The sequence below is a fragment of the Lygodium microphyllum genome, unplaced genomic scaffold (genome assembly GCF_053477565.2).
Source record: "Lygodium microphyllum isolate KBCC unplaced genomic scaffold, Lygodium_microphyllum_v1.1.10 scaffold_74, whole genome shotgun sequence".
In the NCBI taxonomy this organism is placed as follows: Eukaryota; Viridiplantae; Streptophyta; class Polypodiopsida; order Schizaeales; family Lygodiaceae; genus Lygodium; species Lygodium microphyllum.
In genome coordinates, this window is record NW_028229557.1 from 328,182 (window position 1) to 400,270 (window position 72,089).

At 41.2% G+C, this 72,089-nt stretch overlaps 2 pseudogenes; both read right to left on the reverse strand.

Moving 5' to 3' along the window:
• Nucleotides 1-10,932: 10,932 nt before the first annotated feature.
• Nucleotides 10,933-11,424, reverse strand: LOC148008710 (uncharacterized; annotated as a pseudogene).
• A 12,814-nt stretch (nt 11,425-24,238) lies between these two features.
• On the reverse strand, nt 24,239-24,676 carry LOC148008711 (EH domain-containing protein 1 pseudogene; annotated as a pseudogene).
• Nucleotides 24,677-72,089: the final 47,413 nt, after the last annotated feature.

A 72,089-nucleotide genomic window follows, 5' to 3' on the forward strand; every position in this document is an offset into this window, starting at 1 on the left:
TTGTGCAATATGCTGAAATTTAGGGTTCAAATATTTGATGTATGAAATGCATCAGAGCATAGCAATGTCCGGGGTACAACAACTAGTAATCGTACCCAATCTAAAGTTTCCTCTGCCTCTAGAAAGAGCTTATTTACAGAATATACAATGATTTGATCACACACCAAATCTCATAGCAATCTGAGATTTTTGCTCAACCCTACTTCCGGTGCCTCCATAGGCACTATCCAAGAGAGAGAGTGGAAGAATGGGAGAGCTTCTTACCCGTTGCTTGCTTGCTCGAACCTTGCTTCTTCTCCTTCACTTCAGCCTTCAAAATCAGCCTCTCTCAGTGGTGCGGCTTTGATACCATGTCAAGAATCTCGTGGTGGGGGGGACTTGCTTGAGCTGCTGTGCCAAACACACACTGTATACACAAGAGGAAGCTCACTTAAGAACACAAGAAGAGAGATGGAGGTCAAAACGTTTTCTTGCTGGTTTCTTCTTAAGAAAGCAATCACTCTCAATGACTACACGAGCACCCATAAAATACTCCTTATCATATTGAAGGGTTGTCACAATTCCCCATAATTCTCTTTTTACATGTGGATACCTTCTCTGTCGTTCAATCAATACTTTAGTACCAAATTGAATTGTATATCTTTTCCCTTCCTCATCATCTTGCCCAATTGCTCATCCATCAAGATTGGGCTTGTATCAACAGTAATATTGATAGGCTTTCCATGTGCATAATGAGCCTTTCTCAATGTAGAAGAAGATTTTAAGACTTGCTTCAATTTCTTCATTGCTTTTCTGATGCTTCCTTTCCTAGTGAAATCTCTAGCCTTTCCTCAGGAGTCAATATAGAGCATCAGCTACATGTGCAATGTGAGGAATTTGTATCAACTAGAATACACATGCACCCAAGAATCTATGCACCTCTAATACATTTGTGCATATATGTTGCATTCTATCAATCCCATCTATTTTTGCTAGTGATGGTGTTTGCCCTTAGGGCCCACACATATGCCCAACAATCAAAACCTCTTCAACTCCAAAGACTGACTTTTGTTTGGAAAGAGTTTAATGCACCTCTTCTAGACACATCCAAATCCTTTCACTATCCACAATATGGTTTGCAACAAACTGTCTGCACCCATAAGCATCCATCTCTTCATTCTTTTCATTCACTGCACACCCTTTTATTGGAACATCATCCAAGAAGGGCCTTCTCAATTGTGGTATAAATCCCTGAGTACCCTATTCATAGCATTTCTCATGTGTGGCACTGAGCTTGTTGCACCGTGAAGGAGAGTACACATCGGTACTAACCCCAAGGGAGTCTTCATGGTTGTGATATCTATACTCTCAACTACAAGCTGAAACAGATCATACCCTGACCCGAGTAAAGATTACCCAAAGAATGTGAGAAATGCGGAATCTAGAGCATGGCAAAATCGGAAGCTATGGAGGATGAAATGAGAAGTGTGGACTCATGATGGAGAAGACAAGGACACTGTTTGTTACACAAGTGAATTAGGTTCCAAGATTGAGACTTGGACTCATAAACACAATCTTGTGTATGTGGACAATGACATTGACACTTCACTGAAAAGAAAAGAGTACTATCATTGCATTAAGAAAGGAAGCAAGTACAATGCTTTATAGGAAAGTAGGAAACTGTAGTAGGCACCATTGTGCATATGGGATAAGTTAGCCTGCATATCCTTGACCCTGAGGCTCCATACAAAGAGGCTGTTTTGTTGAGTGTGATTGCTAATTCTCAACACCCCTCCTCAATCACAACTAGAAAAGGCACAAAGTGTGTAGAGGCTGTAATGAGAACCACCTGCAAAGTGTGGGCATACCACAGACATGGCAAAACACTAGAGGTTGTCGCAGAAAAACCTAAGTGTGGGTACCATAAACATGGTGGACATCCAGAGGCTGTAACAGGGGCCTCACAAAGTGTACAGGGACTGTAATGCCAAGTTACATAAGGAGTTTACAAAGCTTATGGCAGGAAGCATTAGGGCAAGGAAAATATAAGGCTATTAAAACAGTCTATCAGAATTATGAGAGTACAAGGACTGATGAGTCTTGTCCTTCCGATCCTGGTGGTCTTCATCTTCATCTTCTTCTTCCTTTGCTCCATTTTCTTCTTCTTCTTTGACTGTGACTAGATAGGCCTTTTGGGATCTCTTTCTTGCGTGGCAGAACTTCTCGATGTGTCCGGTCCTTTTGCAGAAGTCACAAAAGAGCTGATCCTTCTTGCCTTTGTACCTGTTGCCAACATATAATGCATGCTCATCTCTAGAGGTACTTGGTTCTTCTTTAGTTTTTAGCTTCTTTTCTTCTTCTAACAGTGATGCCTGGATATCAACAAGTTCAGGATTTGGCATGTTGATTAAAGTTGTTGATACATTATTATATTTAGGAGGCAAGCTCTTAAGTAGAACACCGATGCAAACATTATCATCCATTTTAATGTTGATTCCTGCAAGTTGGGTCAGGAGTGCTTCCATGTAATTAAGATGTGTGGCAAGTGATGTGCTGGACTTCATTTCAAGCCTGAAGAACTCAATCAGGAGACCATACTTTGATGATTTAGATTGTGCACCGAACAGGGTGTCAAGTCTTTTCCATGTATCCTGTGAGGTCTCACAGTTATCCACATGATGGATATAACTGTCGTCTAGCTCCAATTTGATAATGGCCTAGGCTCTGTCATCATTCTTTTGCCAAGTAGTTCCAAGGTCCGCATCCCGAGGTTTCTTCTCTTTGCCATTTGTGATGGCCCAGAGACCCTTCTTCATGAGGATGAGCTTGATGCGGGTTTGCCAAGTGTGGAACCCGACTCCTTTGAATCGAGCATTTGGAGAGTCTTTGCCCATGTTAGATTTACGGGAACAGTAGCAAATCAACTTCAGACTTAATTAGATTTGAGCAACAGAAGAATTGGTTGAGAGACACAAGTGCTAAAAAACACTAACTGAGTGTCAATGAATACCAAATCTGCAAAAGTCTTTTACTCTTTTAAAATCCAAGTGATCTTCTCCTTCTTGATTTGATGCTGATGCCTTGAGATCTGAGTGACAATACTTTAATGAACTTCAGAGAGTATTGCTCAGTGATTAAAATCACTGTTGATAACTTCAATGAGAGAAACAGTGAAAAATGTCAGAATTTTGAAGCTTTGGCTATGGTGAAATTAGGGTTTCTGAGACAGGGGCCTGGTTTTTTGCTGATTGCAGGAGCTACAGTAGATCATTTTCAAAAAATTTTATATGCCTAGGAAGCTGACTTCATGGGCTACCAAACCCCTATCATAATCATCAAGATTGTGGCCTATATGAAGCACGCAGACACGTCGAACAGAAGCAGGCGGAGTTCTGACAGGATTCCGCGATTTCCGCAATGCTCGAGCCAAGGCACAGTAATGCAGTCGATTTTTGTACCAGGATGAAGCGCCTTGAGCAGAGGAACAACTCCCTAGAAGAAATCGTGGGCTGAAATGGCCTGTTGAAGAGTTATGGAAGCTCCAAGTAAGGTAGGTCCTGTCTGGCTATGGTAGACACAGAGCAGAGATTGAGGATTTTCACAATGCTGAGCTCCAGATGGTCCAATGTCCTAGATTGATGTGATATAGGGAAGCTTTGTGAGTTGGAGAATACTTTTCCAGAAGGAAGCTCCAAGAGATTTGACCTGTGGAGTGAGATATAAGCAGCTCAATCTGACAGGGTGCTGCTGGCTATGGCTGCCATGGAAGCTTCAGTGAGAATAGAGTTGGGAGATGAAGTCATGAGCTGACATTGAGCTAGACTGAGGTTGAAAGGAATCAAGAGAGGCTAGACAAGCAATGTCATGCCCAACTGGGCTCTGATACCATGTGAGAAATGCGGGATCTAGAGCATGGCAAAATCGAAAGCTATGGAGGATGAAATGAGAAGTGTGGACTCATGATGGAGAAGACAAGGACACTGTTTGTTACACAAGTGAATTAGGTTCCAAGATTGAGACTTGGACTCATAAACACAATCTTGTGTATGTGGACAATGACATTGACACTTCACTGAAAAGAAAAGAGTACTATCATTGCATTAAGAAAGGAAGCAAGTACAATGCTTTATAGGAAAGTAGGAAACTGTAGTAGGCACCATTGTGCATATGGGATAAGTTAGCCTACATATCCTTGACCCTGAGGCTCCATACAAAGAGGCTGTTTTGTTGAGTGTGATTGCTAATTCTCAACAAAGAATAGACTACTCAGCTTGCAAAAGCCTCTGAAAATTCATCAACCACAGGACCTCCACCCACATTTCTTATGGTGGTCACTTTATTGATTGGTTGCATGTCTTGAATAAGTCTCAAAGCCCCATTCTTTTTGGGCATATAAACCAATAATTTGAGTATAGGTCTGAAGAGGGATCCAAGATTTTCATGAAAATCTTTTCATTTAGCAAATCCATTAGCTTTGACAAGTAAGCTTTTGGCACTAGAATAGGCTTTGAGTTCCATTGTACATGTGGCACAGTAAATATTACCATCGAAGAGACAACATTTGGATTCAAACACCTATTTCAATTGGCTGAAATGCAAATGATTTTCCATGCCTAGCCAACATCTACATAAAACAAAAGAAACCCTTCTACACCAACTTTCAATTCCTATAATGTTTGAGATGTAAGCTGACGACCTATATGTTTAGGATCCCACAAGCTTGGCTACCTTGACACTCTTTCATACAGACCCTCACTTTCAGGTGGAAGCGACAAAGAAACTAGTTTCATCTTGTTGTCAACTATCTTATACTTTGTCTCCACAAGTGCTTCTGCCCATTGTAATCCTTCCTAGTGAGCAAACAATGCTATACCATCATACATGTCCAAAGAACATACTGACAACACTCTATTTTCAGTCTCATTTTTTGCATGTATAGTTGTTGAAATGTTAGCCATAGTGTCATTAATATTCAGCCCATAAAAGATGCTTGAAATGCCTTCATTTTCAGCTAATAGTTCCAGGGCTCTCAGTTCCTTAGTAGCTCGTTTCATAGATATGCATTCAGCCTTACACCTAGCTTCCATAGGATTAAACCAACATGAGCTGCTTGCTAATAACTGAGAAGAACTAATAGTAAGTACATGCTTCATTCCATCAAGAGACCAATACATCCTCTGAATAGCACTATTGTAGCCCCACATTATAGCAATGCTTAATGAAAATCCAGGTCTTTGAATTCCCTTGCATTTGGAGGTAAAGGAGACTCTCGAAGTGTACCTCGATTCCTAGGATGATTAACACAAACAATAAGAAATTGGACTACTTTCCTCCCATCCTTGCTTTTGAATCTTGCATAAGTAGAACCATCAACAAGCACCTTTGTTTGCATATGCACTGCTATAATATAGGGCTGTCCCAAAATAGCTGCATATGAGGAATTATCTTGCACAAAAAAGTATTTCTCTTCTTGTACATCACCAATCGTCACTTTTACATTAGGACATGCAACATAAAGCTCCCTAGAAGAATTATTTACATCCCCCATATGCCAACCATGATCAGTGTCCACAGGCCATACACCATTTTCATACAATTGATACTCAATCACATTAATCTCTAACCCATTGTTAAGCCAAGCAACACAAGGAGTTTCACGCTCCCTTATTCTCACCATCATCTTAGTGGTAGCCCTGGCCTAGTAATTTCTTGTGTAATGACTTCAAGGAATAAACCCTAGAGTCTCTTCCCCATGTTGTTGCATCTTCCTTACTCCACCATGCATATTGCTACAAGACAATGCATTTTTAGCCACTTTTTTCTCTTTTCCATATGTTGTCCATTGATTAGTAGCATCATGCATAGATAATCCAGTACTTAGATTATGCTCATATTCAGCCTGAATACCCAGCAAACTAGTTTTCCCTTCAAGTTGCAATAATGCACTAATGGTATCACCAAGAAATTGATGCTTCCTCTTAATTATGTCAATGATTTCATCATGAAATCCCCACTTGGCGATGCCAAGAACATATTCCAAGGTGAATTCCACCTAACTGTTTAAGATATGTTCTTCAAGAACCTTCTTAAGATTTGTGGCTATCTCAATATTAGACTCCAACTTATATCATGGCTACTTGCCCTTCTTTTTTCCCTCTTGTTTGCTATCTTATTTTTGCTCGTGAGAGTAACCTCTTCCATAACGTGTTCAGGACGTGGCTGATTTGTAGCTTTAGGCCAATCCACACTTTTTCTTATCAATCTTTTAGATGTCCCTGCATTATCTTCATCTCTCTTTCATTTCTCTTCAAGAAGTACATCCGTTTTTGGCACCTTTGCTAAATATACATACTTTGAATATGCATCTACCAATGGTTCCCAACCAGTTATGTCACGAACGTCTTGTCTTGTTGCATGAGAAATTTCACTATCAATAACTTTTCTCTTTTTGGCTGCATGCAAAGCATGTGTCCATATTGTAGCCTTTGGACCAAGTGCCATGTATTCTATCCAACTGTAGACTAAAAGTAGAAGTATGTACAGTCGCATAAGCATTTCGGATAGCCAAGTCTTCCAACAACAACTTTTGCATACCTCCCTTTCCAAAATTCCAAGGAAGAGGTAATCTCGTTTCTTCTGCATGGATCTTGCCATATTTCCAAAAGATGAGCTATCGTGCCAAAGCCTCCTGATAAACAGCACAATCCTTTCTCTCATGCTGCAAACTATCACACCACAAACATCTTATTCTTGGTTTAGGGGCTATTGTCCATCCCCTTTTCTCTTGTCCTTTTTCATCCAATTTTTTGATCTTCAATTGAATATCCCACATACCTTTAACCAATTCATCTAATACATGTTCCCTAGCAGTGGGAACAATAGTTACAACCATAGATTTAGCCACATAATTTGTTGGCTTACTGGATACATCAACTATTTTGCCCGTAACAGTGGGCAAGCTACTAGAGACATGCAATCTTTCTGCTCTATGCTTTTTCACAAGTGCACTAACAGATTCCTTGTTAGGCCTCCACTCTCTTTTATGACTTGTCTATGTAGTTTGATTCTCGAGCAAATCATCAAGCTTCTCTTGAAGCTTAGGATTTGTTACTTGTAGAAACAATTCAATTTTTTGACTTGCAAGAGCTTGTTGTTCCGCAAGATCTAGCTACTCAAGTCAACTTTCAAATTCTTATAATAATTCTGCAGAGCCACAAGACCCTTATTTTGTTGTAAAATCCATTCCTAAAAAGTCTTGTGCTTAATCAAACTCGTGTCTTCAATGCAAAATTCTTCCCTAAGTGTCTTCTTGAAAGCTACCCAATCAACATCCTGCATGTACAATTTAGGAATTTGCACTTTTAATTCATGTACAATAACCCCTACAAAATGCCGGCTCCATGCAAGTTGAGCCACCCCAAATAATTCCATCTTTTGAGTATAGATATGCACATATGCAGATACATTCCTGCCATTGAACAACTTCATCTCATGCTCAACTCCTTTTGCAAAGCATTTATCACAACACTTTCTATTTGAGCAGAAGCATGCATCACCTATTGTTGTTGTTGTACATAAGCATGTTCATATTCTTCACTAATTCCTGTAAAAAATTAGTGGAAATTGTGCTCGAAGGTTCTCCCATCTTGTCTTTCCTTCTGACGACCTTTCACGTCAGGTTCACCAATGTTGGAGGGATTTTAGTTGAAAGGTCATATCCTCCGGGGATTAGAGATAGAATGAAGTAGAGAATAGGAGATGTAAGAGAAGAAAAAAAATAGACAAGAGGTAAACATAATAAAGATAAAGAAAAATGAATCAAGCCACTTTGTATTGATAGAACCTAAAATTCCTTGTCTGGCACTACTCAGAAGCAATCTCAATGCATCAGATCTCTTGGAGCTCCCTCGCAGACCAAAAACATGCATCTAAACAACTTTCTCTCTCCTACTCTGAACCCAAATTTGATGGTTCTATTGGCTCCAAAAGGGGGGCCAAACTCCAAGACACGTGATCAAAATTCTCCCAGGTTACTCCTACTTCTGTGAGTTGTTCAAAGTAGTTCATTGCCTATTCACTACGATAATGGCCGTGCGCGATTTCACCAATCTTCTTTTTTCATGAAAAATCCAAAATCGGTTAAAAAAGTAACTTGCTTTTTGCATGCCACCCTGTTCTAGAATTTTTTTTCTAGCTTTTTAGGATATTTACAATAACTAATATCAAAATTCCGCTAAACTTTTTCAAAAATCTGGTATTTTTGAACCATCCATGCCACGAACTCTAACACTAATGACTTAGAGGACATTGACTCTCTAGATCAAGAAGAAAGTTGGGTGATGATGCACTCAAGATTTTTTCACACTATGTTCGCATAATGGCACGACACTGTGGGCCACCATCCTAGTCCACTCTGACATTTGTCAATCGTAGAATAGCTCGACAACATCCATGCCATCCACATCCAAGGCCGAAAGTATCATCTCTTCACCTGATGCATGCAAGAGATATTTTAGGACATGGCTTGGCCTAGAGATCATTGAGAAACTCTAGTACAATTACAAGTGGGAGTGGATCTACCACTGGGAGAAGCTAAAACGTAAGATCCAAGCTGCCATCAAGGACTCCTACTCCAAACTCCCACCCCTACTCGACAAGCCAGATGATTGAGGCTAAGGCCATTCCTTCCACCCAACCACCAATTGATGTTGCCCCATCCCCTCCTTAGCAACAAGGTGAGAGTGCTTGTGGGGACCAAAAATGTGCCCGACATTGGCTTTAGGGCTCTGGTTGGACCTTTTAAACTTACCTAAACAACCCAACCACCTCACGACTAGGAGCGTATAGACATTGTGAACTGATTTATCCAAAGAATGGATTTGTAAAATTTAATCTCTAGATTGTAGTCCAATGTGATATGCTTCTTCCTCAATCCAAGAAAAAGGAGTATCGAAACATATTGGTTCCTAACACCTCATAACAAAAATCAAGGAAGCACCCCCTAGCTTATCACTATGACTCCACTAGGGATCTTCTACACCCCCTAGGGATTAGCCCACGATGCCTTCTTTCAATATGTGCATATGTGCATAAAGCACATAAGCACATATGCACATATCCACTTAACAAAAATTTCCCACTTCCTATTCAAGAAAATTTTGGGCTTTTGGTCCCAATTGCTACAACCATTTCCATTAAGGTCCCTTTACATTTATTTTTAAAACCCCTTTTGTCGGAGCTTTGGCTATCGTGTGCGTTCAACAACCGAATTACGAACTGAAAATTTTTCCATGTTCTCGTGTCAGAGTTGACACTACCTAGAGCTTGTTTTACCTCAGTCTAGCACCTAAATATTAAAAATCCAAGACCATAGCGAGATCCATCTTCAAAATTGAGTTTAAATCCTATCTTTTAGGGTTGCTTAAAATTGTCGAGTCCTCATCCACCGCTTTGGTGCGCAGATCGGACGCAGAATGCTCACGTGGTGAATCCCGGAAGGTCCCCAAGAACAATGAACTCTACCTTTTTGCACAAAAAACAATGTAAAAGCATGCACGACAAGAGGCAAGAGACAAATTGGGTTCAATCTCCCCCATGCCTTGTGTGTGCGCTTCACAAAGCATGTATTTTATGTATATTTCCAATCTTCATGCTCAATAATAGCCCAATTACAAAAATATGACAAGCTTTTAGCTTTTGAGTTTGCTTTCTACAAAAATAGGAAAATAAAGCTAGTGGACGGTGTCAAAGAGATCGTGCGAGAGCTGCAGAACACGGGGTTCAAGGTACAGCAATGGAAGAGACTAACAAGAAGAACTCAAAATTTTTATGTCAAAATTCACTATATTGCTTGTCAAATGAGTTACAAGAAATTCATGTTCAGAATAATCCGAAGTATCTCATAAACTGTTTACATTCAGGTGTATGTTGACAGTTGCAGTCAGTAGAAAAACATTCTTCACTTCAGCATGTTCATTCATGGTAGTTGCCCTGTTCTTCAATTCAGCATTTATTGTAGTGATCACCTCTTTCATACATGAAAGCAGTTACAACAAGTTGTTCATCCTTTGAGTTGATTAGGAATGACACAAGATTGACAGTTAGATGTGAGACATTGGCAGAAAACTCCTGTAATGTAGCCACCACCAAAGCTAATTGCTAGCTGAATAGTATCAGAACTTCCAACTTTTGTTGAATGGATTCATGGCTAAAGGAAAGGGCAATATCACAACTAAAAGTTCAAGGCATATGTAGCCGCTGTATCCTACTGTGACTGTGGAAATTAGTTGCTCTTGCTGCAATTTGTGACAGAACAGCACATACTTCTGTTCAATATTGAAAGGCTCTTTTCATGATGAAGACCCTAAGCACCTATGCCAATCATACTTTCAGGTTTCAGAATCTGCAAATGATGGACATTTCTCTGTTTTCTTATATTTTCTGTAATGCAAATCCATTTCTGGCAAACAAAATTCCTTCTGTGTCTTTTAATTTTGAGAGAGCAGGAAACAGATTGAAGGCCCGGAATTGCATCAGTTGCACTAAATGATTTCTTATCCTTTTACCAATGTTCAAGGCTGACTGATTAAAGGCATGCACTGATTGATTGATTAATTCTCCCACTGGTGGACAGTGATTTGTCGGCTTTAGGACATGACATAGTTCCACTCACAGTATTGTCTAGTTTGAACATTTAGCATCACATTAGACCACGAAAGATCTGCCTGCGGTGCCTTCTCTCTGCAATTGAAAGCTTAAGTTTCTGGAAAGGGTGAAGTTCTGACAGCTGAGGACGAAGGGAACATGTAAAAGTCCAAGTTGAGAGTTCGGGAGATGCTGTGGATGACGTCGCGTTCATCAAAGTAAAGGTCAGGGCAAAGTCCATATTGTAAAGCAACCGACCTCTTTGTGCACTTCTGCTCAAGTAGCATCAGGTCAATGGTAGCACTAGGACAAAATCAGTAAGAAACCATATGATTTGTCCAATTTCAGCAGCCACAGGTATATGGATGTGTTAACGACCAAAGCACTTCAAGACAGAGGATGTAACCATGGATGAAAGGAAACGCATTCCTGCTGAACCCCCAGGAAAGTATGAAATCACATAGTACAGTAAGGCAAAAACTTGAACTCCTGAGAAGACTACTGAGAGTATATAGCTGTGCAGAACCATTGATACATAGATTGTAGCTGCCATGCTTGTGAAGAATCCAGCAGTAAATGGGAGCCTGTGCTGAAGGCGCCAAGGAGAGTAGTGTTGGCAGATTGAACGGCAGCTTCCAGATCGAGGCTGAGCTGAGAGGCGAGGGTGGACTCCTGCTGGGAGCCGGATCGCGTGGCAGCATAAGAGTTCCAGTCTGCAAGCAGGGAGGCGGGCTATTCCTGCTGCCCGGCGGCATCGCTGCTGGGACCTCCTGAGAACCAGCCCTGGACCATGCCTTGCATCTCCTTCCAAGACGACGCCAGGGTCGCCAGGGTCGCTCCCTCTCTCTCTCTGTCCATTGTCTTCATGTTTTCTTCCACTCTCATAACTACAATTACTTCGTTTTGTCGTCCTTCATATTCAGAGCACATGTTCCCAGTCTGTCATCTCCGTCGTCTTTGCGTCTTTGTATGCAGGACACCGACTATAGCTTCCTATTCGGCATCCTTCCTCATCGGAGGGCACTGGTGGTGAGACCGTGGAGATAGCAGCTTCGCGTTGCAGACTCAGTGGCGATGGCCAATAGGTTGCCCATGCTCAATGTTTCCAGTCCTTCTTCCGACAGCTTCCTCTTGCCTTCGTCATCTCCATATCCTACATCATCGTCCACTTCGCAGCAGCTTTTCTGTAGCTTCTTTTGCTATGGCATGTTCGTTCATCGGCTCTCTACATCTATCGTAGTCGTCTTCACGTTCATGTCGTCCATTCTAACCACGTTGTCTCTTTCCTCCTATCCTCTGTATTTCGCATCATCCTAACAGATTTGTAAAATGGGCAGAACCTATCATAGGGGTAAAGGCATTCTATGTCAAATAATCTTCATGAAGAAGTTTGGCAAACTCCAAGATTATCTTTTCTATTTCAGTGAAGGCATCTTTACAATTTCTCTTCTCCTATATCCTGTCCACAATCTTCCTCAAGTGAACATCAGAATACAACTCGGAAATTAGCATGTACCCTAAAGCATCAATTGGATCAAGTTCCATGACCTCATTATAATAAAGCTTCCCAAGTGACAAGTTCCCATATTTTCTGTAGCCAGTCAACAAAGCTAACCAGCCAGTAACATCTGGGAATGTAAACATACACTGGAGCAAATCTTGAGCTTCATTCAAGTATCCTTCTGCAAATGGGACTTGTTTAAGAGCCCAAAAGGGAGGTGAGGGAAATCAAAGTCGAAAGAGGTAAGGGCATAGACGTGTATACTGCACGCAATTAAAAGGGGAGGGGTAGTCAGGACAACAATGCTTTAGCCTCCCAAGAGCAACCAGGGACGAAGTATCCATCGCGGGATGGACTTGTCAGGCCATAAAAATCCCTCACACCAAACAGCATGTACTCCACACCACCACTGCCAGAAATCTTGTTCCCATAGAGGATTTGGCATCTGAACACATTCAAACTTTGACAGAAATGCGGCTCTGTCACTTATGGGTCTGTCATTAAATGATCCAATGTAGACACGGACAACTTCTCGAGTGTTGAGAACTTTACTAAGAGACCACATGAGGGCTCCATAGACCCTCATCAGCTGTTGAGTGCTCACTTGATCTGCCTTGTTCAGAACGACTCTTATCTTATCCTCATGCCCACGAAGGGATGAAATTACACGCTTGAATTCATCTCTGATGTCTAGCTTGTGGGGATCAATCAACAGTAAAATAAGGTCGCACTTGGATGCAAACCACTCTGTCACACCTGTGAAGTCATAGCTACGTTGTGTCCGCTGCTTTTCTCCGGACAGAACTCCAGGGGTGTCAATAAAGGTAACTTGTTCCTTTGACGGCATAACCTTTCTCAAGCAGGCGCTTGACAAGCCAAGAAGCTATGAATCCACCAGCTCCAGTCACACACACGGTCGGCATTTGTGTTGCATTGCACACATTAGCATTCATGTCCAACTCCTTCACCATGGCTTGCCAATCGGATGGCACTGCCGATGATCACAGCGACTGTTTTGGCAAGTAGAACCGGCTAATATGCGACGAGAGAGAGAGAGAGAGAGAGAGAGAGAGACTCTGAACGAATGCACCCACCAGCTCTCTTTTCTTTTGAAAAGAAAAGCACTTCGGCTCCCTCTCCATCATTCCAGCAGTCTCCCCGATCACAGGAATGGAGATCGCCCCCCAAAACTCCATGTCTAGCACACCTTGAGATGACAAAAGTCCTCAGGAGCAGGCGAGTGTCGTTCTGAGATAGGACTTTCTTTTCTTTTCCTCTCCCGTCATCGATTAAGCCTCCTTCTTCATGTCCATAGTTCCTGCAATTTTCATACTCGAATTGCAATCATCTTTTCATGACGAAGAGACTCATGATATTTTCCATATTGGTAGCCTTCAGCATGCCGATCAATCGTGTTGCACTCTTCTCTTCGAATTCTGCCCTTCGTTGTCAATCTAATCCCTGCTTAAGGAAAATCTTCACGATCCTCCCTTCTTCCAAAAGTTGCTGAACTCCTCCACTCTGGTCCGCCCTCACACGCCTTCCCCCAGAGATGTCCCCACGAACAATCTTCCCTTCCTCCAATCCAGGCGCAGCCCGCTTTCAGCTCTCTCCCTCTCCAATCCAGGCGCAGCCCGTGTTGAGATATCGAGCTCCACTCGTGATACGCCAGGGTGACCGTTGTATATTTATGTCACCGACTTGTCAGTTGCAGACGCGGTTGGTACACCGCCCATGAATAATAGCTACATGATAGCTATCCTTATCTACTCTAGTTCGTGGCTCAGTTAGGATGCCACCTTAGTTAGTTGAGTTTGGTTTGAGACCCATATATAGGGTTCTTCTATTTCTTTGTACTTGAGTTTTTTTGGCTTACACAACTAAGAAGAGGAAAACTGTTTTCAGCCTCCACCCTTGTGTGTCTTCCCCATTGTGCAAGCAAGAAAGCTTCAAGCGAGACTCCTTCCTTCTCTCCCACAATCTTGACATGGTATCAGAGCCTTGTTCGTGGTAAGGAGCTCAAGAAAGCAAGCCAAGCTCGCGGTGGTCTGGTAAGAGGAGCAGTGTTGCTTTCATTTCCTGTTTCGGGAGCAGATCTCTGCAGGTAGCACAGCCGGAAATTGCAGGAGTGCATTGTCTCAGGTTGAGACGCCCTTCGCGGTGAAGCAAGAGGGCAGTATATGCTGCGGGAAAGGGCTTTAGCCCTTGGCGACCTTGTTTTTTTTATTTGAGGCCATTTCGGGGCCTGTTTTGCAGACGGAAGTTTTCTGCACGCACTCAAGAAAAGGCTCAGTTTTATGCTGTGCGACCACTGTTCTACAGGTCGGTGAAAAGTTACTGTAGAAATTGCATCGTATGCTTGTGCGCAGAGACATTGGGAGTTTTAGAATCATCCTTGGTTCCTGTTTATGCAAAATCGTCACTAGGAAGTGACTGTGTGGTCAAATACCACTTTCGCCAGTTTTGCAGATTTGCCCTTGTGAGGGTGAAGCTGTGTTTTTTGCAGTGACAGAATTTCTTGCAGTATTCTGTAATGGCGTCTGATTCTCTTTCACAGATTGTCACTGAAAAGCTTGACAAGAACAACTTCCAGGCATGGAAGTTTAGAATGACGAATTTCCTTATGGGAAAAGGATATTGGGAATTTGTTGCAGGAAATGAAGAAGAACCAGTTCTTCCTGATGTTCCCAATCAACAACAAATGCAGGCATTTAAAACATGGCATGAGAGAGCCAGGAAAGTTATGTATTGGCTGTCTATCAGTATTTCAGACTCTATGATTGTGCATATTCAGGATGCAAGTACGCCAAAGGAGGCATGGGATACTTTGTCAAAAATGTATAGCACAAATACGCAAGCCAGGAAAATGCAGCTCAAGCAAGAGTTGCATAATGTGCAAAGAGAAAGTATGAGCATCAACGACTACCACATGAAGGTGAAGAAGATTGCAGATGCACTTGCTTCCATTGGGTCGCCAGTGGAAGATGATGATTTAGTTTCCGTGACCTTGAATGGTCTAGGAAAGGATTATGCACAGTTTCGGACATCCATTTCAGTTCGTGAAAGATTTCCTGATTTTGAGGAGTTAATTGCTCTTCTAATTTCTGAGGAACAGAGAAATGGTGGTGCATCTTCTTCAGGAGGAACTTCAAAAGAAGCTGTCTTCTACTCAAATGCTGGAAGAGGTAGAGGCAGAGGTAGAGGAGGCCGATTTGGAGGCCGTGGCAGAAATCAGAATATGCAGCAAACTCAAGAAAACCAGTCCTATGGAGGAGGACGTGGTAACTCTAGAGGCAGGGGGAGCCAAAGAGGTCGTGGTGGATGGCAAAGAGGCCAAAATGCAAACAGTAATGTTGAATGCTACTACTGTGGTAAAATGGGTCATATGGCTAAAGAATGCTATAAAAAGCAGAATGACATCATGAATGGAAAACTGCAACAAGGGAATTATGCATCTTCTAGTAGACAGGGTGATGACAGAAATGAGCATTTGTTCATGGTGCAGCACATGAACAATTCTATGACAAGTGCAGAAGAAAGCAATGATGTATGGTATGTTGACTCAGGTGCATCAAACCACATGACAGGTCATGCAGAATGGATGGAGGATGCAAGGAAAATGGAAAAACCAGGATTTGTGGAGACTGGTGATGATACTGCACATCCTATTGTGCAGATTGGAAAAATTCCCTTGTCTATGCAGGGTGGGAAAAAGAAATACCTGTCCGATGTATTTCATGTCCCGAATATTACCAAGAATCTGGTTTCAGTTGGTCAAATGGTTGAACAGGGCTTGCAGGTCAGATTTAATCCTCATGGATGCTTTGTTGAGGATATGAAAAATAAAGGTCGCTTGATAGCAAAAGGAAAGAAGAAGGGCAGAATGTTTACATTGGATGCAGACATGTCTGAATTGAGTGCAGCAATGTTTGCACATGGGACCGGTGTAGTTGCAGATATTGATATCTGGCATAAACGCATTGGTCATGTTAATGTACAGCGACTTAAATCAATGCAGGCCCAAAATATTGTTGCAGGATTGCCCAAATTCAAGGTTGCAGAAATGCATAAGGTATGTGAAGCCTGTCAGTTTGGAAAACAGGCAAGGAAACCATTTCCTAGACATGTTCAAGAGAGTGAGAAGCCATTGGAATTAATTCACTCTGATGTGTGGACAACTAAAGCTGCATCTCTTGGAGGCTGTCATTATTTTGTCAGTTTTATTGATGACTATAGCAGAAAAGTTTGGGTGTATTTTATGAAAAAGAAAAGTGAAGTTTTTGGGCATTTCAAAACTCTTAAAGCTATGGTTGAAAAAGAAACAGGCTTGCAGATAAAATGCCTAAGGTCAGATGGAGGGGGAGAGTACCTCTCAAATGAGTTTGCAAAGTTCTTGCAGGAGCATGGCATAAAGCAGCAATATTCATGCAGTTATACCCCACAACAAAATGGAATTGCAGAAAGGAAAAACAGGCATATTGGAGAGGTATCTCGTGCCATGCTCAATGAAAAAGACTTGCCAGATTTTTATTGGGCTGAAGCAGTTGCTACAGCAGTCTACATAATGAACAGGACTCCCACTGCAGCAATACATGGAATGACTCCAGAGGAGAGGTATACTGGTAGGAAACCAGATATTTCTCATTTGAAAATTTTTGGTTGCATTGCCTATGTACATGTGCCAGATGAGCTGAGATCCAAGTTGGATCCAAAAGCTGAGAAGTGCATCTTTATTGGTTACTCTCTGCAGCAAAAAGGGTATAGATGCTATAACCCTTCTACTCGTAAGTTTACAGTGAGCAGAGATGTTGTTTTTGATGAGATGAGTAGCTGGTATAAACCAGTAAATGTGATTGATGATGAAGATGCACAAAATGGTAATGCTACACAGAATTCACAGCAGCAGTCACAAAATATTAGTGGACCTGGAGCGTCCTCTAGCAGTGGTTCACATTCTTCGCCATGGACAGGCAGATTGAGATCAGGAGAATCTTCTCAAAGCAATGCAGATAGTGGTATGCAGGTATCACGAAAAGGAAAAGAGAAGGTTGATCAGCCCATGTTTGATGTGAATGCAGGTCACTCTTATGTGGATGGTGAATCCAGTGGCTCAGAACAGAGCATTGATGATGAGTTGGGTATTCCTTCTATTGTTACACCTGGAGTAAGGAAGACCAGGGATGTTTTGAGAGCACCTGGGAGTGAACCTACTTTGCGCAGGTCTACAAGAGCTAGGTATCCTGTGGATAGGCTGAAATATGATGGATTTACAGCCATTCACTATGCATATATGGTCAAAGTGATACAGGAACCAGAACCCACATCTTTTGAGCAAGCCATGGGAAAAGAAAAATGGGAGAAAGCCATGGATGAAGAAATGGATGCCTTGGAAGCAAATGCTACATGGGAGTTAGTACCTTTGCCTAAAGGTAAGAATGCAATTGGCTGTAAGTGGGTTTATAAGGTGAAGCACAATGCTGATGGTTCTGTGAACAGATACAAGGCAAGATTAGTAGTCAAGGGGTATGCACAAACATATGGCATTGACTATGAAGAAACATTTAGTCCGGTTGCAAGGATGGCAACCGTAAGAGCAGTCATTGCTATGGCTGCATCAAAGGGATGGTCTTTACATCAGATGGATGTAAAGAATGCCTTCTTGCATGGTGATTTGCAAGAAGAGGTCTATATGGAGCAGCCACCAGGTTATGTGCATGCTGTTCATCCTGAGTTTGTTTGCAGGTTGAAGAAAGCCTTGTATGGCTTGAAGCAAGCACCTAGAGCATGGTCTGACAAGATAGGACAGTATCTTGTCACTATTGGCTTTCAGATTTCCAAGGCAGATTTCTCACTTTATGTGAGAAAAACAGAGAAAGGTATTATGCTGCTTGTCATTTATGTTGATGATTTGATTATGACAGGTGACAGTGATGAAGATATCCTTCATGTGAAAATGCTATTGAAGCAGAAGTTTGAGATGAAGGATTTGGGAGAGCTGCGTTATTTCTTGGGCATTGAGGTGATTAGATCACCAAGTGGGATACAGCTCTTGCAGAGGCAGTATGGATTGGACATGCTGTCCAAATATGGGATGACAGGCTGTAAGCCTATTTCAGTTCCTTTGGAGCAAAATGTGAAGCTAAGCACAGATGCAGGTGAGCTTCTAGAAGACCCTACTATGTACAGACGCATAGTAGGAAGTTTGATTTATATGACTATTACCAGGCCAGATTTGAGCTATGCTGTTGGATTGGTAAGTCAGTTTATGCAGGCTCCAAGGAAACCACATTTGGATGCGGCTAGACGCATACTTAGGTATGTGAAGTCCACATTGCAGTATGGACTATTTTATGAGACTGGGGTTCAGATACAGTTGCATGGATACACTGATGCTGATTGGGCTGGTAGTATTTCTGATAGACGATCTACCAGTGGATATGTATTCTCTTTTGGGAGTGCTGCAGTCACTTGGAGCAGCAAGAAACAGCCTACAGTTGCCTTGTCGAGCACAGAGGCTGAGTACAGGGGTGCAGCAATGGCTGCATGTGAGGTAGCTTGGTTGCATAAGCTACTTTATGATATGCATCAGTCTACAGATGGGCCAGTTGTCATTTATTGTGACAACATGAGTAGTATACACTTGGCAAATAACCCAGTCTATCATGCTAGAACAAAGCACATTGAGGTGCATTATCACTATGTGTGAGAGAGGGTTTTACTAGGTCTTATTGATCTAGTTTATGTCAGCACAGCGGATCAGGTAGCTGATATATTCACGAAGGCATTGGGCGCAGAGAAGCTGCGCAAGTTCAGAGACCTGCTTGGTGTGCAGGAATTGGGATTGAGCTCGAGGGGGAGTGTTGAGATATCGAGCTCCACTCGTGATACGCCAGGGTGACCGTTGTATATTTATGTCACCGACTTGTCAGTTGCAGACGCGGTTGGTACACCGCCCATGAATAATAGCTACATGATAGCTATCCTTATCTACTCTAGTTCGTGGCTCAGTTAGGATGCCACCTTAGTTAGTTGAGTTTGGTTTGAGACCCATATATAGGGTTCTTCTATTTCTTTGTACTTGAGTTTTTTTGGCTTACACAACTAAGAAGAGGAAAACTGTTTTCAGCCTCCACCCTTGTGTGTCTTCCCCATTGTGCAAGCAAGAAAGCTTCAAGCGAGACTCCTTCCTTCTCTCCCACAATCTTGACAGCCCGCCATTTTTGCCCTTTTCAAAAATATCCCCCTCCCAGAATAGACACAGCATCATCATCCACTTAATCTCGTAATAAGGGCATTCATTTTGGTTCATGTTCTGCATAAAGCTTTCACGGTTTTCGACCCCATACATTCCAAGCAATGGATGTATCCATAAGACTTTACAATGTAAAAGCTTTCACATATTACCCTCTGTTCATCTCCTTGCTTCTGACGTAGTGATTTTCCACAACATCTGATGTCTGACATCTCTTTGCAATCAACATTTCAGTCCTATTGACGGAATTCATCCTCCTCGCAACCTGTTCAGCCACTGTGACGGCCTCTGACAGTTTATATACTATCAATCTCTCATGAGGATTTCAGTGAGAAAGGAGCAATGGTGAATGAGCCTGTAAGCAGGCTAGAGGGCAGTGCCTTGGCTGTTATTCAAAGCAGCAGGACAAAGATCCTTTGGCATCAGTTTTTCATATTTTTCTATTACACGCACATCATGCATCCAAACAAAATCATGTGCATGCACTAAGGGAATATATACATTGGATGCGGATTATTAAAATGCATCACACAAACAATGAATCACACGCGGAGATTAACACAAATGCACAACAAAAGAAATAGAGGCGTATACGACTCGGATGCGCAGCAACACGACATCCAGGAAGATTGTTCGTGGGGACATCTCTGGGGGAAGGCAACCGGCTTATCACTATCAGAAGGAAGCGGGCCTGCAACCGGCTTAACCTTCTTATCAACTGTTTTATATTTTGTGTCAACCTTGGCATCATTCAAGCACTCTTTCCTTTGCTGCAATTTCTGCAAATTTTCAGCATCTTTCAACTCTGTTGGCTGAAAAATTTCAGCCTTTAGCTCTATGGACTGCATAGACGCATCCTGAAACTCTATATGCAGAAATTTTTCTGCATTCAACTCTGTTGGCTGAATGGATTCAACCCTCGGCTCAATGGACTGCATAGATGCGTCCTGAAACTCTGTATGCAGAAATTTTTCTGCATTCAACTCTGTTGACTGAATGGATTCAGCCCTCTGCAATTCAATTAGCTGATCAAGATCAGCCATAAATTCAGTTTGCTGAGTTTTCTCAGCCTCTAACTCTGTTTGCAGCATAAAACCAGAAATTTCCTGAAACATATCCAAGGTTTGCACAGGTATGATCTTTGAACCTTTGCATACATCAGTTTTCAGCATTGCTCTCATCTCAAACAATGTATCTGCATAAGACATCCCTTCATACAATCCATCCACATGCTCTTCTACTTGCAAGATACCTGCATTCTTTAACTCTTTCTCCTTACGACCAATGTACTGCCTGGCAGCTCTAGGAAAATCTAAAATTTTCTGATAACTCACTGAACTATCTGAAGTAAACCCAACAAAGTTATTGGAGAAAGACTGGCTGCCAGGAGGCGAGATCTCCTCTTTTCTCCGCTCCGTACCACTGGCGTCTCGCAAGACAACGGTACCTAATGAAAATCCAACTCCTTCGCAGGTAGTGGTGCCTCACGCAAGGAGTCCCTGTTTCTCGGATGATTTACCCCAACAGTCATAAACTGAACAGCTCGCATACCATCTTTACTGCGTATCCGCGCATAAGCTGATCCGTCATCCATCACTTTTGTTTCCATTCTTGCTTCTGTAATGAAAGGCTGCCCAAGAATAATCGGATAAGAGCATGAATCCTAAACAAAGCAATGATAATCCTCTTCAACATTACCAATAGAAATTCTGATACTCGGACAAGCAGCATACATATCACCAGAAGTATTATTGGCGGCTCTCATGCGCCAGCCATGCTCTGCATCCATAGACCACTTGCCACTCTCATAAACACCTCGAGCAATAAGATTAATTTCAGAACCATGATCAACTAAAGCAATCAAGGGAATTTGTTTCTCTCCAATCCTTACCACTGTCTCAGTGGTCGCTCTAGCCCAATGACTTCGTGAAAAATGGCTGCAAGGAATGAGAATAGGGGTCTCATCATCTTCATACTGCATAGGCTGCACTATTTTCTCCAATTGCGGATTAACAGAAGCATTCTCAACCATCACTACATCATCATGCTCTTTCCCAAGAGCTCCATGCCACAATCCCTGTAAAGCAGGTCCTTCCATCGCATGTCGTTTCCTCCGCAAAAGATCCTGCATCTGATCCTGTATTTCTCTTCTAGCAATCCCAAGAGCCTCTCCAACAGTAAAAGTGACTTCACTATTCAAAATTCTTTCATGAAAAATCTTACTCATATCCGTTTGCATATCAAGGTCTGACAAGAGCTTGAATCCTGGCTCTTTTCTTGGTTGCTTCTTTTCTTTCTGCTCGTCTCCCATTGGTTGATCAGAACCTGTTTGAGCTGGAGAATTTGGCATAGGTGGAGCTGTAACAGGTGGTGAAACAAAGTCACCCCCTCTAGTCTTTTTGGAGGAGCTAGGACCCTCCTCATCTCTTCTTCTCTTTTCTTCAACCATGGCATCTAAACCCTGCATTTTAGCAATATAAGCAAAAATAGAATACCTGTCAACAGGAGAATCGCATCCTGTTTCTCCTCGGATGCTAGAGCCCACACAAGTCATAGTAGAAGTTTGAACTTTCCCTCTTCTCGCTATCTCCAAGGCAGAAGACCACAAAGCAGAGTCTCCATCAGATTTCTGCTCAAGCTGGACTCCAAAAGCTGAAGCATCTCCTCTAACACTCACATAAGCTGATCGCGCAGCCATATCATCAACAAGCTTCTTCATGCCTCCCTTACCAAAGTTCGTGTCAAGAGGAGCGCCAGTCTCTGTCAGCCATATCTTCCCATCTTGTCCCCAGAACACTACATTCTTCTTACGTGCTTCCGGAAAAGCATCACAATCTCTGCAGTGTTGGTGCTCTGTACTATCACACCAAATACATCGACGCTCTTTTCTTTGACCAGCTGGAAAAGCAGTCACTGGAGCAGGTGCTACAGCAGGTACTGACATAAGTCGCTCCTTTAACTTACCAACTTCAGCTTTGACTGCTTCAATTGTCAAATCCGCCAAGCCTTTAATAACATCATCTACAGATAAGGACACTGGAGCAGCAGGAACTGGTGGATTTATAACAGGAGGAGTAGGCTTAGGCAAAGAAGTAGCAGGGGTAGAAGAAGAAGTCTCCAAGGATTTTTCAGGAACTGATCCTGTATTTCGATGCAATCTGACTCTCCTGCGCTGCTTCTTGACAAAAGCATTCACAGCATCAATGACATGTCTCCACTCACTCTTTAAACCTGAATCAGTAGCTTGATCTTCCAAAAGATCATCCAACTTTTCCTGTAAATCAGCATCTGCAGCTTGCAAAAATAACTCCACTTTCTGCATCTCCAAAGCTTGCTGTTCAGTCCCATCCAACTGATCATAATGGCTTTCAAACTCTCGCAGAAGAGCGGTAACAGAAAGTCCCTTATTAGGCATAGAAACCCATGCTAAAAAATTCCTGCGATTCATAAGACCTGTATCCTCCAGGAAATATTCATCTTTTAATGCCTTTTTAAATTCAGCCCAACCTGCATGTGCCTCTTGAATTTCTGCAATTCGACCTTCAAGAGCTCGAACCACGATCCGCAAGAAGTAGCGGCTCCAAACATCTTGAGAAACCCCAAAAAACTTCATCTTTTCTTCATACAAATGCAGGTAAGTTGACACTTGCTGGCCATTAAACTGCTTCATCTCCTGTTGGACAGCTTTCAAGGCATCCATAGCATCACTGTCTCGTTTTGCATGAACTTGCTGCTGCATATACATGGTAAATGACTGAAACAGGTTCTTCATGACATTATCATCTGTCATCTCTTCTTGCGAGTCCCCCATCTTGCTGATGACGCAGCACTTTCACGTCGGGTTCACCAGAAATGTCGTAGAGTTCACGGAAGGGCTGCAGAACACGGGGTTCAAGGTACAGCAATGGAAGAGTCTAACAAGAAGAACTCAAATTTTTTATGACAAAGTTCACTATATTGCTTGTCAAATGAGTTACAAGAAATTCATGTTCAGGATAATCCGAAGTATTTCATAAACTGTTTACATTCAGGTGTATGTTGACAGTTGCAGTAAGAAGGGATACACTCTTCACATCAGCATGTTCATTTCATAACTTGGCAGTTGCTAGTTCAGCAGAAATTTTCAGCATTGGTACAAAACATTTTCATAAATTCTGCATTTCTGCCTCTTATCACAGACAGCATCCATTCTTCAAAAACTTTATCTTCTTCTTTCTACAGCCTGTTTTGTAAGTGTGTTGAAATGTATGATGTTTCGCATCATCCTAACAGATTTGTAAAATGGGCAGAACCTATCATAGGGGTAAAGGCATTCTATGTCAAATAATCTTCATGAAGAAGTTTGGCAAACTCCAAGATTATCTTTTCTGTTTCAGTGAAGGCATCTTTACAATTTCTCTTCTCCTATATCCTGTCCACAATCTTCCTCAAGTGAACATCAAAATACAACTCGGAAATTAGCATGTACCCTAAAGCATCAATTGGATCAAGTTCCATGACCTCATTATAATAAAGCTTCCCAAGTGACAAGTTCCCATATTTTCTGTAGCCAGTCAACAAAGCTAACCAGCCAGTAACATCTGGGAATGTAAACATACACTGGAGCAAATCTTGAGCTTCATTCAAGTATCCTTCTGCAAATGGGACTTGTTCAGGAGCCCAAAAGGGAGGTGAGGGAAATCAAAGTCGAAAGAGGTAAGGGCATAGACCTGTATACTGCACGCAATTAAAAGGGGAGGGGTAGTCAGGACAACAATGCTTTAGCCTCCCAAGAGCAACCAGGGACGAAGTATCCATCGCGGGATGGACTTGTCAAGCCATAAAAATCCCTCACACCAAACAGCATGTACTCCACACCACCGCTACCAGAAATCTTGTTCCCATAGAGGATTTGGCATCTGAGCACATTCAAACTTTGATAGAAATGCGGCTCTGTCACTTATGGGTCTGTCATTAAATGATCCAATGTAGACACGGACAACTTCTGGAGTGTTGAGAACTTTACTAAGAGACCACATGAGGGCTCCATAGACCCTCATCAGCTGTTGAGTGCTCACTTGATCTGCCTTGTTCAGAACGACTCTTATCTTATCCTCATGCCCACGAAGGGATGAAATTACACGCTTGAATTCATCTCTGATGTCTAGCTTGTGGGGATCAATCAACAGTAAAATAAGGTCGCACTTGGATGCAAACCACTCTGTCACACCTGTGAAGTCATAGCTACGTTGTGTCCGCTGCTTTTCTCTGGACAGAACTCCAGGGGTGTCAATAAAGGTAACTTGTTCCTTTGACGGCATAACCTTTCTCAAGCAGGCGCTTGACAAGCCAAGAAGCTATGAATCCACCAGCTCCAGTCACACACACGGTCGGCATTTGTGTTGCATTGCACACATTAGCATTCATGTCCAACTCCTTCACCATGGCTTGCCAATCGGATGGCACTGCCGATGATCACAGCGACTGTTTTGGCAAGTAGAACCGGCTAATATGCGACGAGAGAGAGAGAGAGAGAGAGAGAGAGAGCTCTGAACGAATGCACCCACCAGCTCTCTTTTCTTTTGAAAAGAAAAGCACTTCGGCTCCCTCTCCATCATTCCAGCAGTCTCCCCGATCACAGGAATGGAGATCGCCCCCCAAAACTCCATGTCTAGCACACCTTGAGATGACAAAAGTCCTCAGGAGCAGGCGAGTGTCGTTCTGAGATAGGACTTTCTTTTTTTTCCTTTCCCGTCATCGATTAAGCCTCCTTCTTCATGTCCATAGTTCCTGCAATTTTCATACTCGAATTGCAATCATCTTTTCATGACGAAGAGACTCATGATATTTTCCATATTGGTAGCCTTCAGCATGCCGATCAATCGTGTTGCACTCTTCTCTTCGAATTCTACCCTTCGTTGTCAATCTAATCCCTGCTTAAGGAAAATCTTCACGATCCTCCCTTCTTCCAAAAGTTGCTGAACTCCTCCACTCTGGTCCGCCCTCACACGCCTTCCCCCAGAGATGTCCCCACGAACAATCTTCCTGGATGTCGTGTTGCTGCGCATCCGAGTCGTATACGCCTCTATTTCTTTTGTTGTGCATTTGTGTTAATCTCCGCGTGTGATTCATTGTTTGTGTGATGCATTTTAATAATCCGCATCCAATGTATATATTCCCTTAGTGCATGCGCATGATTTTGTTTGGATGCATGATGTGCGTGTAATAGAAAAATATGAAAAACTGATGCCAAAGGATCTTTGTCCTGCTGCTTTGAATAACAGCCAAGTCACTGCCCTCTAGCCTGCTTACAGGCTCATTCACCATTGCTCCTTTCTCACTGAAATCCTCATGAGAGATTGATAGTATATAAACTGTCAGAGGCCGTCACAGTGGCTGAACAGGTTGTGAGGAGGATGAATTCCGTCAATAGGACTGAAATGTTGATTGCAAAGAGATGTCAGACATCAGATGTTGTGGAAAATCACTACGTCAGAAGCAAGGAGATGAACAGAGGGTAATATGTGAAAGCTTTTACATTGTAAAGTCTTATGGATACATCCATTGCTTGGAATGTATGGGGTCGAAAACCGTGAAAGCTTTATGCAGAACATGAACCAAAATGAATGCCCTTATTACGAGATTAAGTGGATGATGATGCTGTGTCTATTCTGGGAGGGGGATATTTTTGAAAAGGGCAAAAATGGCGGGCTGCGCCTGGATTGGAGAGGGAGAGAGCTGAAAGTGGGCTGCGCCTGGATTGGAGGAAGGGAAGATTGTTCGTGGGGACATCTCTGGGGGAAGGCGTGTGAGGGCGGACCAGAGTGGAGGAGTTCAGCAACTTTTGGAAGAAGGGAGGATCGTGAAGATTTTCCTTAAGCAGGGATTAGATTGACAACGAAGGGCAGAATTCGAAGAGAAGAGTGCAACACGATTGATTGGCATGCTGAAGGCTACCAATATGGAAAATATCATGAGTCTCTTCGTCATGAAAAGATGATTGCAATTCGAGTATGAAAATTGCAGGAACTATGGACATGAAGAAGGAGGCTTAATCGATGACGGGAGAGGAAAAGAAAAGAAAGTCCTATCTCAGAACGACACTCGCCTGCTCCTGAGGACTTTTGTCATCTCAAGGTGTGCTAGACATGGAGTTTTGGGGGGCGATCTCCATTCCTGTGATCGGGGAGACTGCTGGAATGATGGAGAGGGAGCCGAAGTGCTTTTCTTTTCAAAAGAAAAGAGAGCTGGTGGGTGCATTCGTTCAGAGCTCTCTCTCTCTCTCTCTCTCTCTCTCTCGTCGCATATTAGCCGGTTCTACTTGCCAAAACAGTCGCTGTGATCATCGGCAGTGCCATCCGATTGGCAAGCCATGGTGAAGGAGTTGGACATGAATGCTAATGTGTGCAATGCAACACAAATGCCGACCGTGTGTGTGACTGGAGCTGGTGGATTCATAGCTTCTTGGCTTGTCAAGCGCCTGCTTGAGAAAGGTTATGCCGTCAAAGGAACAAGTTACCTTTATTGACACCCCTGGAGTTCTGTTCGGAGAAAAGCAGCGGACACAACGTAGCTATGACTTCACAGGTGTGACAGAGTGGTTTGCATCCAAGTGCGACCTTATTTTACTGTTGATTGATCCCCACAAGCTAGACAACAGAGATGAATTCAAGCGTGTAATTTCATCCCTTCGTGGGCATGAGGATAAGATAAGAGTCGTTCTGAACAAGGCAGATCAAGTGAGCACTCAACAGCTGATGAGGGTCTATGGAGCCCTCATGTGGTCTCTTAGTAAAGTTCTCAACACTCCAGAAGTTGTCCGTGTCTACATTGGATCATTTAATGACAGACCCATAAGTGACAGAGCCGCATTTCTGTCAAAGTTTGAATGTGCTCAGATGCCAAATCATCTATGGGAACAAGATTTCTGGCAGCGGTGGTGTGGAGTACATGCTGTTTGGTGTGAGGGATTTTTATGGCCTGACAAGTCCATCCCGCGATGGATACTTCGTCCCTGGTTGCTCTTGGGAGGCTAAAGCATTGTTGTCCTGACTACCCCTCCCCTTTTAATTGCGTGCAGTATACAGGTCTATGCCCTTACCTCTTTCAACTTTGATTTCCCTCACCTCCCTTTTGGGCTCCTGAACAAGTCCCATTTGTAGAAGGATACTTGAATGAAGCTCAAGATTTGCTCCAGTGTATGTTTACATTCCCAGATGTTACTAGCTGGTTAGCTTTGTTGACTGGCTACAGAAAATATGGGAACTTGTCACTTGGGAAGCTTTATTATAATGAGGTCATGGAACTTGATCCAATTGATGCTTTAGGGTACATGCTAATTTCCGAGTTGTATTCTGATGTTCACTTGAGGAAGATTGTGGACAGGATATAGGAGAAGAGAAATTGTAAAGATGCCTTCACTGAAACAGAAAAGATAATCTTGGAGTTTGCCAAACTTCTTCATGAAGATTATTTGACATAGAATGCCTTTACCCCTATGATAGGTTCTGCCCATTTTACAAATCTGTTAGGATGATGCGAAACATCATACATTTCAACACACTTACAAAACAGGCTGTAGAAAGAAGAAGATAAAGTTTTTGAAGAATGGATGCTGTCTGTGATAAGAGGCAGAAATGCAGAATTTATGAAAATGTTTTGTACCAATGCTGAAATTTTCTGCTGAACTAGCAACTGCCAAGTTATGAAATGAACATGCTGATGTGAAGAGTGTATCCCTTCTTACTGCAACTGTCAACATACACCTGAATGTAAACAGTTTATGAAATACTTCGGATTATCCTGAACTTGAATTTCTTGTAACTCATTTGACAAGCAATATAGTGAACTTTGTCATAAAAAATTTGAGTTCTTCTTGTTAGACTCTTCCATTGCTGTACCTTGAACCCCGTGTTCTGCAGCCCTTCCGTGAACTCTACGACAACGGTGCCCATTGAGTCTGGCACGCCCAATCTCAATGTCCAAATAGAAATAACATATCCGTGCCCATAGGCGCATACAAAATAATAATCAATAATCGATGTCTCAATAGACATAACAAAATATAGGCGTGGCGCCTATCAAAATATAGTCCAAAGGTCGAATACTCGCTAAACTCCAATGCTTTCCTCCGCCACTGCTGCTATCTCTACACATCAACTGAAGCATTCACAATCGTTAGTAAAATAATACAATTAAACCGACAAAAGTGAATACCTAGCAGTCTTCAGCTACATAAATAAATCAACTGGTTAGAAATAAATCCTAACCTTAATTTATTACGAGTGCGCACTCTTAACTCATAAACGTTTATTAATTTAATATGCATTTTGCAGAATCACCCGCTATGGAATCACCCACGTACACACTAAATTAATAAAACGCCCGAAAAGGACAGGCGTCCCCATCAACTTCTCGCACAAAGAATCCTCTTTGTGTATGAGCCCCGATCATCTAAGTTTACGGAATCCACCGTGGCACGGAATCCACCGTGGAATATGCCTCCTGGCATCACGCTTTCATTGAGCTTTAATGTCTACTTCAACTTGATAGAATTTTGCACATGTTTGGCTTTCTTTAGGTCATCAAATCTTGCTCTTAGTGCTTCCATCAGCTCCACCCAACCCAGTTTGTCTTTGGCTTGGGTGGCCAAATTCAAACTCATCGCCCTTGGAGTGGATACCCTCTCAATCATTATTGATGAGTCCAATAGGAAATTTACACATGAAGCTCGATGCCTAGTGTCTACTAGAAAAGGACAGTACGTTATCACAAAGAAACCCAACATCGTGAGTGATGAGGATGATTCACCCAAGGTCCCAATCTCTTGCACTTTTTTGACTTCTTGAGTGGCACAAGCTCTGTGGATCTAAAGTGATAGATGCAAACATTGCCAAGCACTAGAGCAGCAAAACGTTGAGGCAAAGGAGGGGATGCAAGTCATGTAGTAGCCTATCTTGGACTTGAAATGGAATTGGAAGGCGGATCCACACATCCCAGAGAAACAGTGGATGAGAGTAGCCTAGTTTATGAAGAAGATCAGTATCCCTAAGCTTGAGCTAAATCTTGTCCTCCACTAAAGTAACATTAGAGTGCTTGGTTCCATCTTAAGCACTGTCATAGTGCTCACCTCCATCCCAAGCTCTACATAAAGTAGGAGTTTTATTGCAATGAGGGGGATCGATCCCAAAAACCTGATGATCCAACAAGGTGGTGGAGATCCTAACCCTGATGATCCACTCTATGAAAAACCTTGTGCTCCTACCCATGACATAATGAAGTTTGCGACTAATGCTCAACTTCTCCCTCAAGTGATGAAATCCAAGGCCTTCTCCCTCAAGTAATGACATCACATTTATGCCTTCCTTAGTGTCGAGACCATGCACAAGTAGGAGATGGACAAAGTGTAGGCCCACCTTGCTCGAGTGTACTTCAAGCAAGATCACCTTCAATAGTAGATCTAACTTGATGCCATGTACATGGAGAAGCTCACAACCAAGCTTGTCTTCCACAATACTGGCAACCACCCTTGTGGATCCACATGGACTTTTGGCTCCAAGCAACACTAGCTTCAGTACAACCCTCCCCCTCCCTTGAGGCCAAAACCTCCCACTCCACCATTGGCCCATGCTAAACCCCAACCTATCTTACCCCCTACTTCCACCCATCCCCTAGGGTTCGATTCCCCTTGCTTTGCTTTCGAACTAGGATGAGATTCAGTGGGGCGATGCACTTGACATGGAGGATGAAGGCGGCATTAGTGAGTAACACTATCGATTTGAGTGCATTGTGCATGACAGTGTTAATACTACAAGGAATTGGGCAATTACTGACGCCGATTAGCGACGGCGGATATCGACGTCGCTATTGGCATCGCTAGCGACGCCACAGGAAAAAAAACGTGGCCAAAACCCGAGTGCCGTTTTCATTTCTTTGTTTCGCCTTTTGAGAGCGAGAGCGAGGGAGAGAGTGAAGGCTTTGTGAGAGAAGAAGAGGAAGAGACTTGCTGCCGCCGCCGTTGTTCGCGAAGGAGAGGAGGAGCCCTCGTTGCAAAGAGAAGCCGCCCACGCTTGCCATATCTCATTGGTGAGTCTCCCTCTCTCTTTCTTTTGCTTGTTGAAGGTTTAAATCGTTCTCTTTTGCTTGTTTAGGAGAGGAAATGAAAGAGAAGGAGAGGGAGAGGGAGAGGGAGAGAGAGGGAGAGAAAGAGAGGGAGAGGGAGAGGGAGAGGGAGAGGGAGAGAAAGAGAGGGAGAGTGCATTCTCTCTCTCTCTCTCCCTTTTGCTTGTTTAATGTTTAAATTACTTTATTTTTTGCTTGTTTAGGAGAGGAAACGAGAGAGTAAGAGAGAAAGAGAGGGAGAGGGAGAGGGAGAGGGAGAGGGAGAGGGAGAGGGAGAGAAAGAGAAAGAGAAAGAGAAAGAGAAAGAGAAATAGAGGGAGAGGGAGAGGGAGGGGGAGGAAATGAGAGAGGGAGAGAAAGAGAAAGAGAGAGAGAAGGAGGGAGAGTGCATTCTCTCTCTCCCTCTCCCTTTTGCTTGTTTAATGTTTGAATCACTTTATTTTTTGCTTGTTTAGGAGAGGAAATGAGAGAGAAAGAGAGGGAGAGGGAGGGGAAGGAAATGAGAGAGGGATAGAAAGAGAAAGAGAGGGAGAGTGCATTGTATCTCTCCCTCTCCCTTTTGCTTGGAGGATGTTTAAATCACTTTATTTTTTTCTTGTTTAGGAAATGAGAGAGAAAGAGAGATAGAGAGGGAGAGGGAGAAAAAGAGAAAGAGAGGGAGAGGGAGAGGGAGAGGGAGGGGAAGGAAATGAGAGAGGGAGATAAAGAGAACGAGAGGGAGAGGGAGAGGGAGAGGGTGAGAGAAAGAGAGAAAGAGAGGGAGAGGGAGAGAAAGAGAGGGAGAGGGAGGGGAAGGAAATTTAAGATAATAGACTTATTGATAATGGTATGCAACGTGCTTTGCCATGGGCCACATACTTCATCAAAATGAACCCAAAAGTATTGTTATAGAAGAAGAAACCCTTAAATTGAGTATAGGATAATTTCTCTCAGGTCTTATGACTATGAGTAGAATTGATTGAAATAAATTTTATTACTATAGTTATAAAGTTTCATAGATGGCGCGCATTAATTTTAAAATGGATTACTTATACTCAAAGCCGAGATATAACAAATAATTATCTACCGGGATAAACAAATCGTTAAGCATGATACAAGGCCGAGATATAACATCTTATAGTGTGTGGCCTATAGTGCTTGTCAACTACAACATCCCTCCATGGATTTCTACGAAGAAAGGACATCTCATCCTTAGCTTGCTCGTCCCGGGCCGCTACAAAGTAAAAAATATGGACGTGTATCTTCGTCCATTAGTCGATGAGCTTAAGATTTTGTGGGAGGAGGGGGTCACGGTGCAAGATATGAGCAGGCGCGATGGTCGGCGGTCAGTCAACATTCGAGCCATTCTCATGTGGACGATGCATGACTTTCCGGGATTGGGAGAGTGCTCAGGTGAGTAGACCTTTGTTCTCGCTGGTAATATCTATATTTTATTTTATTCAATCAAGTATTCACTAGGTCGTGGATCGCCTTGCAGGTCTGGTTACCTCAGGTTATCATGCATGTCCATTGTGTGGGCCACAGTTAGACTCCCGAAGGTCACGAACCATGAAGAAGATGGTATATCAAGGACACGCCGCTTTCTTGCCAGAGGATCATGAACTCAAGGAAGGTTTTCTTGGACGACCTCCAGCACGTATGAACACTGCAAGCTGGTACGAGCTGAAAATGGTAAACCCGGAATCACATCCAAATGAAATGCGACGGTTCTCGATTTTCTACGAGTTGCCATATTGGACCCACTTACAGGTCAACCACTTGTTGGATCCCATGCATATTTTCAAAAATGTGGGCAGCTTGCTATGGGACCACATCACAGGAAAGAGAGATACTATAGGGTCATGAATGGATTTAAAGGAGGTAGGTAAGATGGAGGCGCTTTGGCCGCAATCGAGTGCTGAAGGGGGAGTGCAGCTTCCTCGCGCTCCCTGGGTTTTGTCTACCAAAGAAGAGCGCATTGTGAAGCAAGTAATCAAGTCTATCCGCACTCCGACGGGTATGATGCGTTCTCTCAGGTCCGCATTTTCTAAAGATGACCAAATGTCTGGGCTAAAATCCCATGATTGGCATAAGATATGTCAGATTTGTGAACAGAATGGATTTTAATTAGCGTGGACATTTTGAAATTTGAAAAGTGACAATTATTCTTAATGCTTTCTCATTTGTAGCAGTTTGTCCTACCGATCGCGATCGCGGGATGCCTAACTCCAAAAATTCGTGGGGCCATTTACAAGTTGTCGACTTTGGTGCAATGGATCTCACAGAAAGAGATTAAGACGTCCTCTATTGAATCCGCAAGGTGGGGAGCAGTTGAGACGGTCTGTCTCTTTGAGAAATACCTGCCCACTAGCATGCTCACGATACAAGTTCACCTTCTTGTGCATCTTGTGGATGAAGTGGAGATTGCTGGACCTGTCCATACGCGATGGATGTTCTTCCTGGAGCGCTTCATGAAAACCCTGAAAGGCTTTGTGCGACAACGAGCTCGTCCGGAAGGTAGCATGGCGGAAGGTTGGTTGGTGTTAGAGGCGTTAGTGCATATCTCACAATGGCTACCAACGGTGGAACCAAACAATGAAATGCTATGGACGCTTAAGGACGATGATAGACTCACTGGAGATGTGGTGGTTGGAAATGGGGTAGAAAAAAGAATGGATGCCTCAATGGAAGAGAAGGTGAATCGCTTTTGTATGTTGCACCATGCCTCCATGGAGACGTGGCTCGCCAAGTACCAGATTGCAAGGCAAGATCGAGAGGAAGCGCGAGCTGAATTCCGATACAGTACGCGTCACCGACCGATTCGATATCCCGAAGGCATGGAGGAGATACCACGGTTTATGTCAACACGATGGTTGCATGGAGCCTTGACCGAAGCATCCAGCGAAGGGAGTGAGGTCTCAATGGAGGAGTGGGAGTTCTCGAGGGGATGTAGTCCAAAGGTAATGAGGGGTTTAGAATGTGTCGTATCTAAATTTGCTTGCTACATCTAATTTGAGTGTTTCAATATGCAGTATAAAATATATAGTGCAGCGTGGTTGCGTGGACGGCATTTTCGGATGGAGCGTATTGACAAAATGCGCTCCACAATGGACTGTGGTGTCATGGCAAGGTTTGAGCAAGAGAGCCGGCGACGAGCAACGGATCCGAACACGGTTGTGGATGAGATGGAGTATTTTGGGAACTTGCAAAGTATTATTACGGTGGATTACCGTAGCTTCTCCATGATACTATTCGATGTGCAATGGTTCAAAGTGGTACTTGGAGGAGCTGGAGCAACAGTTCGACGAGGTCCATCTGGATTTCTCGAAATAGATTCCGAAAAAAAATGGATGGATTTGCGCGACACCTTTGTATTGCCGGCCCATTGTGAACAGGTACAAATAGTCATTTGCTTGCTAATTGTAATACGACATGGTTTATGTCACAATGGTTTGAACTCGCTTTGTAAGTGTTTGTGAACTGGTAATCTTCTATCCAAACCCCCGACAACCTCGATGGTGGTGTGTTATACCTTCAACTCCTCGAGGTGCGAGAGTATATGATCTAAGCGATGTTCCAGGCATAGATGAAAAAAATATGCAAATAGAGGGATCGATATTACAAGGGGTGGAGGCCACCGCAAGCTTGGAGCCCGCATCGGCTAACAATGATGGAAATACAGAAGTCGTAGAATTTTTTGAGAACGAGGAAGACTCGTTCTTTTGTGGTGACATGTCTATCGACCTTCCAGTGTATGCAGAGTTGTGTCACGAGATTAATATGGGACCATAGAATACTTCATTCTTAGAGAATTGTATTACTCAATTCGTTGTTTAGATCTTCCATAAAGGTAGATAAGATATGCATTTTAAGAGGGATTTTTCAAAAATAATTTATATTAATGTGCTTTGTATAGTTTAAATTGATTATTCTAACATCATTTTTTATATGTGCAGGTATCGACATTTTCAAGATGAGTTGAGGGATGAGCGATGAGGAGTTTCAGGACATGATGGCACGCATGTCTCCAGATCAGCTCGCGAGATTCAGAGAGATGGCAGATCAGGAGCTGTCTCGTTCTTCGTCAGGGCGCTCTAATAGATCAGCTTCAGCGCGATCAGATGCTTCAGCTTCGAGCAGACGATCTCGACGCTCGTGACTTGGGCCAGAGGGAGGGACTACGACTGCAGGAGGATCAGGGGGTGCTGCTGGGGAGACACAGACGTGGTGTCTCCGTCTCGTCGTTCAGCTGGAGCTGCGTCACCTCCATGATTTGTCACACCTGTGGGAACGTCCACTCCAGTTACTCCGGCTTTTGCGCAGCCATCGATAGATGGCACGCCTTTTGGTGGCACTCCTTTTGGTGGCACCCCCTTTGGTGGCACCCCTTTGAGTGGCACTCCGGGAGAGGGTACCCCCGTCGGTACACCGGATGTACAGGGGTCTCCTGGATATGCCCAGGAGCGTGGACAGAGATGGGAGAGGGCCCATCTTAGGCAGACTCCTAGGGGTTATGGATACCTAGTGGATAGCAGGTCAGGAGCCATCATCATGAATGATGAGGGGAGGAGGGTGATGGCTCGCATGAGGGAGTTGTGCCAACAAGTTTTTCGGCACAACGTCCTGGATCATTGGAAGAACATACCGGAGGGGAGCAAGGACTACATAGTAGCATCCTTGCACGAGGAGTTCCCGGTGCTAGCCGCAGTGGATAGATTCTCTACGGGCTGGATGATGGATTGCATGCGTGCATACATGTCACATAGACGATCCGATGCACGCAAGGCAATCAAGAGTGGGGCTCCAAAGCCCGAGTGGTTAGATGCAGACGACTGGCGCCGACTGAGGGAGGAGGCTACAAATTCGCCAGGACGTTGGAGTCAGCAGCGGGAGGTGGCAAGGGCACGAATCGAGGCCAGATGGGTGCATCATCTTGGGAGTGGCAGCCACAGGACATATTTGGAGGACTTTGTAAGTTTCTCTTTTGTTTTGCTTATTTGTTTTTTTGAGATATTCTTTGTACTGACAACCATGTTTCTAACAGTTAGCATTTTATTTTCTTTGCAGCACTCCGTTACAAATCGTGATCTGCAAGGCCTTGAGACTCGATATGCAGAGAGACACGGTTTCAGGGCATTGATCGACTGATTGTATAGACGCGGCGGCCCTGTAAGTCACTCATCTTTCTTATCCGTAGTTACCATGAGATATTTGAATGCATTATTGTATGGTGGATTGATATAGTGTTTCTTTTTCTGCAGAATCCGTTTGATGCTCCTTTGCAGCGGGACGAGCTTTCGGGGGACGAGGATTTGTATCTCGCCCTTGGATCCTTAGAGCTCACACACCTTTAGTTTTTAGTTGCCCGATCTATGTAGACATTTTCTATGTATTAGTGATATCGTTTCATGATTGTACCAATTGCATTTTATGTGATCATGTATTTATTTCATGTATCAGTTTTATGATTTCAGTATACATTCTTTTTGTTTGCAAACGCTTTGTATGCAGTAGTGCAGAAACTATTTTGTATGGCTCTCATACAGTACACAGTGCTATATGTGGCAGGGCAGCTTGCTGCCCTGCCACAAATTTTTTTTTTCTCTGTTACCGTTGCTATTTGCATCGCAAATTTGCTGCACGCGTCGCTATGAGCGTCGCAAATTCTTTGCAACCGTCGCTATATGCGTCGTATATAGCAATGCATATAGCGACGATTCTATGGCGTCGTCAATAACGACGCTTTTTGTGACGACGGGGGCAAATTTTGTTGTTTGTATTCTCGTCGCTTTAAACGTCGCTATAAGGTCTATATCTTGTAATGTAAAGAGGTAGTGACAACATTAATCATCGGATCCACCAACCTTGCATTGAAGGGCTGAGGGGAGCACGATAGTAATGAAAACCTAGCATGGCACATGGGCAGAGAAAGTCCCACTGCCTACTAACAAGGCACATGGGTAGGGAGAAGGTGTCACCAGAAGTAACAATCTACATAATCGAAGGAAGCAAAGCATGGTACTGGTTGGTACGTGAGCTTCTTTATAGTCATGGCATCAAAGCAACAGGAAGTCCTCTTGTTGTATGCCATATCCTTGGTCTATTGTCCAATCTTCGTGAGTGGCATTGTCAGTGCTCTCAATGTAGAGCTTCTATTGATACTGTCTTTAGTCATTAGGTTTAGTAGTAGTACTATCTTGGTTATTTATATCTATTAGTTGTTCAATCTTTGTTCTTCCAAAGAACTACACTCTATTCAATTGATTCCTCTTTAGTGACTTGTCCCTAATTCCAGCAATACAATTGTTGATTTAGTTTTTAGTTCATTCTTGTGTTTAATTCTTGTGACGTGATTATGTGTTGCTCTTCAACTTAAGCTTAGATCGTCAAAAGTAATATTAGAGTTTCTCTTTGTTGATACTCCGTGTGACCATTGTCATTTCTGTGGTGGTTGTACAAGGATGTTCATAGCACACACACACACACATTCTCTCTCTCTCTCTCTCTCTCTCTAACTACTACATCTCCCCTCCTTCTCTCAATCCTCTCTCCTTTATCTCTCCCCTTTCTTCAAGCTCTCCATCTTTAGCTCTTTATTTGTCTTGCTAGTTCTCCCTCTTCTCTTTCTCTTTTACTAGCTCTCCCTCTCCTTCTATCTCTCTCTATCTCAGCTCTCTCTCTCTCTCTCTCTCTATATACACACACACACACACACACACACACACACACACACACACACACACACACACACACATATATATCCCCCCTTTTGTTCTAGCTCTCCCTCTACCTTTCCTCCCTCTCATATTAATTAAAATAATTATTTACAAATTGAAACAAAAATCTAAATATGAGATATTAGGACATCTACATTCATTTTGTTTCTCTCTCAATAATAGTTGGACCCTAAACTTTAAAAAAAAACAACCCTATACAAAAAATAAATTTTAAATCAGAAAGAGAAGAAAAAATATACCTGTAAGAGTTGTAAGGTTACCTCTCGGTTTAAGGATGATAAGGCATGATGAGCCCTTGAATGTAGAAAACCCATATTAAGCTAAGAAAGAACAAATAAGAAAAGGAAGAAAATGATAAAATGGTAGCCATTGGAGCTTACCTTATCTAGAGAAAACATGCACGCAAAGTGAGTATAGATGGTGAAGTCTAAGTCCCCATAGCATTGGAATGCACACTAGTATATATTTTTTGAATTACATTAGAATAAGCGACCATAAATAATTGAGTTGCATTAGAAAGAATACCAAAATTTAAATTGTAAATTTTCTCCACCTAGGAGCTAGTAATTTACTCTAATATCTTTAGCATAAATATCAACATTACGAATGTTTTTCCTAATATGTTGGAAATTGCCATATGTATATCATCCATCCATTGTAGTGAAGATTATAGAAGCCCATAGAAGCACACCAACACATATGAGATAGAAAAGTATAAACAAAGAACCTAAGGCGTTCATTCACTAGAAATAACTTCTCATCAAAACCTCTTAGAGCATGTTAAATGCTATCAAAGCCCATACAAGACTAGTTAGAACACTCGTAAAAGCAATTCCAACCCACTATAAGGGAAAGATGAGCTCAAGGAGAAAAATATAAATATTATAAAGCATTCAGAACTCTAATATATCCCCATAACCAAGTACATATATCATGACTTTATATGTATAATTCAACATATATTTTAATCTCCAAAAACACATTGAACACCAAAATTCAACAAATAGTACATACATTTAATAATCATATCAATGAAATCAACAATTATTTTGGCTTTTTGGATCTTTTTTTGTGAGATTCATGGTTATAAATTCTCAAAAGGATATTTTCGCACCCACTTTTATTTAGTAGCTTATTAATGGAGGATTGCTAATAGTCTTTTTGAGTTTTTATGGATTTATCCATTTACATTGTTAAGGTCTTTCCACATTGTTAATGAATTTAGTAGATCTATTGTGCATGCATATGAATATATACACACATTTACCTACATTTATATATGATACCCACCACACACACACACACACTCCCTCACATATGTACATACATATAGACACACAAACACACATGCATATGCATAGGTGTGTATGTATGCATGTACATATCTATGTATGCATGTATTTTATGGGAGTGAGAGAGAGACTATGTGTGTGTGTGTGTGTGCACATGGCTAGGGGGGAGGGAGGGGGGACATATGTGTGTATATGTGGACATGCATCTGAATGTATTTGACGGTGTGTGACATTATTTTGAGAGCGTATGCTTGAGATCTATATGATTAAAGGAAAAAATAGTAGCTTATGTTTACATGGAGATGAAAAATTAGGAAAACATTTGGATACATTTATCTAAGACATACACTTTAAAGGACATAATTCTTCTAGATCCAATACAATGTTGTGTAAGAAGGAAAATTTTTTATAGACACATGCATATAAGTCCTCAAGATTAAAGAAAATAATAACAATCTAAGTTAAAAAAAAGAAAATAGCATGTTCTATAAAAGGTAAGATTGAAAAGGACTTCTAACTTATCTCAAAGGTTTCAAGGCAATTGTGTAACTAAGATATACACTTTAAAGGACATAATTCTTCTAGATCCAGTACAATGATGTGTAAGAAGGAATAGTTTTCATATACACATGCATATAAGTCCTCAAGAATAAAGAAAATATTGAGAATCCAAGTATAAACGAAAGAAAATAGTCTTTTCCATGTTGTTTGATGAATGCATGTGATCACTTTTTCATAGCACAAGTCAAAATTTTGAGAAAGACCTTGTCATGCAAGCTTTCTAATAGTCACAATATTTTTATTACTAACATCTTACTCAACGTATGAAGATTCCACAATTTGTAGCCTCGGGTGTTAACTATATGTAGATATTTGAAAATGGTATGGGCTGTATTTTCTCTTGTTTGGGTGCAATAAACCGTTTATACATACAAAAAGTCACTATTTATAGGGGTTATTTACATTTGAATAGAAAAGTGTGAAATTTATTGAAGAAAACTCACAAATAAGGTCTTCTTAAATAGGCCTTCAATGTAGGTGATCTAGAATGCTTACATAATGTAAAAACCCGCATTAGAAATTAATTAATCTAGTTTAAAGATATTACATAATGAGTGATAATGGTTTACGAGATTCCAAACTCCAAATCATTGAGTAGTAACAGAATAGCTTGTTATGAAAACCTTTCATTATGTGAGAATACTTGGTTTAAAAGTAGTAGATCCCCAAACCTGATCAACTCTTCATACAACCTTTTGGTCAACCACTATCTTAGTAAGTACAAATATTTAACTAGCTCCACAAAGATTCTTTATTTCATGGGAAAATTTTGATCTTTAGGTGTTTTTAGATCACTCCTAGACTATTTTGTTGGCATACTCCCACTTGGATCTAATTCTAGATATGAACTCAAAAAGTCATCCTTAGGGTCCCTCATATTGAGACCAAATTTGCCAATATTGATATAATGACAAATGGTCCTTGACAGCTACAACAATATGCAACAGCTTTATAGACACAACACTTTGATGTACCTACAACTTTGTGTTTTGAAGTTCTTTTCGTGGTTTTCTTATTTCCATCCAAGTGGCAAGAATAAAATCTGATCAATCACAAAATGGTAATGTCAAGTTTACACTTCTCAAATCCTATGCTAGTGATGGGGTAATCCCTTGCAGGCATTTCAATTCCACAAAGTGGGGTTCATAAAAGGACTTGTAGTCTTATTGTTGTGATGAAATCCCACAACCATATCATGTGTGATTTTAACACGTCTAGACACCCTAGTTAGTTATAGAAGCCATGATTGAATCATATGTTTTGTATTTCCTAATGGTGATGTGTTACAGCTAAGATGGCAGCCCACACTATCATGTGAAAGTTCTCACTTAGGTAAGCCAAGGGAAACTTGATTTCACGTAGTCTTATTTCTTAGATGTCGGTACTTTGAATAGACCTCTTGTAGTTGTTTCTGCCTTCGGAAGTAGAATGGATAACATTCCCCTTTCACTTATCAAATACCGTAATTGTTAAGTTTACTTATAAATTACAACACTTGGATACTGTGTTTCTATGTCGATAGAATGCTTACAGCTGTTGAAAACGAAAGGTTTGGCTGCAGAAACGTGCCGGGCCCGGTAATTAAGTGGTCGATAACGAAGTTGATTAGTGAGCTAATGATGGGAGACAGCTATAAAGAGGGAGCCTGCGACGATATACTCAGAGTCAGTGCTCTCTCTCTCTCTCTCTCTCTCTCTCTCTCTCTCTCTGCGCACCGGCGAAGATGGCAGCCAATACTACTTTTGGCCGTAGTACTAGTGTACTGCCCTCTCTGAGGCAGTTGCTTGTAGTGGTAGCAGTTGCTGCGAGTATATGCAGCTGGATGACGTGTCCTGTGGAAGCGAACTGCCGGGTGGAGAACAAGTCGGGGCAGCCGGTGGTGCTGTTGCCGGTGGTGGAGGTGGGGGTGGCGGTGAGCATCGACGTGGAGATTGGGGCTACGGTGGACGTGCCGTCCAGCCAGCAGAGATGCTACCTCAAGAACCCCTCCACCGGCCACCAGGTCGGCCCCGTCAAACTCCCCAGCGGCATCGTCGTCATCGTTGACGGCGCCGTCCAGGGCACCGTCGACATCCACGTCGCTTCCCTCCTCGGCGCCGTCCTTCAGCTCGGTGTCAGCATTGTCATCGCCCTCTAAATTCAATAATAAGCAAGAATTAATAAGCAAGCAAGAAGCTGATCCATGCAAAGCTTCCTTCTCGTATCATTTGCCTTCTTTGTAACGATATTATGAGAATCTTTTCCCAACTTGTACTTACCTGCTAGAATGTGTGCTCTATGTAGTGAGATTCAACCACAAGTCCCACTTCTAAACAACAAGTTGAGGAAACATGAATTTGGCTTCCTTTGAATAAGCAAGAGATCACATGGATAAAAGCTATAGCAATGACATGTTATCTTTCTATTGAAAATTTCTAAACTCCTAAACTTTTGAAAATAATATATTTTTTATTTAGTGGGGGTTACAGTTAAAATAGATCTAAATTGAAATCCTTTTTGTTTTGGAATGCAAACCACTTATATTAAGTAGTAAAATTTACAAGCTTACAAATAAGAAGATACTCAAGTTATGATCAAGTTTTGTAGCTTAATGATAACCAACCAATTTCCAACCACGCTCTTTGATAGTACTTATATAAAGTAGTACATTTACAAACTTACAAGAATATACTAAAGCTCTAATCAGGCTTTGTGGCTTTAAAGATAACCAATTTCCCTCAAAGCTCATTGGCTTTCACCTTAAGCATAGAAATAACCCAATGACAAAACTTTTCAAATTGGTAAGGAAGATTAGAGTATAGACAAGTTCTCTCCTAAACAACAAACATACAAGAGAAATGACCACAAATGTGATTTACAACAAAAATGACCATAGATGTGATTGCTCAATGTAGATTTGTAGGCCATTGAAAATTACATGGATATTTTTGTAAAACGACACAACATATGGCTACTATTAAATGTTTACAAAAAATCAAACTTATGCAAAATGAAATAGCATTTTTTACATTCACATAGACATGCTTTTATCTGTGACAATGTTTAAGAACCTATGGGTGTACTTTTCTTGCATTTTCATTCTATTAGAATGAGAGAAAACTTAGGATAAACAAACAAAGGAAAGCAAACATATAGAAACACACACATACATACACATAGACATATATTGAGAGAGAGAGAGAGAGAGAGAGAGAGAGAGAGAGTGTGTGTGTGTGTGTGTGTGTGTGTGTGAGTGAGAGAGTGAGAGAGATGATCAAAGGCTTTGAAGTTGTTAACTTGTGGTGTAGTTAAAGAACAAGAAGCAACCATTTCCTCCCAACTAAAACCTATGGTGCACCACTACTCCTTCTCCAGCTTTATCGTCGATCAACTAGTGTATCAACACTAGATAAACAATAGATATTTAATAAATATTTGATGAAATGGACAACCCGTGGAGTCTACCTATAAGAAATCATCTATATAACATGCATTCAAAGGATATTAAGAAATACCAGTTCTTTACATGCTATCAGACCTTAAAATGACCCCTTTTACTTTATTGAACTTACTGATTTCTTTCAAATTGTAATTTAAAAATCCCTTTTGTAAATATAATCTTGTAAATTTTACCAAATATGATACCCTTTCTTTTGAACTCATGTGGTATCTTACATGTTTTATAAGGTGGACCCTCTCGGACTATGAGTAGTGCCATCAACCCACAAAGTGTAGGAAAGTGGCCTTGACCATTCTTGTATCTTCTTCCTACATGCTTTTGCTAGGTCCTTGACAATCAATGGGTGTCCTCTTTCACTCTTTCCATTTCCTTCAAGATTGTATGTGATATGCGAGCAATCTTAATTTTGCAGAAAGTGAGAGTTTTTGGTAAAGCTCACAAGACAAGGAGTACTAGTAAGATGTGTAGAGACCAAACCAAACTTTTGAATAATATATTCAATGAACTTTCTTTGATGCAATAATAAAACACCATTTTCTTGATAGCATTGAATTTGAATACCAAGACATGAGTGTATATCTCCAAGATTGACCATGTTAAACACATAATATAAAACCTTCTCTACTCGTTGAAGGAAGTTGAGATTGTTAGAAACAAGTATGGTATCATCCACATATAGAGTAAGAATAACAAAACTATCATTGCAGCACTTGACGTATAAGTTAGGATATGAACAACAAGAGATAAAACCTTGTTTTGTAAGGAAGAGATCAATCTTTTGATACCAAGCTCGTCAAGATTGTTGGTGACCATAGAGTGCCTAATGAAGTCTACAAGCAAGATTTTCCTTATGTTTGACTATAAATCCCTATGGTTGCTCCATGTATATCTCTTCCTTTAAATCACCATTAAGAAAAGGAGTTCTCACATCCATTTGGTGAACCTCCAAATCAAACTCAACAGCAAAAACTAACAAGACTCGAATACTGGTAATATGAACAATAGGCGAGAAAGCTTCCTGTTAATCAACTTCTACAATTTGCGAGAAATGTTTGGCAGCTAGCCTTGCTTTGAATTTGTCAAATGTTCCATATGCTTTTGTTTTACTTTTACAGATCCACTTTGTTTTAATAGTAGTGCATCCAGGTGGTAGCTCAGTTAGAACCCATGTACCTTTAGAGAGAAGAGATTCATACTCAACTTCCATGGCATGAAAATAACTTTCAAACTGGAAAGTTTTTTGCGAGTCTCTTTGGGTACATGAATATAAGCAATATATCCAAAAGTTTGAAAATATGAAACAGAAGGAGTTTTACCTGTCCAAGTAGTAATCGTTATTTTAACAGAAGGAGCAGTTGTAGGAAGATGATTTTGCACAAATATTATTGTTAAGATTGCTTTAGCCCAGAAACATCGAGATAAGCCTGAATGAATGAGCATACATTGCATGACATTAAGAATAGTCCTATTTTTATGTTCATTAATACCATTCTGTTGAGGAGAGTAGGGAACCATATATTCATGATAAATACTCTAATTATTACAATAATCATCAAAATTATTTGAAATGTATTCTCCACTATTATCATTGTGAATTTTCTTGATGCAACAACATGTATGAAGTTCTGCAGTTTTTATATATTGCCTAAATGATAATAAAGCTTTTGATTAGTATCACAAGAGAAAAATAGTGGTGTATCTTGAGAAGTCATCAATAAAAGTCATGAAATACCGATATTGAGATTTTGATGGAGAAAAAGGTCCAGAAATATCAATGTGAATAAGATCAAGCAAATCTCTAGAATGAGTTGTGGTGGAAATGGAAAAGGGTTTGCAAAAATGTTTTCCAAGTGCATAATATTCACAAATACCCATATGAAGATGAGCTTTGAATTCCATACCTTGAATAAGGTCATGCCGATAAAGATCGAAAAGCTTTGAAAAATCAGAGTGAACAAAGTGATGATGCCATATTTTTTTGTTAAGATCGCCATGAGATGTAAAAACATTTGCAACATCTTCATTTAAAGATAACTCAAAAAGGTTACCATTTCGAGGAGCAACAACTATGGTTGGCCATCTTTCTCAATACAACACTTGGTATGGTCAAAACCAACAAAGAGACCAAGATCCACAAGTCTTGCAATTGAAAGAAGATTCCTTTGTAGATACGGGACATGTAAAACTCCATGCAAAATTCTTGTTGAAGAAAGAGTATCGAGATATAAATCACCTATACCTTTGACTTGGCAGGTTGTGTCATTAGCAAGATAAACGAATTTCTTGATAGGAATAGAATGATCAATAAATTATGTAAGCATTAGGATTGATATGTCATGTTTCCCATAGAACGAGAATCAATAATAAAAAGAGATTCGTCACGAACATGAAGTATCCTTTCCAGAGAGAGAATAACTCACATAATTTGCTTCTTCAGTAGTGTTCTCATGTGTAGCAGCATATGCTCTATTATGATTTGAATCAAAACACACCTTGAAACATAGATGGGTTGGATACTTACTCTTTTTGCAATAGTCACAAGGAGAATAATCTCTAGATATAAACACGATTGTTTATTTGTAATACCATGTTCTTCATCATACTGTTTTCCCAACAAGCATAAGAAGTTTTCTAGGGTTGCCCATGGTGTCATCAACGAAGCAAAAACTATGCCAGCCCTTAGCATAAATGCATTTTATGTTGTTGAAAAAATATATCACAGCTCGATTGGTTAGCTATGATGAGAATTTTGACAATCTTTTAGTAAATTTGTCTCTTTCAATTGTGGAGTAGTAGCACACTTCCCAAAAAGCAGTGTAATGTAAATGTAGATTTGGATTGTTTGCATGAATTATTTTATATTTAAAATTTTGGGAGAGAGAGAGACAAAACTACTCACCATGAGAAAAGAGAGAAGTACTTATTGCAACACATATCATAATCTAACGTAAGGCAAGTTCTATCAATCCATTGCAATAAAAATTCTATCAATCTAGAGTGTTTACATTATGTAAATGGTATACAAAAACACATACATATATACATACATAAACATATACACATAGATGAAGAGAGAGAACTCTTTACAAGTAAAGGGAGATATATTTGTTACAATACGTTGTTAAGCGTTTTTGCAAAAATTGAAAACCCCTAGTCAAATTGAAGTTCGATTTTTTTTTGTTACCTAAGCTATTTGTGTGTTTCTTTGTTTTGTCATTTTGTAATTGGAGTTCTTGTGTTTGTCTAGCTTAGGATTTGTTTTTGTCATTTTTTTTGATTTGTTGAGTGTGAAACTTGATAGCCTTGGTCAAGTTTGGTATTCTTTTGGACAGGCTGAAGCTGGAGTTTGCTAAGTAGCTACCAAACATTGTGGAACAAGGTTTGATTTCATGTTGAGACTCTTGTACATTACGGCGATGATGGGTTCACGATCACTTCACGATGCACTTTGTTTAATGGACTGCACTCGGGGATCGTCTCTTGTTCTTACCAAATACTTCCATGCCAGGGGTTGGGATTATGCACATTTCCCACCATCCTTGAGCACTAACATGGCATGAGGCCCATTGCAGCTATATGTAGTAAATCTTAGTTTCACATGCACTTCAGAGAGCACATGTCATTGGACATGCATATTTCTTGCACGCTCAATATTTGGGATATTCATCACCAAGTTAGGAACCTCTGGAAAAGTGTGTAGGGTGGACAAATGGAGCGGAGTATGACATATTTTCTTGCTGAGAGTTGAGAGGTGAGGTTAAGGATTTAAATAATCAAGGAACTCTATTTGCACTTTGCGTGAGGCACGAGAACAAGTAGATAGGGTAGGCACAATATCTTCAAGTGCGTCCATATTTCTTCCTATAAGCATCGCTTGAGTGTTTGCATAGCATAAATTCCAATTTGCATATCTTCTTAAATCATGGTATATGGGTATGAAGTTCTATTCCAAAGCATATACTTCTTAGGGCACATTGCACAAACAAAAGCCAAGAACATATAAAACAAATTATCAACTATTGAAGACTTGAGGAGCATGTCAATGTGGCTTTTTATGGTGATGTGTGTTCTTTGCAAGCAATCACCACAGAAGGGCCCTTTTCTTGATGTCTTCTATGGTAAATACATGGATCATGGACTGTTTGGCTTCTAGCATTTCTTATACAATAATCAAGGCAGCTTGCAGTAGCAACAATGATGGGTAAGGGTGTTCTGACTCATGTCCTGCTATGGGATGCAAAGAAAGCTATCAGCTTATTTGGCAAAGAAAACTTTGACAAAATGCAATTTCATTGGAGATACAAGGAATATAGAGAAAGTGGACCCTTGTCTTTTTTGAAGATATAAATGCAAGGTTAAGCCCAAGTGAAGATGAAGAACATCGAGATCAAGAAGACTAGAGAGAGGAAGTGGGCAAAGAAGACCACCATGAAGTCCACCAAGGAAGAAGGCATGATGATCAAAATATGAAGCCAAAGCTAGTGCCAAAAGAAAAAGACAAAGCTAGGATCAACAAACCAAGACCAGGAAAATCAATACACAGGCCGTAGGTCATGTTGCTTGCCAATCTGACATAGTTAGAAGCTCAAGCTAGACGTTTGCTATAGGTCTAAGAGTCAGGAAAATTAGAAGGTCTATTTGTGCGGAAGCTTGTGGGACTCCTTGAAGCCTTGAGAGGAGGCAGGGTGCAAGACTTTTTGGGCAGTGAATTGACCTAGAATCCTTCAAGTGGGATATGAAGATGAGGAGGATCCTCCTTCTATAGTACGAAACAAAGGTACTGAACATCAACTTGAAATTCCTGTTGGATCTCCTGGCATCAAGGATCCTGTTTGGTATGACATACAAGAGGACAAGGTGCAGCATATGGTGGGGTGTATGGGTCCAAGTTAGCGTACGGATTGTATGAAGATAGATATGGCATCTATTGCTAAAGGACTATCTGTCCTAAAGCCTAACCTATGTGTTTATAGTTTTGTAATGTTTCCCTTTCTATCAACTCCATAGAGGGAGAACCCATACACATTGGCCATAAATGCCACGATAGTCACATACATGGGAGGCAACCTCTCGGTTGAATTACCGCGGCCCCACTGCAGCTCTTCTACATCATAGGGATTAGCCCCTTGATGCGTTGCTCAATATGGGAGGCAACCTCTCAGTTGAATCACCGCAGCCCCACTGCAGATCTCTTACATCGCAGGGATTAGCCCCTTGATGCGTTGCTCAACATATAGAACAAACGAACAAACTCCATTCTTTCATTTCGAAAGTATTCCACAAGATACCATGTGTCCTTTCCAAATAATTCCCTAAGAAACGAACGTCTATCCTACGGCTTAAGATGTCTTTCCACACTCAAGCATGGGTCATTGTCATTGAAAACAGGTGCTATGCATCCAGTCCTTTTTATTCTGATACCATGGTTAACATACGCATGCAAAGTGAATGATTCTAAAGTGCTCAAACATAATTTTAAATCAGAAACATGTGGTGCATAACCAAGCTTTCCAATGCTCATTCACTAACTTGTTGCGGCGATGTAAGGATAGTACCGAGACAACACCCGTGCTACTATCCTCTTAATTAAAATACCACAAACTCTATGTCATGATATGCATAAGAAAATCAACAACAATCAGCATGCAAATCACACCATTCAAACATCCCAACCCCCTACGTTTAGGTATTGCTTTCATTGCATAGGTGTAGAGGTTCATTTTGTCATGTTTTGATGTATGAAAAGCGATAAATCACAAACTTTGACAAAGAGATAGGGAAAAATAAGGCTAAACGTCATGCTTTTCCACTACCATACATCCACAAATAATCATTATTTTTTTCCTTATTATGACGTATTTCTAATTTTTTCCTTATTTTCTCATTTTCTTAAATTATTTGGCAATAAAATATACTATTTTCTGATTTTTCTTGTTCCAATCACTTCAGCATACTAACATTCAATTTATCTTCCATTTTCCCCCCATGGGAACACATTTCACCCACCGGAAACGGAAAAACTATCATTTTACCGCTAAAAAACCGCATTTTGGGTTTTCAGAAATTAAATAGCACACGTAAATCATTGCAAAATCAAGATTTTCTGATAAACAAAAATTAATCATGATGCAACCAGCACACAAACAAATTTTCATCCAATAAGACCATCATTATCATCATAAACTATAAAAAAACATCATTTTTCTTCATAAAAATAATCATACCGTGTTTTTACGAAACCCGAGACGCCTTAAATGACTGCATAACCAGTAGACGGAGCCTCCATTGCTCTCAATCCAATGTTGTACATCAATCTTCAGCATCTCCATCAATCTCCATCACCATTTCCTTCAATCTGCCTCCCAATTCCTCCTTCAAGATGGTGCACATGAACAACCCATAGAGGAAGAGAGAGGGAGGAGAGAGAAAGACTAGATTCTGATCTCTTCATCCAGACAGCCATATCTCGAGCGAGGACAGGCGATAGAATCGGGAAAGAGGAAGAAGTTGATGGCCATTGTCGGTTGCATGGGGTACTTTCAGCCTCCAATCATGATTGGGGGGGGGGATGGCACATTTTTCGGCCGCCTGCTGCTCACGCCATATCCACATTTTCTTCATGTTTTTTTCTTCAAAATGAGGGAGGGGGTTAAAAGTCCCAAAGGGCACCCACCCTTTGGTCTTCAATTTGTCCACCCTTTCAAATCTTGGCCCATTTTTTGCCTCTTCCGCATTTGGGTGCCGTTTCAGCCTCTGAAAAATCTTGTGCGTCCGTCTCGACATCCCGCACTAACTGGCAGCTCCCAACATCCCGCAATGCAGTCAGAAAAATTATCAAAAATCCACAAGCGTCGCTCAGGCGCCTTTTAAAAGCCGTCTTTCACTTGATGCTTAAAATCATCCTAGCTGCAGCCGCCGCCTTCGATGTAATATATTTTTTTCCTAAATTCCATATTTTTCGGAAAATTTTAGGCACATCCCGGGCTCAAAACTCCACTCACATGTTTAGAGGATGAATTGACGACTCCATCCCACCTACTTCATTAAACTCAATAGGGATACTTGTCAACATTCGTAAGCAGTGATGGCAGAAGACTTTGATCTCCCACACAAAGGTTCTGTCTTCTTGCTCAATCACTTTGTATCCTTTGCTCCACCAAATAAGTTTCCCATGATGGTATCTCTGCTCTAGATATGGGTGCTCCAGATAAGGAATTAACCGCTCCATCAATCAACTTTCAGCTCTTTTGTAGGTCTCCTATGAGCCCCAGCGTGGACCTGCAATGCATTTTTTCGTATTAGCATACTTAGAAATAATAAGGTTTAATCTTGTTAAGATTAGCCTTATTTTTAAATTCTACTCCCTGCAGATCAGCTGGTAGAGCCATAGACCTATTTTTCCCTATCCTGACAATCTTGTAGGGGCCATCCCATCTAGGTTCCACCTTCCCTGGAAACAGCTCCCTGGATGCATCATAGTACAGCACTAATTGCCCATTTTTAAAGGTATACTTCTTTGCTTTAAGATCGTGCAACTGCTTCATCCGACGTTTAGCTACCTCCTGGTGTAATAAGCTCTGCAATTTCAGCTCATCCAAGTGGGCTATGGTCGTGAAACGTTCAAAGAGTGCATCCTCATCTCCCAAAGAGTGGTTAATTGCAAACCGTATGGTTGGCAACTCAATTTCGAGGGGTAACACATACTTTCCCCATAAACTAATTTAAATGGAGTATGTCTAGTAGCTCTCTTGAACGTTGTATTATATACCCATACTACAAAATACAACTTCCTGTCCCAGTCTCGTTTCTTCTCAAAGACTATTTTAGACAAGATACCCACAAGCTGCTTATTAGTACTTTCGACTTGTCCGTTTGCTTGTGGATTATAGGGGGTTGTTTTGTTATGCTTGATTTGCAAAGCTTCAATCAGGCTTTTGAGCACTTTATTCAAAAAGTGGGTTCCACGGTCCGACACTAGTTCCTTCCATGGACCAAAACGGCAGATAATCTGCTCTTAAAAAAAACTTGTAGTCTCTTTTGCATTGTCTTGCCTCATCGCCCGCGCTTCTGACTATTTTGTAAAATAATCAGTTGCTACTATAATGTATCTCTTCTGAGTAGTAGACAACGGGGTGATTGGATCCACAAAGTCAATGCCCCACTTCTCAAATGGAAGGATAGCTATGATAGGCGTAAGTGGGCATTTCCTATTCTCTCTGTTGTCATGTCTTTGACAGGTATCACATCTCTTGATGTACTCAAAGGAATCTTGGAAGATGGACGGCCACCAATACTCAGCTCTTAAAGCTTTCTGTGCCGTTAACCGTCCAGCGAAGTGCCCTCCACATGCAGAGTCATGGCACTCTTCCAAGATGAAAGGAACCTCGTCAGGCATCACACATCAGTGATAGATATCATCAACACCCTGTCGATATAGTGTTCCTGCGATCAAGGAAAACTTCAAAGCCTGTTGTCTGATTTTTCTCTTTTCAGATTTTGATAAACTAGCTCCAGTCTCTCCCATTGATAGATAATGTGTGATAGCAACATACGAAGATGGAATAGAAGCTGTATCAATTTTAAATATTTCTTCGATATCACTTCCTTCAGCCAAAGTCTCTTTCGGCTCTCCAAAATCCACAAGGCATTCCACAATCCCCTGTAACCTCGGTGGCTTACTCTTAATCTCATGATCGGACTCCTCCAAAGTGATTAACCACTTTGCCACACGATTAGACGGCTGTAGCTTGTTCATAAGCAATCTAAGCCCTTCCGTCTTTGTGTAGAAAACTACCTTCTCATAGAGTATGTAGTGCCTCAATTTTTAAGTCGCAAAAATCATCGCAAGGCACAACTTCTCCATATAGGTGTAATTAATTTCTGATATGCCCAATTTTTGACTAGCAAAAGCTATCAGATGATACCACTTTTACTCCTAGATTTGGGCTAAACAACAGCTGATACTATGCATGGTGGCTGCTAAAAATATGTAAAATACCTCGCCTCTTTTAGGTGCTTTTAAAACTAGTGCTTTTACTAGCTCCTGTTTCACATCCTCGAAAGCTACCTTACAAGGGTCGCTCCATACAAATAGACACCTAAATGATAATAAGTTCGTTCATGGCAACGTCCTTTTTGTCAAGGCATTTATAAACCTCCGATAGTATCCTATCGATGACAGAAAGCTATGTACCTCTTTCGGAGTGTGTGGTGGACTCATAGCGACTATAACCTTGATCTTTTCACGGTCAGTTGCGATCCCTATTGAACTGACCACATGGCCTAGAAATAGCCCATAAGACACTCCAAAGACACGCTTTCGTGGATTAAGAGCGATACAAAATTGTCTGCAGCACTCAAAGCACTTTCTTAAGATAATCAACATCCTTTCCCTCACAGTGGCTGCCCCCAGGTCATCGATAAATACTTTAAACTCGTCTGGGGAGATGTCACCAAATGTCTTGTCTGCTGCTCGTTGCCATGATCCAGGTGCATTGCATAAACCAAAGGCCATCACATGGTATGCAAAAGTACCAAAGACAGTAATGAAAGTCGTTTTCAACTTGTCCTCTTCTGCAATTGCCATCTGGTTGTGTCCTACAAAGCAATCCATAAACGAGTATATTTCCCTACCCGCTAATTGATCCAAAATCTGGTCAATAAATGGCAACAGGTAGTAATCCTTAATCGTATGCTTATTCATCTCTCTAAAATCTACACATAGTCATCTGGTTGTTTTTCTTCTTCCTGATGACAATTGGTGAACACCATTCTCTATGCTGTACAGGGAAAATTAAACCAGCTTTCCGTAACTTTTGTAACTCCTCAAACAGCCCGTCCCTCAATTCAAAAGGCATACACCTACTTTTTGACGCACAGGACGACTGCCTTCTTTTACAGGAATAGTATGAACAGCCAGGCTGGGAGGAATGCCTCTCAGCTCGTCATAACTCCAGGCAAAGATGTTGCGGAATTCTTGAATCAAGGACACATAGTCCTCCCTTTCTGCTGAACTAAGCATGGAACCTAATTTAATTGGCCGCGAATCATTCGGTGTGCCAAGGTCAAACTCAATCACATCCGCATCTCTTATCCTATCTTGCGGCTCTATTGGCTCATTTAGAGTTATTTGATAAATATCCTCTGTAGTGGACCCCTCTTTAGATTCATCGTTGGATGATGTCTCACTACCAGATGGATCATCTGCTGTCTCTAATTCAGTAGAGAATAAAGGAGCTATCTCACTCTAAGGAGACTCAGGATAAGCATTGACTATTACTCGATTAGCACCTCTACCTAGAACCACTCGACTGGCGGGTATATCGACTTGACAATCTATTCGTAAAATCCAAAGCCTGCCTAGCAAGACTCGGTAGCTAGGACGTCCTACAAATCTTATTACCCTCAAGTCCAAGAAGCATTCTACACTTGCAACTGTAACATGGACTTTAGTAACGCAACCTTCTGGTTGCCTTAGACTATCATCACCCATTCTAAGAAGGGTGGAGCTATCTTTTTGGATGCCTAGACCCAACCTCTCCATCAAATCTGAACTCATGATATTGACGGAGAACCCAGTGTCTACAATAGCATGCTTCACTAATATTCCATCCACGTATGCTGCAACCCTAGGGCAATTCTTTTTAGCATGATCAAACTAATCTTCCCCTACTCGTGCTATGCCCAAAGGTTCTACAATATACCCAATACACAGGATCTTCTTGAATTCCTTGCATACTCCTAGAGATAATTTAATCAACTGTAAGAGGTTTACATCTGGTTTGACTTCGCAAAGAGAACTTGCTAAATCAAAATCATGATAGGTAGTCAAAGCTCTCTTTTCTTGCCAAACCATCCTTTCTTTTAGTCTCAGGACCGGCTTTGGTGCTCCTTTTTTAGCTCTTGCCTTCTTTCTTGGCACTTTCTCATCCTTCTTAGGATCGACTTTTTTGTCAACAGGCCTTAGAGGTCCCCCTTCCACGCCAAGATTCAGGACTTGGTACCCTTATCCCCTTGCTTAGGGTTTTCCTTGACCGGTTTCGCATTATCTTTATTACCCTCTTCAGCCTTTTGGCCTCTTATCACGGCTCGCAGGTTCGAGGTTTCAGTGCCATTGATGCGTACAGCCTCGATAAGACTAACTCCGTTGCCTTGTGGTAACTGCTCTATAGTGGTCTTTCCCCATTGCAGTATTTGTCTTGGTCCATCATTTTGCTGGAGGTTACTACCTTGCGCTCTATGATTAACTAGATGTGGCTGTTTACTCCCTTGTTGGAGGAAACTAATCTTACTTCAACAAGTAGCGGCTAAGTGGCCCGACTTCCCACAAATATCACATTTAACATTTGGACAGTTTCTAGGGAAATGTTGTCCGCCACACCACTTACAGCTGAATCTTGAGGGACCACCTTCTCAGGGTGTCGACTCCCTATCAGATTCTGTTGCTTCTTCAGGAAATTGACCTCAACAGCTATTTGCCGATATTGTTTAGAAATCATGTCGGTGTAGTGTTTCATCATATCCTTAACTTCGTCAAGGACATTAGAGGCACTCGACTCATAGCCTTGATCGTCTATCCGTCGTTCCATTGGCCTAACTATTTGATTGGGCATTGGTTGTTGACTCACAGGAACAACATTAGGGTTCAAAGCTTGGCCTCCAACATTTGGTGGAGCCAACTGACTAGCCATAGGCATAGTCACACTGGGAGGAGCTGGCAGCAAAGGTATATTTTGAACCATCCTTCCTCTCCCATTAGGGTTATTCATAGGCATCCCTTGACTTCCATTCATCAATGGTAAATTGCCTCCAGGTACTAGTCCCACATTAAGATTTATTCGAGAGGAGTACGCTGTTTGTAATCGTGACTCTACTCCTTCTGCCCCGTGATGGCGGTGTCTATATCAGCCAAAGCCACATTGCTCAATTGTACCTGTATATTCAAATCCAATCCATGCAAGAAGTATTGCAATTGGGCAGTCAGTGGAATAGGAATGTAATTTTGTAACTTACGAAACACTTCCTTAAGCTTCTTGGCATAGGCTTTCACATTCTCATGGGGGTCTTGGCATGTTACATTCAGAACACGCAACCAGTATTGGCCACCTCTTTCAGGGGCATATTCTCCTTGGAAAGCTGCATAAATCATCATGTTAAAGAACATCATAAGATGTCCCTCATCTTGGATGCGGTAATTAAACATTCATATTTGGAATTCACAAATGTGAAACTCTGCATCTTCTTCGGCTAACCCATTAAAAATGGGCAAAGGTACTCCTAAAGCTGGCAAATCCGGCGTCCCTGTAGGAATTGCAATGGGTTGTACCATGACGACAATCGGATTGACAATAGGAGTTTGGACTGATGGAATCATACCCCCACTTGAAGTGGGTTGACATGGTGGAAGAGAGGAAGAACTTGCGCTTCCTCCTACACCTAAAGGACTATGTGCAGCAGTTGGATTACTAAGACCACTACCTTTTATGTGTATCGGGCTACTCCTTTGAGGAGAATAGCGACTTACAATCTCCAACCGCCGTCTAACCCTCTCAGCACGTTCTGCTTTTCTGTATTTCGGCTTGACGGTCCTTGTCAGAGGACATAAACCAACTTTTTGGTCCCTAAAAAACCTAGATTCGAGAACCACCACTTGTTGGCAGCTCCCGGCAGACGCACCACTGATAGGACCTCAAATGGGCCAGCACTGGCTATGGCACTAGCTAGATCTCATGCTCTTAACAGACAAACACACCCACACGGCCTCGCGGGCCAAGAGCGTCTATATGCTGTTAAAGGACTATCTGTGCTAAAGCCTAACCTATGCGTTTATAGTTTTATAGTCCAACGTTTCCCTTTCTATCAACTCCATAGAGGGAGAACCCATACACATTGGCCATAAATGCCACGATAATCACATATATGGGAGACAACCTCTCGGTGGAATCACCACGGCCCCATTGTAGCTCTCCTACATCGCAGGGATTAGCCCCTTCGTGCGCTGCTCAACATATAGAAGAAACGAACAAACTCCACTCTTTTATTTCGAAATTATTCCAGGAGATACCATGTGTCCTTTCCAAATAATTCCCCAAGAAACGAACGTCTATCCTACGGCTTAGGATGCCTTTCCACACTCAAGTATGGGTCATTGTCATTGAAAACAGGTACCATGCGTCCAATCCTTTTTATTCTGATACCATGGTTGACATACACATGCAAAAGTGAATGATTCTAAAGTGCTCAAACATAATTTTAAATCAGAAACATGTGGTGTACAACCAGGCTTTCCAATACTCATTCACTAACTCGTTGCGACGATGTAAGGATAGCACTGAGACAACACCCATGCTACTGTTTTCTTAATTAAAATACCACAAACTCTATGTCATGATATGCATTAGAAAATCAGCAATAATCATCATGCAAATCACACCATTCAAATATCCCAACCCCCTACGTTTAGGTATTGCTTTCGTTGCATAGATGTAGAGGTTCATTTTGTCATGTTTTGATATATGAAAAGTGATAAATCACAAACTTTGACAAAGAGATAGGGCAAACTGAGGCTAAACCTCATGATCATTATATTTTTTCTTATTTTTGTGAGACGTATTTCTATTTTTTCCCTTATTTTTTCCATTTTCTTGATTTATTTGGTAATAAAATATACTATTTTCTGATTTTTCTTGTTCCAATCACTTCAGCATACTAACATTCAATTTATCTTCCATTTTCCCCCCGTGGAAACATAGTTCATCCACCCGAAATGGAAAAACTACCATTTTATCGCTAAAAAACCGCATTTCGAGTTTTCAGGAATTAAATAGCATATGTAAATCATTGCAAAATCAAGATTTTTTTATAAAAAGAAATTAATCATGATGTAACTAGTAGATAAACAAATTTTCAACCAATAAGAACATCATTATCATCATAAACTATAAAAAAAACTTCATTTTTTTTCATAAAAATGGCCATACCGTGTTTTTACGAAGCCCGAGATGCCTTAAATGACTGCATAACCAGCGTACAACACCTCCATTGCTCTCAATCCAATGCTGCACATCAATCTTTAGCATCTCCATCAATCTCCATCACCATTTCCTTCAATCTCCCTCCCGATTCCTCCTTCAAGATGGGGCACATGAACAACCCATAGAAGGAAGAGAGAGGGAGGAGAGAGAAAGACTAGATTCTGATATCTTCATCCAGACAGCCATATCTCACGTGAGGATAGGCGATAGAATCAGGAAAGAGGAAGAAGTTGATGGCCATTGTCGGTTGCATGGGGTACTTTCTGCCTCCAATCATGATTGGGGGGGAAGGGGGATGGCGCATTTTTCGGCCGCCTGTTGCTCATGCCATATCCACATTTTCTTCACTTTTTTTTCATCTAAATGAGGGAGCGGGGTCAAAAGTCCCAAAGGGCACCCCCCTTTGGTCTTCAATTTGTCCACCCTTTTAAATCTTGGCCCATTTTTTGCCTCTTCCACGTCCGGGCTCCATTTCAACCTCTGAAAAATCTTGCGCGTCCATCTCGACATCCCGCACTAACTGGTAGCTCCCAACATCCTGCACTGCAGTTAGAAAAATTATCAAAAATCCACAAGTGTCGCTCAGGCGCCTTTTAAAAGTCGTCTTTCACTTGGTGCTTAAAATCGTCCTAGCTGCAGCTGTCGCCTTCGATGTTAAATATTTTTTCCCTAAATTCTGAATTTTTTGGCAAATTTTAGGCACATTCCGGGCTCAAAACTCCGCTCTCTAACTTGCTCTCGATCACCGCTCGTGTAACATCTTTTATTTCGTGCCCCAACTAAGGAGTGCCAAAAACTTGACTTTGCGCATGATTTGTGGATTGATTTCTTGTTTGTGATTGATTTCCAATGGCTAGTTCTTTACCTGAATTTTATGGAAAGAAGGGAGAGGATCCTCAACGATTCCTCAAAAAATTAGAGCTTGGACGTATTATCAAAAAATTAGAGCTTGGATGTATTATCGCTCGAGCGAATAAGTGACTCATCCTTGAAACGCCAAATTTTAAATTTCAACTATTGGATGAAGATTGTAATTGGTTTGAAGATTATGAAAAGATCCTTAGAATGACAAATCCTCGTATGCCAATGGAATATGAAGCAACTAAACAGGTGTTTCTTGACCATTTTAAGGAAACTGAGACTTCCTAAGACCTTTGGAGAAAAATAGAAACTTGCCAGAAAAAAGAAGACCAAACCATAGAATTTTTTGCTATGGAGTACACCAGACTTTGGGATCGTTGGAATGTAACATTAGGCCTTGGAGAGAGAGCCCTGGAAATGTTGAAAATTAAACATTTTGTGAAAAAATTGGTGAGAGAGGTGAGGACAAAACTGGAAATTAAAAAACCAAACACATTTTGATGAAGTGGTAATGATTGCCATAGAAAAAGAGAGAAAATTTGAGAAAAATAAAAAAGAGAGTAATTTAGAACATCTATTGACAATAGAGACCAAACTTGGCAAAGGGACGAATAGAATTATCAAATCTTAGCAAGAAAAAATGCTCAACTAGCACAAGAAGTTGAAGATCAATTATCAGGTCAAATGCAAAACATGAGGTTAGGAGCTTTCAGAGGTCAACCCTTAGGAAGAGGTAATGGAGGACTGATGGGACAATCTAATCAAGAAAAATTGAGAGGTAAAAGAGGAGAAAATGGTACAGGATATTTTCATAGACCAATGGTAACTTGTTATTCATGTGGAGAGATAGGTCATATACGTACAAACTGTCTGTATCAACCTAGAGCAAGAGGGGATATGTATCCCTTACCTCAAAATTTTCCTAACAAACAGGATGATTTTGGGATAGAAATAAAAAATGATTCTACTTCTCAAGAACCTAGGTTGAATGAAGAGGAGAAATGAAAAAGTGCCATAAATTGTATTCTTTTAGAAAATGAAAAACAGAGAAGTAAAACTATTGATGTAATGCTTGTAATTAAAAGAAGAAGAGATGTTGAGAGAGATGAACCTGAAACTAGTAAGATTGGTGAAGTCAGAGGAAGAAAAACAAAGAGAGGAGAGAAGAAAGAGAAGAGAGAAGAAAATAAATTGAGAGCACCTAGAAAACATTATCATGCTACTGAGATTCCTTTGGGGGAAGGAGAGAGTGACTACGACCTTAAAAAGGATATGATGGGTAGGAAAGCTTATTTATATTTTGCTCAGTTGATGGAGTTATGCCCTAGGATGAGAGGACAATGGAAGAAATTAGTAAATCCAAAAGGGAAAGAGAAAAAAAGGAACTATAAGAGTTTTGAGTATAGAGGAGCTACTAGATATTTGTCCTGTAGTTGATGCTTGGTAAAAACAAGAACATAAGAGAGGCTTACATAGATGGAGAGCACAAGTCAGTGTGATTACCCAAGCAGGTGTAGATCAATTTGGAATTCAAATAGTTGCAAGATCTAGATTTTGAATTAGGCTTGCAAATCATGCTAAAGTGAAATGTATAGGAATAATTCAAAATCTTGAAGTCAAGGTGTATGCAGTTGTAATGAAAATCGCTTGTCATGTTATGCTAGTTGGATTAGAAGCATTTTCACTTATCCTAGGTAGACACTGGGTTAGGAAGACATGAGGAGTACAAGATTGGGAAAAAGAAACCATAACAATTTATGACCATAGAGGAGTAGCAAAGAAGTTTGATATGGCATCGAGGAAGGAATTAGTAAATGGGTATACCAGCAAGGAAGAAGAAAAGGAAAGTGATAGTACAAAAGATGAAGATGAAACTGAGGATGAAGGTTCAGAAAGTGATTCAGATCTAGAAGTTTCATCAATAATAATTGAAAAAAAAAAGAAGAAAACATCCTTAGGAAATAGAGTGAAGTTAATAACTCATATCGGACCATCAATAGTTTCAAGGGTATCAAGAAACATTGAAAATCTTAATTTAAATCTTTCTTCTAAAGAAAAAGGACTTTTGTTCCTATTAAAGGATGAAGAATCGTCTTCGAAAGAGAAACTTTCACAAGAAATTTCAAATAAAGTCCAAATTATAAATGTTAAAGGAAATAAAAAATATGGATTTCTTGAAAATGATGAAGAAGGGAAACTAGAGGAACTAGAAAAATTAATGGAACGACCTCAAGTTTCCATAGGAAAAAGAGAGTTTCTTGAAAAAATGTTGAGTTAAGATATGACAGAATGAGAAAGAAAACAATATCATACACTCATCAATAAATATCCAAATCTTTTTGCAACTTCATACACAAAAATCAGAGGAATGAAAGGGGAACGGCTAAAAATAGAACTTAAAGAAGATGCCAAAGCAGTATGTCAAAAATTACAGTCCCTAACTTCAGAAAAAATGTCAATCTTGAAAGAAGAAGTAGATAAATTATTGCAAGCATGATTTATTTATCCTGTAGAACATTCAGAATGGGTAAGCACAATAGTTATAGCATCAAAGAAAACTGGAGGTTGGAGAATTTTTGTAAATTATAAACCTCTAAATGCCGTCACAAAAAGAGATCATTATCTGCTTCCTTTTATAGATGAAATTTTAGATTCAGTTGTTGCAGGTTTTGAAAGGTACAGTGCTTGTGATGGAAATTTTAGATTCACTTGTTGTAGGTTTTGAAAGGTACAACTTTCATAACACCATGGTGTTGTTTTTGCTATAGAGTTTTACCTTTTGGACTCAGTAATGGACCGACTTGGTATCAAGGGAGGATAAATAGAGTGTTAGCTCATTACTTAGGGAAGTTTGTTAGAGATTTCATTAATGATATTTGTGTTCATAGTATAATATTAGAACATTGTGGAAAACTTGATGAATTATTTGAAAGATTGGATAGTTACGGTTGTCAGTTAAATCCAAAAAAATGCAAGATACCCCAACCAAAAGTGAAACTTCTTGGTGATCATGTAGTTTCGGAAAATGGAATAGAGCCCGATCCTGAAAAAGTGGAATCCCTAGTAACCTTAGTATCATTACCTGCAGATACTAAGGAACTTATGACATTCATTCATAAGGTAAGATATCTATCAAGGTTCATTCCTTTGGCATCTCAGTTACTCTATCTGTTACAGATGGTAGCCAAGAAGGATACTTTAGAGTGGACTAAAGAGGCTGAGGTGTGTTTCAACATGTCAAGGAAACTGTGGGTCATGCATCATTAGTTCAAGCACCTGATTGGGAAAATGAAATTTTTGTAAATCCTTCAGTTGGAGAAGATGCTATTGGAACAATTCTGATGCAACGAGGAAGGAATTCTAGATATATGAGACCTATCTATTTCGCAAGTCGAGTGAAGTTGCAAATAGAAGTATCACATATAAAAATTGAACTCGTAATGTTAAGTGTAATATTTGCTTGTAGAAAGTTTAGGAGGTATTTAGTACCAAAATCCTTTACTATTCTGATAATAAAAGTTGTGAAATGGATTGTTGAACTCAAATCTCTCAAGAAAAGTTGTGAAATGGATTGTTGAACTTGAAGAATTTCAGTATAAGTTCCAGGTTGAGGACTCAACTAGGGCTACAATAGCAAACCTTTTGACCTATAGAGGAAGCTCTTTCTTACTAAAAGGAAAATTTGGATATAAAGAATAAGTAAAACCAGAAATAGAAAATTCATTTTTGATCTATTTTGATGGATCATATTGTAAGGCACACCAAGCATCATCAGGAGGATTAGTAGTTTATGATCCTCAAGGGAAGTTGATAAAAAAAGAAATAGTTAAACTTGAGGCAACAAGTAACAACAAATCTCAATATGCAACCTTGCAAGTAGCTATTATGCTTTGTCAAAGAATGGGAATTCGAAGGTTGAGAATTAGAGGTGATGCTTTACTATTAGTAAAGCAGATACTCGGAGTTTGGAAAACCAAGAATCCCAAACTGAGAAGGATGTGTAGAAGAAAAATTAGGAAGCTCACAATGCAGCCCAATTAGCAAATTGTCAAGTATTCATAATGAAAGTAGATTTTCCTCTTTATAGAGGAAGAGAAGCTCTAGATTCGGAAGAAGAATTTCTCTTAACAGGAAAAGTACCTTTGAGTATTCCAAAAAACAAAAAATATAGGTTTTTTAGAAGAGATGGAAGATATAAAATGGTGAGCGATGTTCTTTATGCTAAAGGAGTGGATTTAATCTTGAGGGAAGAGTGTCGTGGAAAGAAGAAATATATCATATACTTGAAACAAATCATGAGGGGGCATGCGGGGGACATTACTCTTACAAAATAACTTTATAAAATATTTTAACTGAAGGATATATGTGGCCAAGTGTTCAGAAGGATGTCAATCACTGGTGTAAATCGTGTGCTGAATTTCAAAGAATGAGTAAGAGAATATTAAAACCAGAAACAAGAAAAACAATTCTTGCATATGACATCTTTGAAAAATGGGGAATAGATACAATTGGTCCATTACCACATACTTCAAGAGGAAAGATATACATTTTGACAGCAGTCGATTATCTTTCTTGATATGAGCAGAAGCTAAAGCTGTAAAAAAAATCAGAACCACAGATGTGGGAAAATTCATCTATGAAGATATGTGCTGTAAATTTGGAATACCACTAGAGATTGTGTCAGATAAAGAACCAGGTTTCTCGGGGGGGGGAGGGGGGGTCACTTTTGAATATATGTATATATAAAGTGAGTTCAAAATAAGGGGTTTTTAAAACACATTTTTTATACATTTTTTACATACAGAAGGGTGTCATATAAAGAGATTACTTACATATTGAATAGAAAAGGGTTGTGTTTTATTGAAGAAAAATTCACATATTAGGATATTTATAAATAGGCCAAGAACACACATTATATAGAGAATATATATATAGCGAACCCCTCGAGCCAAGTTTTAAGGGAGAATTAATTGATTATCTTTGTGAAAAAATAAAAATAACAAAAATATTTGTCTCACCATACTATCCTCAACGTAATGGTCTCAACGAGCGATTCAATGGGGAGTTAATAAGAATGCTTCTAAAATGACAAAGGATTGTCCTCAAACGTGGGATATTGAGTTGCCAAGTGCTTTGTGGGCTTATAGATTAGCAAGGAAACAAAGTACAGGTTTTTCTCCTTTTAAACTCGTTTATGGAAGGGAAGCCTTACTACCTAGAGGTAGAAATACCAGCTTTAAGGATGTCTGAAAAGCTGATTGAAGGTGAGGAAAGAAATTATTTGCAGAAAGGTTGATGCAATTACAAGAAGCACAATTAAACAAACAAGAAGTGTGTGGTCAATATGAGAGAAGTCAAGAAAAAAATCTACAAGGGATTAGTTAGAAAATAAAAATATAAAAAAATGGGGTTTATTTTTTAGATATAATAGTAAATTGGATCATACTTTCCAAAAGAAATTCCAAACAAAGTGAGAAGGACCATTTAGCGTTTCTGAAGTTTTTAAAAATGGGACTTATGCGTTAGAAAATTTGGATGGGAAGGCAGATAAACAAAGGATAAATGGATATAGATTAAAGAAGTATATATCAAGGTTAATGACAATAAAAATAGAGGAGTGGTCAAAACAACAATTTCAACAAAAAAATGAGGAAACTAAATGGATAATAGATGTAGCAACACTCTATGAAAGCAATGCTGCACATAAATGCTTGTAGACTAGGGGGAGGGCTAAATATTTCAAGCATCACTACAAGGATTTGAGCTAGTAGCGAGGACGATTAGCGACGGCGGATAGCGGCGTCGCATTTAGCGATGCTCCACAAGGAAAAAAAGCGGCCGAAACCGAGCGCGGTTTTCATTTCGCATTTGCGGCTTGTGAGTTTTGAGAGCGAGAGCGAGGGAGAGAGCGACTGTCGTGAGAGAAGAAGAGGAAGAAGACTTGCCGCCGCTGCCGCTGTTGCCATTGTTCGCAAAGGAGAGGATGAGCCTTCATCGCAAAGAGGAGCCGCCCCATGCTCGCCATATCTCATCGGTGAGTCTCCCTCTCTCTTTCTTTTGCTTGTTTAAGGTTTAAATCACTTTCTCTTTTGCTTGTTTAGGAGAGGAAATGAGAGAGAAAGAGAGGGAGAGGGAGAGAGAGGGAGAGAAAGAGAAAGAGAGGGAGAGGGAGAGGGAGGGAGAGTGCATTCTCTCTCTCCCTCTCCCTTTTGCTTGTTTAATGTTTAAATCACTTTCTTTTTTGCTTGTTTAGGAGAGGAAATGAGAGAGTAAGAGAGAAAGAGAGGGAGAGGGAGAGGGAGAGGGAGAGAGAGGGAGAGAAAGAGAAAGAGAAAGAGAAAGAGAAAGAGAAAGAGAGGGAGAGGGAGAGGGAGAGGGAGAGGGAGAGGGAGAGGGAGGGGGAGGAAAGAGAAAGAGAGGGAGAGGGAGAGGGAGAGGGAGAGGGAGGGGAAGGAAATGAGAGAGGGAGAGAGAGAAAGAGAGGGAGAGGGAGAGGGAGAGGGAGAGGGAGAGGCAGGGAGAGTTCATTCTCTCTCTCCCTCTCCCTTTTGCTTGTTTAATGTTTAAATCACTTTTTTTTTGCTTGTTTAGGAGAGGAAATTAGAGAGAAAGAGAAGGAGAGGGAGAGGGAGAGGGAGGGGAAGGAAATGAGAGAGGGAGAGAAAGAGAAAGAGAGCGAGATGGAGAGGGAGAGGGAGGGAGAGTGCATTCTCTCTCTCCCTCTCCCTTTTTCTTTTGGAGAGTGTTAAGATATATTGTGAGAGGGAGAGGAACTACGAGAGAAAGAGAAAGAGAGGGAGGGAGAGGGAGAGAAAGAGAAAGATAACATATATTGGAATGATAGCATATCCATGATTATGGTAATGGTATCCACTTTACCTTTTTTATGGGTACCATTACATCGACTCCTTAAGGGGGCTAAAAATTAGTCATACCATTTATAAAGTCTAATTAGGAGATTTAAGATGCACGATAATAGACTTATCGATAATGGTATGCAATGTGATTTGCCATGGGCCACGTACATTGGTGACTCTTTAAGATGGCTTAAAATTGGTCATGTCCTTCATAATGTCCAAGTAGGGGATCTAATTGTGATATGCATAATTCATTGTTTTTGTATTAACTTTATAGGCATAACAAATTAGAAATCATGCCAACTAGTCAACGGAAGGACTAAAAGAAAATGATACCCTAGCTAATGGTCATTATGGTACTTCATCAAAATGAACCCAAAAGTATTGTTATAGAAGAAGAATCCCTTAAATTGAGTATAGGATATTTTCTCTCAGGTCTTTAATACGCGATCCTAGGACAAAAAAACCACATTTCTAAGATGCTTTTTGTTGAGACTGATTTATTATTAGACTAAGAGATCCTCAATGATGCTCATAAATGGATTACTTATACTCAAAGCCCTCTAGTGCAGTTTTTTACAATAATGAATAATTATCTATCGGGACAAACAAATCCTTGAGCATGATACAAGGCCGAGATATAACATCAATAAATCTCTCAACTACTATGTACAATGCAAGATTTATGGTCAACTTGCAACTTGACGTACATCTCCATAAAGATATCCATTTAAGCCTCGTTTGCTGTAATGTAGATAAGATGGAAAACAAAGAAGGTCTTATTGTTCAAGATCGCGAGACGTATCTTAATCAGCGTGTCCCATGTCCTTGCTCTCAATGCAAGTTGGTAATTAGACGAAAACGCCGATTGTCTATAGAACACGTATGACGATTTGGCGAGTTTCAATCTGAGATCATTGATCAGGCGATTGCAGATTTTCAGCAAACGGTAATTTGAAGTTAATATTAATCATGCATTGTACTCGCAAGCTAATTGAAAACCATACACAATAAGATTGGGTCTTGTTGGCAAATTTTCTATCCAGGGGGGTGATGTCTCGACCCAAGGGGGAGTGCACCCTTTGCGGCCAATTAGAAGAGTTCGTGGACGTGCGATGGATGGATTGCAGGAGCCAATCCACCACTCGCAAGGCCCATCTATACCGTCGATGCCAGAGGAGACAGACAACCTTCCCGACCTACCTACAATCTTGGAGTCTGAGATGGAGGCAATGATCGATGTATTGATTCCCATGGATGCTGAGACATCTGACCCGCTTAGAGAGGAAGCATCCATGCCATTATATGATGGGTGCCAAGTATCTCGGTTGAGGACATTGTTTGCACTATTAAGTGTGCAAGCAAAATATGGTTGGAGCGATACGAGTGTGACTGAGTTATTCAGGTACCTTGCACATAGGCTTCATTGATTATTTTTTTAACAGTATTATTGCAAACATTTGTGCTTTTTCTAGGTGTTTTATGATTTTTTTCAGGTTATTGAAATATTATATATGTTTCGCACGTCCGGCATGGCGAGCTTGACAACGTGGCATGTGCAGAATAGGTCCACGGATGGAGTTCAACGAATATCACTGGATTCGCACGCATGGAGCCACATTGACTCTACCTTCCCAGGCTTTGCGCGAGAGCTAAGGAATCTTCGGCTTGGTCTCACCATGGATGGTGTGAACCCATTCGGTCTGCGCTCGACTTCTTACAGTGTGTGGCCTATAGTGCTTGTCAACTACAACATCCCTCCATGGCTTTCTACGAAGAAATGACATCTCATCCTTAGCTTCTCATCCCGGGCTGCTACAAAGTAAAAAATATGGACGTGTATCTTCGTCCATTAGTCGATGAGCTTAAGATTCTGTGGGAGGAGGGGGTCACTGTGCAAGATATGAGCAGGTGCGATGGTCGGCGGCGGTTAGCCAACATTCGAGCCATTCTCATGTGGATGATGCATGACTTTTCGGGATTGGGAGAGTGCTCAGGTGAGCAGACCTCCATTCTCGCTGGTAATATCTATATTTTATCTCATTCAATCAAGTATTCACTAGGTCGTGGCTCGCCTTACAGGTCTGGTTACCTCAGGTTATCATGCATGTCCATTGTGTGGGCCATAGTTAGACTCCCGAAGGTCACGAACCATGAAGAAGATGGTATATCAAGGACACGCCGCTTTCTTGCCGGAGGATCATGAACTTAAGGAAGGTTTTCTTGGACGACCTCCAACACATATGAATGCCGCAAGCTGGTACGAGCTGAAAATGGTAAACCCGGAATCACATCCAAATGGAATGCGACGGTTCTGAGTTTTCTACGAGTTTCCATATTGGACCCACTTACAGGTCAACCACTTGTTGGATCCCATGCATATTTTCAAGAATGTGGGCAGCTTGCTAGGGGACCACATCACAGGAAAGAGAGACACCATAGGGTCATGAATGGATTTGAAGGAGGTAGGTAAGATGGAGGCGCTTTGGCCACAGTCGAGTGCTGAAGGGGGAGCGCAACTTCCTCGCGCTCCTTGGGTTTTGTCCACCAAAGAAGAGCGCATTGTGAAGCAAGTAATCAAGTCTATCCGCACTCCGATGGGTATGATGCGTTCTCTCAGGTCCGCATTTTCTAAAAATGACTAATTGTCGGGGCTAAAATCCCATGATTGGCATAAGATATGTCAGGTTTGTGAACAGAATGGATTATAATTAGCGTGGGCATTTTGCAATTTGAAAAGTGGCCATTATTCATAATGCTTTCTCATTTGTGGCAGTTTGTCCTACCGATAGTGATCGCAGGATGCCTTACTCCAGAAATTCGCGAGGCCATTTACAAGTTGTCGACTTTGGTGCAATGGATCTCACATAAAGAGATTAAGACGTCCTCTATTGAATCCGTGAGGCGGGGAGCAGTGGAGATGGTCTGTCTCTTTGAGAAATACCTGCCTACTAGCATGCTCACGATACAAGTCCACCTTCTTGTGCATCTTGTGTGGATGAAGTGGAGATTGCTGGACCTATCCATACGCGATGGATGTTCTTCCTAGAGCGCTTCATGAAAACCCTGAGAGGCTTTATGCGACAATGAGCTCGGCCAGAAGATAGCATGGTGGAAGGTTGGTTGGTGTCAGAGGCGTTAGTGCATATCTCACAATGGCTACCAACGGTGGAACCAGACAATGAAATGCTATGGACGCTGAAGGACGATGATAGACTGACTAGAGATGTGGTGGTTGGAAATGGGGTAGAAAAAAGAATGGATGCCTCAATGGAAGAGAAGGTGAATCGCTTTTGTATGTTGCACCATGCCTCCATGGAGATGTAGCTCGCCAAGTACCAGATTGCAAGGCAAGATCGAGAGGAAGCACGAGCTGAATTCCGACGCAATATGCATCATCGACCGATTCGATATCTTGAAGGCATGGAGGAGATGCCGCGGTTTATGTCAACACGATGGTTGCATGGAGCCTTGACTGCAGCATCCAGCAAAGGGACAGAGGTCTCAATGGAGGAGTGGGAGTTCTCGAGGGGATGTAGTCCAAAGGTGATCAAGGGTTTAGAATATGTCGTATCTAAATTTTATATGCAACATCTAATTTGAGTGTTTCAATGTACAGTACAAAATATATAGTGCAACGTGGTCGCGTGGACGGCATTTTTGCGTGGAGCGTATTGACAAAATGCGCTCCACAATGGACTGTGGTGTCATGGCAAGGTTTGAGCAAGAGAGCCGGCGACAAACAATGGATCCGAACACGGTTGTGGATAAGATGGAGTATTTTGGGAACTTGCAAAGTATTATTACGGTGGATTACCGTAGCTTCTCCATGATACTATTCGATGTGCAGTTGTTCAAAGTGGTACTTGGAGGAGCTGGAGCAACAGTTCGATGAGGTCCATCTGGATTTCTCGAAATAGATTCTGAAAAAAAATGGACGGATTTGTGTGACACCTTTCTGTTGCCGGCCCATTGTAAACAAGTGCATAGAGTCATTTGCTTGCTAATTGTAATACGACATAGTTTATGTCACAATGGTTTGAACTCGCTTTGTACGTGTTTGTGAACAGGTAATCTTCTATCCAAACCCCCGACAACCTCGATGGTGGTATGTTATACCTTCAACTCCTCGAAGTGCGAGAGTATATGATCAAAGCGATGTTCCGGGCATAGATGAAGATAATATGCAAATAGAGGAGTCGATATTACAAGGGGTGGAGGCCACCGCAAGCTTGGAGCCCCTATCAGCTAACAATGATGGAAATACAGGAGTCCAAGAATTTTTTGAGAACGAGGCAGACTCATTCTTTTGTGGTGACATGTCTATCGAACTTCCAGTGTATGCAGAGTTGTGTCAGGAGATTAACATGGGACCACAGGATACTTCATTCTTGGAGAATTGTATTACTCGATTCGTTGTTTAGATATTCCATAAAGGTACATAAGATATGCATTTTAAGAGGGATTTTTAAAAAATGATTTATATTACTGTCCTTTGTATAGTTTAAATTGATTATTCTAACACCATTTTTTATCTATGCAGGTGACATTTTTAGAATGAGTCGAAGGATGAGCGATGAGGAGTTTCAGGACATGATGGCACGCATGTCTCCAGACCAGCTCGCGAGATTCGGAGAGATGGCAGACCAGGAGCTGTCTCATTCTTCGTCAGGGCGCTTTGCTAGATCTGCTTCAGCGCGATCAGATGCTTCAGCTTCGAGCAGACGATCTCGACACTCACGACTTGGAATAGAGGGAGAGACTGCATCGGGATCAAGGGGATGCTGCTGTGGAGACACAGATGTGGTGTCTCCATCTCATCGTTCAGTTGGAGCTGCGTCACCTCCAGGGATTTGTCACACCTGTGGGGACGTCTACTCCAGTTACTCCGGCTTTTGCGCAGCCGTCAGTAGGTGGCACCCCTTTGAGTGCCACTCCGAGAGAGGTTACCCCCATCGGTACACCGGATGTAGAGGGGTCTCCTGGATATGCCGAGGAGCATGGATGGAGATGGGAGAGGACCCATCTTAGGCAGACTCCTAGGGGTTATGGATACCTGGTGGATAGTAGGTCAGGAGCCATCATCATGAATGATGAGGGGAGGAGGGTGATGGCTTGCATAAGAGAGTTGTGCCAACAAGTTTTTCAGCACAACGTCCTGGATCATTGGAAGAACATACCGGAGGGGAGCAAGGACTATATAGTAGTGTCCTTGCACGAGGAGTTTCCGGTGCCAGCCGCAATAGATAGATTCTCTACGGGCTGGATGATGGATTGCATGAGTGCATACATGTCACATAGACGATCCCACGCACACAAGGCAATCAAGAGTGGGGCTGCAAATCCCGAGTAGTTAGATGCAGACGACTGGCGCCGACTGAGGGAGGAGGCTACAGATTCGCCAAGACGTTGGAGTCAGCACAGCGAGAGGCGGTGAGGGCACGACTCGAGGTCGGAGTGGTCCATCATCTTGGGAGTGGCGGCCACAGGACATATTTGGAGGACTTTGTAAGTTTCTCTTTTGTTTTGCTTGTTTGTTTTTTTGAAATATTATTTGTACTGACAATCATGTTTCTAACAGTTAGCATTTTGTTTTCTTTGCAGCACTCCATTACAAATCGTGATCCACAAGGCCTTGAGACTCGATATGTAGAGAGGCACGGTCTCAATGCATTGATCGACCGATTGTATGGACGCGGCGGCCCTATAAGTCACTCATCTTTCTTGTCCGTAGTTACCATGAGATATTTGAATGCATTATTGTATGGTGGATTGATGTGTTGTTTCTTTTTCTACAGAATCCGTTCGATGCTCCTTTGCAGTGAGACGAGCTTTTGGGGGATAAGGATTTGTAGCTCGCCCTTGGATCCTTGGAGCTCACATACCTTTAGTTTTTAGTCGCATGATCTATGTAGACATTTTCTATGTATTAGTGATATCCTTTCATGATTGTACCAATCACATTTTATGCGATCATGTATTTATTTCATGTATCAGTTTTATGATTTCAGTATACATTCTTTTTGTTTGCAAGCGCTTTGTATGCAGTAGTGCAGAAACTATTTTGTATGGCTCTCATATAGCACACAGTGCTATATGTAGCAAGGCAGCTTGCTGCCCTGCCACAATTTCTTTTTTCCCTGTTACAGTCGCTATTTGCATCGCAATTTTACTGCTCGTGTCGCTATTGACGTCGTTATGTGCATCGCAAATTTACTGGTTGTGTCGACGCATATAGCGATGCATATAGCGACCCCAATAGCGACGTTTCTATGGCGTCGTCAATAACGATGCTTTTTGCGACGACGGGGGTAAATTTTGTTGTTTTTATTTTCATCGCTTTAAACGTCGGTATAAGGTCTATATCTTGTAGTGCATTTTTTCAAAAACTAAAAACCCCTAGTCAAATTGTAATCAGATTTGTTTTTTGTTACCTAAGTTGTTTGCGTGTTTGTTTGTTTTGTCACTTTGTAATTGGATTTCTTGTGTTTGTCTAGCTTAGGATTTGTTTTTGTCATTTTGTTTTATCTGTTGAGTGTGAAACTTGATAGCCTTGGTCTAGTTTGGTATTCTTTTGGACAAGTTGAAGTTGGCGTTTTCTAAGTAGCTGCCAAACATTGTGGAACAAGGTTTGATTTCTTGTTGAGACTCTTGCACATCACGGGGATGATGGGTTCAGGAGCACCTCACGATGCACTTTGTTTGATGGACTGCACTCAGGGGTCGTCTCCTATTCTTATGAAATACTTCCATGCCATGGGTTTGGATTATGCACATTTTGCACCATCGTTGAGCACTAGCATGGCATGAGGCCCACTGTAGCTATATGCAGTAAATCTTAAATGCATGTGCACTTGAGAGAGCACATGTCATTGAACACGCACATTTCTTGCATGCTCGATATTTGAGATATTCATCACCAAGTTAGGAACCTTTGGAAGAGTGTGTAAGGTGGATGGGTAGAGTGGAGTATAACATATTTTCTTGTTGAGAGTTAAGAGGTGAGGTTAAGGATTTAAATAATCAAGGAACTCTGTTTGCACTTGCATGACTCACGAGCACATGTAGATAGGGTAGGCACAATATCTTCAAGTGCATCCATATTTCTTCGTGTGAGCATCGCTTAAGTGTGTGCATAGGATGAATTCCAATTTACATATCTTCTTAAATCATTGTGTCTGGGCACAAAGTTTTATTCTAAAGCATATACTTCTTAGGGCATATTGCACAAACAAAAGCCAAGAACATATAAAACGAATTATCAGTTTATTGAAGACATGAGGAGCATGTCAAGGTGGCTTTTTATGGTGATGTGTGTTCTTTGCAAGAAATCACTAGAGAAGAGTCCTTTTATTGATGTCTTCTATGGTAAATACATGGATCATTGAGGATTTGGCTTCTAGCATTTCTTATACAATAATCAAGGCAGCTTGTAGTAGCGACAATGATGGGTAAGGGTGTCTTATTTGGCAAGGAAAACTTTGACAAAATGCAGTTTCATTAGACATGCAAGGAATATAAAGAAAGTGGACCCTTCTATTTTTTGAAGATATAAATGCAAGGTTAAGCCCAAGTGAGGATGAAGAACATCAAGATCAAGAAGAGTACATAGACCAAGCGGGCAAAGAAGACCACCATGAAGTCCACCAAGGAAGAAGGCATGATGGTCAAAATATGAAGCCAAAGCTAGTGCCAAAAGAAAAAGACAAAGCTAGGATTAAAAAAATCAAGACCAAGAAAATCGATAAATAGGCCGTAGGTCATGTTGCTTGCCAAATTGACACAATTAGAAGTTGGAGCTAGACGTTTGCTACTGGTCTAGGAGTTAAACAAATTAGAAGGTTTGTTCCTGCG